This window comes from Hordeum vulgare, chromosome 3H (genome assembly GCF_904849725.1).
Source record: "Hordeum vulgare subsp. vulgare chromosome 3H, MorexV3_pseudomolecules_assembly, whole genome shotgun sequence".
Taxonomy (NCBI): Eukaryota; Viridiplantae; Streptophyta; class Magnoliopsida; order Poales; family Poaceae; genus Hordeum; species Hordeum vulgare.
In genome coordinates, this window is record NC_058520.1 from 384,399,044 (window position 1) to 384,471,132 (window position 72,089).

The window sequence follows — 72,089 nt, forward strand, 5'->3', positions numbered from 1 at the left end:
GCGCGGCCTGGTGTCTATTGGGACCCCACGAAGCTTCTCCATCGCCTCTGATCTCTATAAATACCCCAATATTCAGAAAACCCTAGAGGAGTCGACGAAAATCCGTTACAGTCGCCGCAAGTTCTAGAGCCACAAACACTAATCTAGAGCTTGTTCCGGAGAGGAACACGATCACGAAGGGGTTCACCATCCTCCTTGGTGCTCCTCCGATGATGTGTGAGTAGTTCATATTAGACCTACGGGTCCGTAGGCAGTAGCTAGATGGCTTTCTCTCTCGTTTTGTTTCTCAATACAATGGTCTCTTGGAGATCCATATGATGTAACTCTTTCTTTTGCGGTGTGTTTGTTGGGATCCGATGAATTGCGAGTTTATGATCGGATCTCTGAAAACATATTCATGCTTGATTATTATAGCCTCATATTTATTCTCTAATATTTGGTTTTCCTTTGGCCAACTTGATCTTTTATCCTCATATTTATTCTCTGAAAACATATTCATGCTTGCGAGTTTATGATCGGTGCTTTGTGATCTTGCGGTGCTCAATCTGAGTGACACAGAGAGACATGACACACATGTATCGTTGCTATCAAGGATAAAACGATGGGGTCTATTCCTACATGAATAGATATTGTCTACATCATGTCATAGTTCTAAAGGCATTACTCCGTTTCTCCATGAACTCAATACACTAGATGCATGTTGGATAGCGGTCGATGTGTGGAGTAATAGAAGTAGATGCATGCAGAAGTCGGTCTACTTATCTTGGACGTGATGCCTATATACATGATCATTGTCTTGAATATCATCGTAATTTTTTTGCTTTTCTATCAATTGCCCAATAGTAATTTGTCTACCCACCGCTTGCTGTTTTCTTGAGAGAAGCCACTAGTGAAACCTACGACCCCTGAGTCTACTTCACATCATCTATTTGCAATCTCTACTTTGTTATTTGAGTTTTTACTTTATTTGCTCTTTTGTTTTCAGATCTATATTATAAAAAACCAAAAATACCTTGTTGCGTTCTATTTGCTATCACTCTTTTTTGCATCTATCATTCTATCCTTACTTTACCCATGAGGTATTGACAACCACTCTACGTGTTGGGTTGCGAGGATTTCCTATTTGTGTGCAGGTGCTCCTTACATAGTCTTGTGGATCTTCTTAGTGGATTGATACCTTGGTTTCTTAACTGAGGGAAATACTTGTCGTCGTTGTGCTACATCACCCTTTAAGCTTGGAGGGAGACCAACGCACTTGCGAGGACCGTCAACTACCTATACATGGATTCTAGGCACATGGACATACTTATCAATAAGATCACTCGGTATTTCATATGCAAGCATGTGAATAGATGCACTTCATTTCTGATAAGAGGAGAAGCCAAACTTTTTGAGGGTATCCTCCTCGCATTTGAAATATTTATCATACGCCACCCCCACCCGAACATGATTGAACACATGTCTAGCAATTCGTAAGTGGCACCAGAATAGGTTGTGTTTGAAGAGTGAGTTAGCAGACTTCAAGTAGTCCACCTAGGGTAGGCAATGGCCGCTCTCTCTGTTATGATTCAATATCGAAACATGCCCCGGGATCGAGCCCCTAAACATCGGACGTTGCATACTAATGTGGTCATGTATACCAAAGTAGCAACCGCAATATCCTCATCGTGGCATCATTCGAATCACAAATGAAGTCGTTGAAAAAGTATTCATCGCCACTATCCATTTGTACCTTGCGGGCGAAATATCGAACACCTCGTTGGCATGGTGGAAGAAGACGACCAGTGTAGGGCCTCGCTCTCCTAGACCAGGCAGGAAGCCTTCGGCATGGAGGTGACTGTGGCGGAGGCCGGCTAGCAAGGTAGAATATCTTGGAGCATTGAGGGCGGCGCCAAAGGCAAGAGGGGTGGCGTGGATGTGAGGGTGCTACGATTGCGGTGAAAATAGTCCACCAACAACAACAAGAATGACCGTCGAGTGCGGCATGTTCTTGGAGAAGGTATGTGGGTATGGATGGAGGCCTGGGCAGCGTACAACCAGAATTGGGGCAGCGACGACAGTCTAGTGTGCGATCGCAGGCTGGTTTAGGCACTACACCATTTATTAAAATGACATTTATTTTTCGCACCTACGGGTAGTGGGTTCCATGAGCCATTACAGGGAGAAAATATATGTAACCCTTGACAAAAGTCTAGCTAGCACAAAAGCCAGGGTACCCACTCTATCCTTCAATTATACGTGTCTACATGAATATAAGTCACGACTAAAACTTATACACAAGTGACTATTCAAAAATACTAGTAGAGTGCCCGTGCATTGCCATGGGCCTTAAATTTTTTAGAAAATTTCTTTGTGTTGATAGTGTTACCAATATTAAGTATTGGGTTATTTATACCTTCTTATTCATTGCAGGTTGGTTGTTACTGATGATTAAAAGTAATACATTTTAGCTCAATGTGGATCTAAATTTGGCCATGTACAGAAAGCCCAAATCGAATCCTGATACGTCTCCAACATATCTACAACTTTTGATTGTTCCATGCTGATATATTATCTTTTGGGGTATTTATTTACCTTTTTATATTATTTTTGAGAACTAACCTATTGACCTAGTGCCCACTGCCAGTTGCTATTTTCTGAGTGTCTTTCACTTTTCAAGTTTTCAATACCAAAAGAAATGCACTTGCCGTGAATGTTTTTGGTGATTCTTTCTGGACCAAAAGAAGACCAGCGAGCATCGAAAGAAGGCTGGAGGACTCATGAGGGGCCCACAAGCCCACGGGGCGTGGCCGGGGGAGGGGGGCTGATAGCTTGTGCCTCCCTTGGGGCCCTCCCGACTCTGTTCTTTGGCTTATAAATTCTCATCTACCCTTAAAACACTAGAGGGAGTCCTGGAATAATTTTTACGCTGCCGCAAGTCTATGTTCCGACCGGAGGCCATCTGGAGCTCCGTTCCGGCACCCCGCCGGAGGGTGAATCAATCACGGAGGGCATCTTCATCAACCTTGCTGCCCTCACAATGATGTGTGGGTAGTTCAGCACAGACCTACGGGTCCATAGTCAGTACCTATATGGCAACCTCTCTCTTTGATCTTCAATAAAATAATCATCACATCTTTGCTTTGATCCATATGATGTGATTCCTTTTGTGCGGTGCATTTGTTGGGATCTGATGAATTGTTGGTTTATTTTAGATTATTCATGATAAATATTCGATTATCTTGTGAATACTCATATGATTCTTATATGCATGATTATGATAGCTTCGTAATTCTCTCCAATCTATTGAAATAGTTTGGCCAACTAGCTTGGTATTTCTTCCATGAGAGAGGACTGTTGTGGTAGGTTCAACCTGGCGAATCTCTATATCCCACTGACAGAACGGGACAAGATGCGTCTTTGTGTTTCTCCTAGTAAGGATAAAACGATGGGGTTTATTCATATTTCTTGAGTTTACTTTGTCTACATCATATCATCGTTCTCCATGCATTACTCTGTTTTACTTAATACTCTAGATGCATGTTGGTTAATGATCGATGAGTGGAGTTATAGTAATAAGTGCACGCAGGAGTCGGCGGATTTGTTTATGGAAGTGCTGCATATATACACATGATCATTGTTGTGAATATCGCATAACTATTCGCTTTTCTGTCAATTGCCCAATAGTAATTTGTTTACCCACTGTATGCTATTTTTCATGAGAGATGCCGTTAGGAAAAACTATGCCCACGGGCCTATTCAGAACATATTGATAAAACCTTCAATTACTTGCTTCCATTTACTTGTTTTTATTTTATCTTGCTATCTACACACCTCACTTGCTTGCAAATAACAAGACAAGAGGATTGACAACCCTCTTACCCGCGTTGGGTGCAAGTTGTTTGTTCTTTTGTGTGAAACCGTTGAAGACGGTTGTGGTTGTTATTCCTATAGGTTTGATAAACCTTGGTTTCATAACCGAGGGATATACTTACCCACATTGTGTTGCGATAACCCGTTCCTCTTCACGAAAAATCCAACGCAGATCACAAGTATGAGGAAGGATTTCTGGCGCCGTTACCGGGGAATATCATCACCAACTACCAAGTAACTCAACACAAAATTTCATTCAATTGTTCTTATTTTATTTTCTGGTATCTTGAGTTTGTCTCTTAAAAAACTAAAAATACAAAAAAAATATATTTATCTTTGCTTGCTTAGCTTGTCACCAGATTGCATCTTCGCTCTCTAGTTTGCTTGTCTTGCTTGTTACTTTGCTTGCTCGATCACCGTGTCTCAATATACTACTAAGTTGTTTGACTTCTCAAATATTAATAACAATGATTTAATTAGTACTCCTATACCACCCGCCACTAGTGCGGATGCGTTGCTTATTAATGCTGCATTGCTGAATCTTGTCGTGAAAGAGCAATTTTCGGGAAGTCCTAATGAGGATCCCGCTTCACATCTCAATTCCTTTGTTGAACCTTGTGATATGCAAAAGAAAAAGGACATTGTCGTGGGTATAAGTCTGACAGTAGATGTGTAGGGTGCGAAAGGATGGGCAGAGCCTTAGCTACGGCGAGGTTGTATGAGTTCAGGCCCCTCTACGATGGAGGTAAAAGCCCTACGTATCAGTGCTCTTGGGAGCTTGATGTCGAGTGGAATATGGATTACAGTGAAATGCTAACCCATGCACCAGTGGGGAAGGGCGGCTTATATAGAGTGCGCTGCCCTTCACAACGGTTCGGTGCACAGGGGTGGTGTAGTGGCGAATAAATGCCTACGTTACAGGTAACGTATGCCTTAAATGCTAATAATGGTACATGAAAACGTATGACCGTTGCCCTCCAGGGGGGTTATGATGTACAGAGTGGAATCCAGTCGGAACGTTTGATACGTTCCGAATGCTCATCTCCGACTGGATGATGGAGGAATCGTCACCGACTGGATGATGGGAAGTCCTTAATTCAGTCGGAACTGACTAAGGGCCTTGTCCCTTATGAAGGGTAGTCCTTGGGTAGGACCTATAGGGCAGGCCTATGACCCTACCCTGGGACTATAACCCCATCATTAGTCCCCGAATGGATCGGGGTTGGAACGACGAGGCGATGCTTGGGGTACCGATCCGACTGGTATGGATGCGACTTTGGCGTTGTTTGCCTCGATCCATTTTATCCTCTTGACCAGTGATCCGAGTGGATTTGTCTGTGAAATGAACCGTCAGAGACCGAGTGCTTCCGCGGAATCTTCGGACGTGACCGGTCAATTGACAGCGGCGGATTTTCTGGGATCCTCAAATTTCGGTTGCCGCGCGCTCAGCGGGGATGACGACATCGTCATCGAGTAGTTTCTGCCGCCTCGATTACCGCGCCTTTATCTCCTCCACTAATATCGCAGCAACCGGTCGGGGGATAAGATTTTGGGGCCACCTGCTAGTGACCCAGTCGGAACCTTATTTAAACCTTCCCAGTGAGGGTTTCTCGTTGCGCTCGCCTGATAAGTCGCACTCGCCCCGCTTCTTCTCCTCCTCCGCGGATCTGCAGCCTCCACCATGACGAAGGGGCAGACGAGCAAGCTCAAGGTGCAGAAGAAGAAGAAGACGACGGCTCCTGCTCAGCGGCGACAGCGAGCACTGCCGGCGGGTTGGATCCAGGGGGATTTCCTCCCCTCCACGGTGACGAAGAACGACATGCTGGAGCTGGTGGAGCAAGGTATGATCGAGAACAAGTCGTGGAGGCTGCCGACGGAGGGCGAGACGGAGACGGCGCCCAAGGAGGGGGAGCGCGTCTTGCTGCTCAGTCACGTGTACCGAGGCTTCTCTATGCCTCCTCATCCCTTCTTCAGAGGTATCATGAACCACTTCGGGGCGCAGCTCCACCATTTTCCTCCCAACGCAATAGCTCATCTTTCTACCTTCGTCGTGCTTTGTGAGTGTTTTATCGGTTGTCCTCCCCATTGGGGGCTCTTCAAGTACATCTTCTCCGCTAGATCCCAAACCGTCAAAAGACTTAGTCATTCGGATGACAAAACTCATATCCTCCAGCTCTGCGGAGGCTTAGGCTTCCAGAAGAAAACCAAAAGTAGCTATCCCGCTGTCCAGTTGTCCGAGTCCGTTAGGAACTGGCAGTCGACTTGGTTCTATTGCCAGGACGTTGCCTGCCCGAATGCCGCGACTGGACTGCCACCTTTTAGCCTAGACTGACCGGCTCCGCCCAGGCAGCTCGCGCTCATGAAGATGGAGAAGATCCAGATTCAGCCTCTGGTCGAAGCGCTGATAGATGTCGTCCGCAAGGGAGTCACTGGCACAGATCTACTGGAGATTTTTCTGGGTCGGCGCATCCAGCCTTTGCAAGCTCGACACCATGCCATGTGGCACTACACGGGGCCTGCGGACTCCACTCGGACTCACCCCGAGTGCGTGACCGGGGAGGTGGTGACGGCGTGGGTCCGCAGCATCACAGGCGCCTGTGATAACCCTAGAGGAGCCCGGCGAGTGAAGCCCTTCCGCGCTGACAACCCTCCTCCGAATGAGGTGTGTATATCTTGTCGAGTGCTTACAATTCTCTTAGATTTATTGCTTTTTCTTGCATCACTATCTGACGTCTGATGTTGTTGACTGTATCTCGTGCAGGCATGGACTAACTGGTTTTCTCCCATCTCAAACGGGAATCCGGCTGAGGAAGAGGAAGGTAGCCAGGAGGGCAGCGTGGAGAGCACCGAGTACATCTCCGACAGTGGGGAGACGGAGGAGGAGTCCGAAGAGGAGGAGGGGGAAGATGAGGAGCAGAGCTCGCCACCCCCACCACCAGAGCCTCAAACTAAGCGCCGTCACGAACCCGTGACTCCTTCGGCTCCTCCAGCGGCCCCGAATGCCCCGCCAGCTCCTCCCGTGGTTCCGAGTGCCTTGCCAGCTACTCCCGTGGCTCCGAGTGCTCGGAGCACAAAGAGGACCAGGGACGCTGCTGCTGAGCCCGCGGGCCAACCTCCCAAGGTGGCTAAACCGAGTGGATCCAAACCTCGGAAGGCTTTGCCTCGGATGAGGATCGCCGTTCCCGTTGCCTCAGCGTAAGTGTCTTGCTCTCCTATCTTCTTTCAGTATTTGATTGGACTCATGCTTATTGGTCGAGTGGATTTTACTCGACAGAGCTGCTACCTCCGCCACTTCTCCGCCACGCCAGGAAGACGATCCCATGGATATGGACAAGGTTGCCACCTCCCAGCAAGGTACGTCGTGAAGACTCCGAGAGCTTACATCATTGTTTCGCGAATTCTGTCTTTGATCTTGCCCTTTTTTTTCTGTGGTCTCACGTCGTTCAGTCGAGCTTCCTTCAGAGGTGATTCATCTGGAGGAGGACGACCAGAAGAGGTCTGGGAAAGCTTCGGTGCCTGTCCTTGAGGTCGTTCCATCTGCTACCGCTCCCGCCATGGACGCGCCGCCAACCGAGACGATGCCGTCGACTGAAATGGTGCTCGTCGCGGCTAAACCGACTGGAGCAGGACTTGGGATGCCCAAGGAGTCTCCCGTGGTACTGGGCCCGTCGACTATCCAGTACGACGCCCGACACCTCCCGGAAGATCAAGTGGGAGCCGCCAAGGAGGCTATGGTGCAGGTGGAGTTGATGGCGGGTGATGCGACGGGGGCGTACGACTCCATCGCATCTTTGTACAAGAGGAGCTTGGAGCTCTGGGACGATATCCGAGTAAGTGCGCTAGTAAGTACTTGCTTTTCTCTTGTAACCCACTTGGGGTTTAAGCGACACACTCGGATGCAGTAGGATTATTTTGCAGTGGGTTCACTCTGAGTGAACCCAGTGGGTGTAGTCCCCGAGACTTCTGTCGAGTGCTTGCACCGGCAGTTGTCTTTATATACATTGTCTTTGACTTGATCTGGTGAAAACTTATCTGTCCGAATGGTGCCAGTGGGGGCACTCCGAGTGTGCCTACTGGAGGTAGTCTCCGAGAGTAATTTTACTCAGGTCGGGTAGTAGCGGCCTCATAGGCTTGTTTTTTGTTATGTAGCTCAATAGAGCGGACCTGTTTGAGCTTCATGCCAGTGGGGTCACTCTTATTGAACCCACTGGGTGTAGTCCCCGAGACCGCCGTCGACTGCTTGCGTCGGCGGTGGTCTGAAGAACTTTGAGGCTTTATTGTTTTCCTTGTTGAATTTGTCTGATCCTTTCTTCGCGCTGATTTGCAGAAGACTTGCGAGATGGGATCAGCGTACAACGCTTTGAAGGTTGAAAAGATTCAGCTTGCTGCGGAACTAGAGGCAGCTGTTCATGACTTAGCTGGCGTGAAGGGTGCTCTTGCTGAACGAGAGAAGTCCTTGGAGGAGTCCCGTGAGGCAAACAAGGCATTGATGGCCGAAATTGAAAAAATGGGCAAACAAAGAACTGAGATGATGGGGCAGATGAAGGTGATGAACAGTCACTGCATATCATAGGAGAAGTACGTCAGTGACTGGGCAAGGAAGATGATTGCGCTTCTTGGTGGTAAGTTTTTTCCGAGTGCTTGTTGAATGTGTATTCCATTCTGCGCTTACTTTCTGCTCATCTTGTCTTTGCAGATTTTTGTATGGACGCTGAGGCTGAAGCAGCTGATGTTGAGCGGTCGGTTATTCCGAATGTTCGACTCGGCGACGACGCCAACCGAGACATGCTCCAAGCACACATTCGCCTTGGCAAAGTGGGACCTTTCATCGGTCGCCTGAGAGAGGTCGTCGGTCGAATCGACAAGGAGCTGTGGCCCGAAGACGAGTCCCGGCGGGAGATAGAAGGGTTGATGACTCGGCTGGAGGACGTCCCGAACTGAATGCAGGCGTGGAAGAAGTCTGCTGCTCGCTGTGGTGCAGGCGTGGCGCTGTCGCTGGTCCGAGTGCACTGCAAGGAAGCTCGCGAAGAGAAGCTGAAGGCGTTGCAGGTCGCCAACACCAAGAAGCTTCGATTCGAAGATTTCATGGAGACCTTCCTTGAGAGCGCCACTCGCATCGCAGACGGGATCGACCTCGACACTTTCGTGGAGCCTGCCAGTCCCAGTGCCAGTCCTGACGACGCTTGATAAACTTAACCTCGGTATGCCGAGTGGTATTTGTATCAAACTTTGGCCACTGCTGTTGGCTGTCACATTCGTGGTTCGGTGTGGATAAACTTGATCTACACCGAACCGACTATCGTTGAACCAACATTGAATTCGAATCGAATATTTTGCTGTTCTTTCGCCAAGTTTATTCTTGACATGATTTGAGCCAGTGGTTTTTGTTTGGAGTTTTCTGACACCAAGAAGCTTTTTACTTAGGCGATTCTGGATCGCAGCTAAGTCCCCGAGTGCGGCATGTCGTGCACACTCGGAGCGAGTTGATACTCATGTAGTTGTGAGTTGTCTTGACATCCACATGAGTCTCAATGAGGGTCTGCTAAGCCTCCGAGTGGATCTGGAGGATACACTCGAAGGTAGCTTTTTACTTAGGCGATTCTGGATCGCAGCTAAGTCCCCGAGGGCGGCATCTCGTGCGCACTCGGAGCGAGTTGATACTCATGTAGTTGTCAGTTGTCTTGACATCCACATGAGTCTCAATGAGGGTCTGCTAAGCCTCCGAGTGGATCTCGAGGATACACTCGATGGAAGCTTTTTTACTTAGGCGATTCTGGATCGCAGCTAAGTCCCCGAGTGCGGCATCTCGTGCGCACTCGGAGCGAGTTGATACTCATGTAGTTGTCAGTTGTCTTGACATCCACATGAGTCTCAATGAGGGTCTGCTAAGCCTCCGAGTGGATCTCAAGGATACACTCGAAGGAAGCTTTTTACTTAGGCGATTAGTTGATACTCATGTAGTTGTCAGTTGTCTTGACATCCACATGAGCCTCGATGAGGGTCTGCTAAGCCTCCGAGTGGATCTCGAGGATACACTCGAAGGAAGCTTTTTTACTTAGGCGATTCTGGATCGCAGCTAAGTCCCCGAGTGCGACATGTCGTGCGCACTCGGAGCGAGTTGATACTCATATAGTTGTCAGTTGTCTTGACATCCACATGAGCCTCGATGAGGGTCTGCTAAGCCTCCGAGTGGATCTCGAGGATACACTCAAAGGAAGCTTTTTACTTAGGCGATTCTGGATCGCAGCTAAGTCCCCGAGTGCGACGTTTAGTGTACACTCGGAGGAAGTTTGTACTTAGGCGATTCTGGATCACAGCTAAGTCCCCGAGTGCGACGTTTAGTGCACACTTGGAGGAAGTTTGTACTTAGGCAATTCTGGATCGCAGCTAAGTTCCCGAGTGCGACGTTTAGTGCACACTCGGAGGAAGTTTGTAGTTAGGCGATTCTAGATCGCAGCTAAGTCCTCGAGTGTGACGTTTAGTGCACACTCGGAGGAAGTTTGTACTTAGGCTATTCTGGATCGCAGCTAACTCCCCGAGTGCGACGTTTAGTGCACACTCGGAGAAAGTTTGCACTTAGGTGATTCTGGATCGCAGCTAAGTCCCCAAGTGCGACGTTTAGTGCACACTCGGAGGAAGTTTGTACTTAGGCAATTCTGGATCGCAGCTAAGTCCCTGAGTGCGACGTTCAGTGCACACTCGGAGGAAGTTTGTACTTAGGCGATTCTGGATTGCAGCTAAGTCCCCGAGTGCGATGTTTAGTGAACACTCGGAGGAAGTTTGTACTTAGGCGATTCTGGATCACAGCTAAGTCCCCGAGTGCGACGTTTAGTGCACACTCGGAGAAAGTATGCACTTAGGCGATTCTGGATCGTAGCTAAGTCCCCGAGTGCGACGTTTAGTGCACACTCGGAGAAAGTTTGTACTTTGGCGATTCTGGATCGCAGCTAAGTCCCCGAGTGCGACGTTTAGTGCACACTCGAAGAAAGTTTGTACTTAGGCGATTCTGGATCGCAGCTAAGTTCCCGAGTGCGACGTTTAGTGCACACTCGAAGTATTTTTTTTGTTGAGACCGGAGTCTGCCAACGCGGAAGAATTTTGAATCTGCAAAAACTCAATCTGCTTTGTATTACTTCAACGATACTTGTTCTTTACATTGCTTCAGTCGACGGTCATGTGTAGAAGCGCTTCAGGAGATCTCTGTTCCATGCTCGTGGCTCGTCCGTTTCCCTGTCGAGGTTGTAGAGTCGATATGCACCATTGTTCAGCACCTTGGAGATGATGAAGGGTCCTTCCCAGGCGGGAGCCAACTTGTGAGGTCTCTGCTGATCCACTCGGAGCACCAGGTCGCCTGCTTGGAATGTACGACTCCTGACGTGCCGCGCGTGAAAACGCCGCAGATCTTGTTGATAAATGGTTGAGCGAGTCAGTGCCATCTCGCGCTCTTCTTCTAGAAGATCCACTCCGTCTTGCCTGTCTTGCTCTGCTTCGGCTTCGGAGAAGAGTTCGACTCGTGGAGCGTTGTGAAGCAAGTCACTCGGAAGGACTGCCTCTGCTCTGTAAACGAGGAAGAACGATGATCACCCTGTAGATCTATTTGGGGTTATGCGGAGACCCCACAGCACCGAAGGCAGCATGTCCCACTTCTCGCAGGAGTCGAGGCTTCAACCCTTGAAGAATAAGTCCATTCGCCTGCTCTGCTTGCCCGTTTGTTTGAGGATGCGCCACAGATGTAAAATCCACTCGGATACCTTGGCCTGCACAAAAACCTTTGAATCTGTCCGAGTCAAAGTTTGTGCCATTGTCAGTGACTATGCTGTGCGGTACTCCGATTCTGGAGATGATGTCCCTGACAAATTTGATGGCCGTAAGGGCGTCGAGCTTCTTGATGGGTTTGGCTTCAATCCACTTTGTGAACTTGTCGACTGCCACCAACAGATGTGTGAATCCCCCTTGGCCTGTCTTGAATGGACCGACTGTATCCAATCCCCATACTGCAAACGGCCAGACAAGAGGGATTGTCTTCAGCGCGGATGTTGGTTTGTGAGACTTGTTCGAGTAGAATTGATAGCCTTCGCATCGGTCGACCATTTCCTTCGCCATTTCATTCGCCTGCAACCAGAAGAAACCAGCTCTGAATGCTTTGGCGACGATTGCTCTTGAGGAGGCATGATGGCCACAGGTTCCCGAGTGAATTTCTTCCAGGATTAACTGTCCCTCCTCAGGGGAGATGCATCGTTGCAGGACGCCTGAAACACTTTCTTTGTACAACTGGCCATCAATGACGGTGAACGACTTCGACCTGCGGACGATCTGTCTGGCTTGGACCTCATCTTCTGGTAATTCTCGCCTTAGGATGTACGCAATGAACGACACAGTCCAATCGGGGATGATAGCAAGAATCTCCATGATCAGATCAACCACTGCAGGGACCTCGACTTCAGTCGATCTGTCGAGCTCTTTGGTTGTACTGGTTCCTCTGTGAAGGGATCTTCTTTAACTGAGGGAAGGTGAAGGTGCTCGAGGAAGACATCACTCGGTACTGGTCTCCGAGTGGATCCAAGTTTCGCCAATTCATCAGTTGCTTGGTTTTTCAGTCGCGGAACATGGTGGAGTTCCAGACCTTCAAACTTTTTCTCGAGCTTCCTCACCGCGTTGCAGTATGTAGTCATGGTGGGGTTCCTTACATCCCACTCCTTCATCACTTGATTAACCACCAAATTTGAATCGTCATAGACCATTAGGCGACGGACGCCGAGTGCGATGGCCATGCACAATCCATAAAGGAGAGCTTCATACTCTGCCTTGTTGTTGGAGGAATCGAAATGTATTTGCAGCACATACTTGAATTTGTCACCCTTTGGCGATATGATCACAACGCCAGCGCCGGAGCCATTCAACATCTTTGACCCATCGAAGAACATTGTCCAATGAGCCGAGTAGATGTGAGTCGGTTGCTGTTGTTCTACCCATTCTGCTATGAAGTCAGACAGAGCTTGAGACTTTATAGCTTTCTTGGCCTCGAACTTGATGTCGCAGTATAACATCTCCATTTCCCACTTCGCCACTCGGCCTGATGCGTCCCGATTGTGGAGGATTTCCGACAACGGAGCATCAGAAACGACAGACACCGAGTGGTCATGGAAATAATGAGCCACCTTCTTCGCAGTCATGTAAATCCCGTAAATAAGTTTTTGATAGTGGGGATACCTCTGCTTGGAAGGAGTCAGGACTTCGGAGACATAATACACTGGCCACTGAACCTTGTATGCTTTGCCTTCTTCTTCGCGTTCGACTGTGAGCAGTGCTGACGACTTGATTTGTAGCCGCGATGTACAGAAGAAGGGGTTCATTACTGAGCGGAGCAGTAAGAACCGGCTGGGTGGAAAGTAGGACTTTGAGGTCGTCGAATGCGATTTGGGCTTCGTCTATCCACTCGAAAGTATCTGATTTCTTCATGAGTCGGTACAGAGGTAGTGCCTTCTCGCCGAGTCGACTGATAAACCTGCTCAAATCCGCTAGGCAACCTGTGAGCCTTTGAACATCATGTATTCTGACCGGCCGCTCCATTCGGACGATGGTCCCGATCTTTTCGGGGTTGACATCGATCCCTCGTTCGGAAACGAAGAAACCGAGTAACTTTCCGCTGGGAACACCGAATGAACACTTGGCTGGGTTGAGCTTGATATCGTACCTTCGAAGGTTGGCGAATGTTTCTGCCAAGTCAGTCAGCAGGTCGGAACCTTTGCGTGACTTGACTACGATATCATCCATATACGCCTCCACATTTCGACCGATCTGGTCAAGGAAGCATTTTTGGATCATGCGCATAAAAGTTGCTCCTGCATTCTTCAAACCAAAAGGCATAGTGATGTAGTAGAAGCACCCGAATGGGGTGATGAAGGCTGTTTTTAATTCATCGGGGCCATACAGACGGATCTGATGATAGCCCGAGTAGGCATCAAGGAACGACAAACGTTCGCAACCCGCAGTCGAATCGACAATTTGATCAATGCGGGGGAGCGGGAAATGGTCTTTCGGGCAGACCTTATTGAGATGCTTGAAGTCGATGCACATTCGGAGAGACTTGTCCTTCTTGGGCACCATAACAACATTGGCGAGCCACTTGGAGTGGTGTACCTCGCGAATGAAGTTGGCTGCCAAAAGTTTAGCCACCTCCTCTCCGATTGCCTTCCTCTTGTGCGCAGCGGACCGACGCAGGCGTTCTCGGACAGGCCGAGTAGCAGGATCCACATGCAGTCGATGCTCAGCCAACTCCCTCGGTACACCTGGCATGTCAGTGGGCTTCCATGCGAAAATGTCCCAGTTCTCACGGAGGAATTGGATGAGCTCGGCTTCCTATTTTGGATCGAGGGTGCTGGAGATGTTCGTCGGGGCAGCGGTATCGTCCGTCTGATGGATGCTGACCTTCTTCATTTCTCCCGCCGACTGGAATGCGGACTCCGAAGCTGGCTTCTTCGCATGCATCAAGTCAGCGGGGTCGGCTGTCTTCTTGTACTCGTCGAGCTCGAGGACAGCCATTTGCTGATCGACGATCCTCGACCCCTCTGTAGACACTGCTCGGCCCGCTGCCGATTGCCGGTGATAGTGATCACACCTTTGGGACCTGGCATCTTCAGCTTCAGGTACACGTAACATGGACGGGCCATGAAACGCGCATACGCCGGACGGCCCAGAATCGCGTGGTATGCACTCTGGAAGTCCACCACCTCGAACGTCAGCTTTTCCTTGCGGAAGTTCTTGTCGGAGCCGAAGACGACGTCCAACGCGATTTGGCCGAGTGACTTGGCCTTTCGTCCAGGGACGACTCCGTGGAACTGCATGCTGCTCTCGCTAAGTTTGGACATCAGAATGCCCATCCCCTTGAGAGTGTCGGCATACATGATGTTCAAGCCGCTGCCGCCGTCCATGAGGACTTTGCGCAGTCGGAATCCTTCCACCACCGGGTCGACGACCAGAGTGTGCCTCCCTGGGGTGGGCACGTGTGCTGGATGATCCGACTGGTCAAAGGTGATCGCAGTCTGAGACCATTTGAGGAACGTGGGGTTCGTTGGGGTGGCCATGTTCACCTCCCTGTTCACCAGCTTCAGTCGACTCTTGCTTTCCACGTCAGCAAAAATCATCAGTGTTGCATGGACTTGGGGAAACGGATCCTCCTTGTCCTCCTCATCCTGTTCATTGTCCTTTTCACTCGGCTGCCCTTCGCCGAACCCTTGGATCAGGAGGTGACATTGCTGAGTGGTATGCTTCAGAAATATGGCGTTGCCTTCTTCATCCATCTTCGTGTGGATCGGACATGGCTGATCCAGGATGTGGTTTCCGAACTGCTTCTTCTTGAGGGTGAACTGAGCCTTCCCCTTGCCCTTGAACTTGGCTTCCGAGTGCTGTTCCCATCTCCATCGGCGACTGCTTTATGCTTGCCGCTACGAATGCGGTCCTATTCTTCGCCATTTGCATAGCGTGCCGCTATCTCCATCATCTTGCTCATGGAGATGTCGCCTGTCCGACCGAACTTCAGGTACAGATTTGTGTACCGCACGCCTGCCTTGAAGGCGCAGACTGCTTGGTGCTTATTGACATTCTCCACTGTGTGGTAGAGGGTTGTCCAACGCTGGATGAAATCGCGCAGGGGTTCATTCTGCTTATGGACACAGTGCTGGAGCTCCACGAGACCAGCAGGGCGTTTGCACGTCACTTCGAAGGTGCTGATGAAGACTCGGACCAGATCTGCCCAGCTGTAGATGCTTGAAGGGGCAAGCTGGTTCAGCCACGCCCGTGCCGAGCCGTTGAGCATCAGGGGGAGATGTTTCATGGAAACCTGGTCATCTCCGCCACCGATCTGGACTGCCACTCGGTAGTCGTCCAGCCACGTTTCTGGCTTGGATTCTCGTGTAAACTTGCTGATCCCCGTCGCCAATCGGAAGTTGGGAGGGATGTAAGCCGAACGGATGGCCTGACTGAAACACTCGGGACCAGAGACGATGGTCCTGCTTCCACTCGGACGGTCTCTATCGTGACCATCACGGTGGACGCGGCTCCTGTCGACCTTCCTCTGGGCGGTGTATCCTCTTGCGTCGGGCCTTGGATCGTAAGTGTCACCGACCGAACGTCGATCATCATGATGTCGGGGCCCGTAGGGCCCACCCCGTGGAGGGGTGCAAGAACGGCGACGATCTTCGGGATTCATGGAACGGCTGCCTCCTCTGTGTCGCTGATGAGAATCGGGGCTGAAAACTGACCGATGCGTGTTCGCGTGAACAGAACCGTTGTGGATCCTGTTGTGCGACTGGGAGACCGTCTAATTTTGCTGTTGCACCGTGTGCAACGAAGCACGGATCTGCTCGATCCCTCTGCCAGCCTCTGAATCAGTCGGCTGGAGGGAATCGGCTATCTTGGCGGCGACAGCCAAGTTGAGGACGGGTGTGCGGAACACCTCCACGTTGCTCTGACGAGTGCGTCGACTGGTAGAACGGCGGGGCTAACGGCGAGCACCGGATGTCTCGCCGACCTCGTGCTCGTTCCGACCAGTTTGGCGGGGACTTTCATGGGAATTGGCCATGTACACTTCGGCTACAGGCCTGCGACCCACGTACTCGGAAGGCAACTCAGTCGGAACTGAATCCGAATGCTGGGACGGCGGCGCAACCACAACCGACTCGAGGACCGCCACTTGAGAGGACGCGTTCTGGCGCACCTGGGCCTGTCGCACCCAACGCTGGAGCTGCGGACGGCGAGACCGCTTGTTGCGGCGCGTGACGGGGGTGAAGATCGACACCGGAGCTGACTACTAGAGAAGAAGGATGCCGCGAGCGCCTCCACGTCGAGAGGCGCATCCCGAAGCCATGCCGAATCATCGACGATGAAGGAGAGTGCGCCAAAGAGGATCTCACGACCCATGCACAAATCTCCACCGGACGACATGACGAAAGGATGTAGTCGCAAACTCGCCGGAAGTCGCTTAGACGCCTGCCCCACGGTGGGCGCCAACTGTCGTGGGTATAAGTCTGACAATAGATGTGTAGGGTACGAAAGGATGGGCAGAGCCTTAGTTACGGCGAGGTTGTATGAGTTCAGGCCCCTCTACGGTGGAGGTAAAAGCCCTACGTCTTAGTGCTCTTGGGAGCTTGATGACGAGTGGAATATGGATTACAGTGAAATGCTAACCCATGCACCAGTGGCGAAGGGCGGCTTATATAGAGTGTGCTGCCCTTCACAACGGTTCGGTGCACAGGGGTGGTGTAGTGGCGAATAAATGCCTACGTTACAGGTCACGTATGCCTTAAGTGCTAATAATGGTACATGAAAACGCATGACCGTTGCCCTCCAGGGGGGTTACGATGTACAGAGTGGAATCCAGTCGGTACGTTTGATACGTTCCGAATGCTCATCTCCGACTGGATGATGGAGGAATCGTCACCGATTGGATGATGGGAAGTCCTTAATTCAGTCGGAACTGACTAAGGGCCTTGTCCCTTATGAAGGGTAGTCCTTGGGTAGGACCTATAGGGCAGGCCTATGACCCTACCCTGGGACTATAACCCCATCAGACATGGATAATGATATTGTGAAATTAAAATTGTTTCCTTTTTCACTAAGAGAGAAAGCTAAATGTTTGTTATCATCTTTACCACGTAATAGTATTGGAACATGGGATAAGTGTAAAGATGTTGTTGTAGCCAAGTATTTTCCTCCCGCTAAGATCATCTCCGTTAGAAATAAAATAATTCATTTTAAACAGAAAAATCATGAACATGTTGCACAAGCTTGTGAGAGGATTAAATTGATGATAAGAAATTTTCCAACGCATGGCTTAAACATGTGGATGATTATCCAAAATTTCTATGTTGGACTAAACTTTGTGTCTAGAAATCTTCTAGATTCTGCCGCACGTGGTACCTTTATCGAGGTGACCTTAGGAGAGGCCACAAAACTTCTGGACAACATCATGGCCAACTATTCTCAAGGGCATACCGAAAGAGCTCCAACCGCTAAGAAGGTAAATTCTGTTGAGGAAATTGCTACTTTGAGTAAAGAAGTGGATGCTCTTATGAATTTGGTTTCTAAAAAATACTCATGTTGATCCTAATGATATGCCCTTTTCTACCTCGATTGAACAAAATAATGATGCTATTGATGTGAACTTTGTTTCGCGAAATAATTTCAACAACAATGCTTATAGGGGTAATTTTAATGATAGGCCGTATCCCGGTAATAATCCTAATAGTTATGGAAATTCTTATGGTGATTCTTATGGAAATTCCTCTACAAATTCTCATAGAATACCCTATGATCTTGAGAACAATATAAAGGAATTTGTTAATTCTCAAAAAGTTTTGAATACTATGGTAGAAGAAAAATTGCATGTTGTCAATACTTTGGCTAAAATCATGGATAGGATTGCTCTTGATGTAGAAGCTCTTAAAAAAGCTTTGCCTCCTAAGCATGATTTTAATGATACTATTAAATCTATCCAATTTTCTATTAATGAAAGTAAGGAGAGGACCGCTAAGTTGAAAGCAAAGCGGGAATTCTTAGAAAAAGCTCTTCCACGTGGTTTTTACCGAAATCACAATGAAGATCTTAAAATGATTGGTACTTCTCCTATTGAATCTTTGTTTACTTATATGAATGTTAATGATAAAGGGACATGATATGAGTCAACTCTAGTGAAGGAGCGTCCTATTTGCTTGGACGGTGATGATTTTAATGCTAAAATTGAAAAGGTGGGTTTTGAGAAGTCAAAACTTTAACTAGTGATGTGCCCACTATTTTTGATTACAAGGACTTTAATTATGATAATTGCTCTTCAGTATAATGTATTTCCTTGCTGCAATCCATTATTAGCGCACCCAGTGCTTATGAACAAAACAAAGCTTTTACTGAACATATAGTGGAAGCTATGGTGAAAGCTTATGATGAGAAACTTGAGCTTGAAGTTTATATTCCTAGAAAGTTGCATGATTAGTGGGAATCTAATATCAAAATTAAGATAAATAAGTATGAATGCAATGATTTGTGTGACCTTGGTGCTAGTGTTTCAACTATACCTAAAACTTTATGTGATGTGCTTGGTCTCACTAATATTGAAGAATGTTCCCTAAACATGCATATTGCAGATTATACTATCAAGGAACCCTTGGGTACAATAAATGATGTCCTGATAATTGCAAATAAAATTATGTGCCTGTAGATTTCATTGTGCTTGAAATTGATTGCAACCCTACTTGTCTAATTAGACTTGGAAGACCCTTCCTACAAACTATAGGTGCAATCGTTGACATGAAATAGGGAAATATAATATTACAATTTATATTAAAGAAAGGAATGTAACACTCTCCTAGAAATACAATCAGGACGCCATATGAATCAATTATGAGAGCCACTTATGGGTTGAGTATCAAAGATGACAACACTTGAAACTATGCAATATGCCTAGCTCGGGGCGTAAAACAATAGCGTTGGTTGGAGGCAACCCAATAGTTATCTTATTTTTTGCTTTTTATTTTATGTTAGTGTGTGATAACATGATTATTGCATCTGTAATGATTGTGTTTTTATGTTTTAATTAGTGTTAGTGCCAAGTAAAGCCTTCATGATGATTTGCAAGATGAGTAGAATTGATAGGGTGCAAAAACAGAAACTTTGACGTTGAAAGGACGTGGATGTCGCCTAGGGGGGGTGAATAGGCGCTTTAAAATAATTACGCTTTAAGATTGAACAAATGCGAAATAAAAATAACGTTTAATTTGTCATGCATAAAACCTAAAACAATTATGCTCACCTATGTGCACCAACAACTTATGCTAAGCAAGATAAACAACTAAGTGATAACAAGATATATGACAAGCAACAATAAGGCTATCACAAAGTAAAGTGCGTAAGTAAAGGGTTCAGGTAAGAGATAACCGAGGCACGCGGAGACGACGATGTATCCTGAAGTTCACACCCTTGCGGATGCTAATCTCCATTTGGAGCGGTGTGGAGGCACAATGCTCCCCAAGATGCCACTAAGGCCACCGTAATCTCCTCACGCCCTCGCACAATGCAAGATGCCGTGATTCCACTAAGGAACCCTTGAGGGCGGTCACCAAAACCGTACAAACAAGGTTGGGACAATCTCCACAACTTAATTGGAGTCTCCCAACAACACCACGAAGATTCACCACAATGGTGTATGACTTCGAGGTGACCACAAATGCTCGGGGAAATCTCCACAACTTAATTGGAGACCCCCATGCTTGCCCCGAGCTTTACACCACAATAATTGAGCTCCGAGGCACCACCAAGCTTCTAGGATGCCAAAGCATCCACGAAGAACAATCTCTAGGGGTACCAAGTACCCAAGGGTAATAAGCTTCTCAACTTCTCACTTCCACGTATCACCATGGAGAACTCAAACCGATGCAACTATTGCAATGGCAAGAACACACAAAGTGGTCAAGTCCCTCACACTCAAATCTCTCCACAACAACAAAAGCTATGGAGAAATATGAGAGGAAGAACAAGGAGCTCACAAATAACTCCAAGATAAAGATCCAAGAGGTTCCCCTCATACAGAGGAGAAAGTGATTGGTGGAGATGTGGATCTAGATTGTCGAGACCTCGATCCTAAGTCATGAGAACCCAACATGTAACACATCACATAACTTTGCGGCCTCACGCACGATAAACTCCACGGCTGCCACCTTACCTTGGCCGGGACCGTTTGCGTCTTTTGGCTCATGCATATGAATACGTCGCTAGCATTCGAACGACAAAGAACTCGGGTCAACATGACTAGTTATAAACCCAAGTGGTACATCCATACGGGGACATGCATACATAACGCAGCAAAGCAGGTGTCGGTAAATAGCGTGTGTAGACGAGTCGTAGCAAGCAACAACGACTCCATTCCACCGCATGACATTACCCCAAGGGGACAGACACAGCAGCAAAGAAGGATACATGTCGATCAATCAATGTGTCCGGAGCAGTAGCAAGCTACCAAGGCTCGGTGGAAGCACAAAGAGGCATTTCCCTGTAAAGAGTACTAATAAAGGCACACAACTAGGTGTCGAATCCCACACATACCAATGCATTTCAAACATACACACAATATGCACGATACGTGTAGATACAACATGCATGGCATCACAACGTATCTCTACAACTCAAGCATTTATTAAAGACTCATAAGATTCAACATAGTATGATATTACAAATAGGGGTCACATGACCCAACACTCAAGTCATACAAGCATCAAGTGGAAGCATAACATGTCTGGGTACACACATCTACTAAAAGCGGCTCGAAGAGCCTGAAAAGCTACAACGACCCTACCAAAGGAGCCACAACTTTGTCTGGGATTCCCAAGCTATTACGGTCAACGTCAAACACATCGCGTAGAAACCTTTAATGAGACTAATGTCTCCTCTGAAAAACATAATTAAGCAACCGTGAGTACAAAAGTACTCAGCAAGACTTACATCAGAACTATATACATATGCATCATTGTCAACAAAGGGGGTTCTGGACTTTATTTGTAGCAAGCTAACTTTGACTCTTGGCTAACCTGTACTACGATCACGAACACTTTCTTTGAGGTGGGGTAGCGCACACGAGTCCACATATTCACCAAATCAATACAACACTATGGATCCACTCCCATCTCCCCACGAGAAGGCCACCCATAGCACTCACACTTATCTTGCATGTTTTAGAGTATCCATTTCAAGTTGTCTATGTACCACATAATGTTTCCAAATAGTCCATATCCGAGGATGCGGCTATTCGAACGGATTAATTCACCCTGGAGGGGTATACTTCTTCACACACGCTCTCACCACTTATCACCATGTGCACGTCATGCATCTCGGCAACCATCAAGCGGAAGCACTGGCGTGGGTGGCGGCCATGACCATTAACCACACAAGACCCTAGTCTAGGTTTATCGCCTATTTGAGACTGAACCCACAAGGAAGTCCGATCGAAGTTTTCTCAACGGCCTCAAACGATGTGCGCAGGGTTCCGCAAGCCCACCATCCGGGTGCCACTGTGTATCTACCGCACTGAAGCCTACCACGTCGGACAGAGCTAAACACGGCCGCCAACACTTTTCTTACAAACACTACAAACTAGTTGCAATTCCTGGATAGAGATCTAGGTGATTAATAAGCCAAGAAGGGTCATATTTGAGGGGCCAATGCATGGTAGTATCTTGTCTTGGATAACATACACAGAACTCGGTTCTTAAGGACGGTCCCAATGAGACAACCCACCATGTAGTCCTACATGGCCTCTCATCGCTAACTTTACCAAATCGGATTCACACACTTTACTCTCACACAGTAGGACATGAACACAACCATTCCGATTCATCGTCCAGATGGATCAGATCCGACACAACTCTAAGCATAGCAAGCATAGTAAGTAAGCATGGATAAGTAAGCACAACAAGGCTCAAGTAGTTATTACTCATACTAAGTGGTTTCAACTATTTATTGTGTCAAAAACAGGTCATGTAGAGGAATGGTTTCAACTACCAAAACATGTAGAAATTGAATTGTTGTTGTCCTAATGCAGTAAAAGAGAGCAGGAGTGAGAGAGTGGGTTTATATCAGTATGCTCAGGGGGGGGGGGGTTGCTTGCCTGACAGTTCTGAAGATAGTACTTCTCTTCATTAATGCCAACGGTCACAACGTCGGAACTATTGTCTACCAAGGGGGAAATAGCACCGGCAAATAGAAAGGAACAACATTTACTTCACAGAAATACATCATTAAGATGCATGATCATGACATGGCAATATGTTGTTGATTTATCTAATGCAACAATCAACAACATTAAAAGAAGTTGGTTTGAACCAAGGTTCAAATTCAAACTTCATATGTGGTTATTTATATAGCATTTAATTTAATTGTCCAAAACATCGGACATAAGTTGTTCTAACATGCATGAAAACGCCATAAACAGATTCCTTGCATTTTTCTGATAATTTTTCATATATAAAATATTTTCAACCGAGCTATAGTTTATTTTCTATGATTTTTGGAAGTTTTAAGTATTTTCTGGAATTAAATAAATCCAGAGATCAAATATTGCGTTAGCTCTACGTGAGAGTGACATCATCAGGTCAACTGACCCGATCCTGGTCAAAAATGGCACTCGGACCCGCACGTTAGTGACATTGTGGCTAAAAGGCATTAACGAATACCTAACTAAACAATATTAATGGCCCGGACCCACTGGCAGTTACACATGGATTAGATTAGGGGGTGATTAGTTCTTAACCTAATCTATGACCAATCGGGCCCACATAACAGTGGCTCAGGAGAGCGAGGTCGACGCCAACGACAAACATGGCGACGGAGGCTCGCTGGAATCACGGCTCCGGTGTCCATTCGACGTGCGGACGGGCGGAATGGGTTCGGGCGGCTGCAGTGCTTCTGTTGGCGGCAGCTGGGTGGCCGGAGGTGCACCGGAAGTGCGTTGGCGACGAGCCTATGCAGTGGTGGAAATCGGCCGCTGGCGGTGCAGGAGCTACACGGCATGGGAAGAGAAGGGGAGCGAGGTAAAACAATAGGGGCTCACAAGGGTTCTAGCAACGGCAATGGCGAGCTCAGGGAAGGCCTGGCTTGGGCGAATCGACAGCGGCGGCCCTCGGTGGCTGGCGGAGGAAACGACGACGGTGGTGGAGCTCTGAGGCTTCCGGTCTTGATTCCAATGGCGAGGAGGACATGGCACCGAGGCGGTTCCTCTGGGCTTATCAGGGAGGCGAGGGGAGGCCGGAGGCTGCGATGGCGATGGACGGCCGCGACGGCTCTCTCTGGTCTAAGCGAAAGAAGAAGCAGGGCGAGGAGAAGAGGAGCAGAGGGAAAGAATGTGGGGGTGAGCACGGGGTCTCAGGGCATCTGCAGGCAAGGGGATAGGCTAGGGGTGGCGAGCAGCTCCGTGGGAAGCAGGAGCTCGGCGCGGACGCGCATGCGGGTGACACGCCCTCGTGTCTACTAGCACGAGGTTGAAGACAACGACTGGTGGGCTGGGTTGGCTACAAGTAAGTCAGGTTTGTTCTTTCTTATTTTTTTCTCTTTTCTATTTTCTGTAGTTTGTTTTGATTTGGTTAAAATACCAAATCTCTTCATAATATTCCGATAACTTATATGTGGCATGTTATAATATATCGAAGGCCACTCACAGGTTTTAAGAATTATTGGAGCTAGTAATTACTTATAGTATTTTGATAACTCCAATCCAAATAATATTTGGGTTAACTCAAATGCCCAAGATAATATTTCTGTGACTCCAAAATATTGGTTTTAATTTAGACCCTTGCCAATATTTTCAGAGAGTATAAGGAACATTTTCTTGGGGTTATTTGAGGAAATTTTAATATGGCTTATTGAACAACAATTCTTTGTGAGTCTTGATCATTCCTCAATTCAAATAAAAATAAAAATAAAAATGCATGCATGAAATGCAATGACAAACAAATCTAAATCTAGGGCTGTGACATAGATCTCCCCTCTCTTTTCCCTCAAGAACTAGCAAGAATCATTGGAGGGATTGAGAGTTAGCAAGCTCTAAGAAGGTCAACAATGGGAGAAGAACACGATCTCAATGGATAGATTGGATCCAATGGGGAAGAAGACCCCCTTTATATAGTAGGGGAAAGAATCCAACCGTTTCCCCCACTCACAGCCCGAGCGGAGCGGTACTACCGCTGCCACGAGTGGTACTGTCGCTGCGAGGAGCGGTACTACCGCATGGTAGGCTCACCAACCACGGTAGTAAAAAATTACTACCGTGACTACCACCGCTGAGGCTGTAGATGCGAAGAAACTCTGAGGGAGCGGTAGTAAAAAGTTAGTACCGCCAGAGAGCGGTAATAAAAAACTACTACCGCTCCAGGAGTGGTACTACCGCTGTGCTAGTGGCACTACCGTAGGACAGTGAAACTGCCATAACTTCCGCATACGAGCTCGGAATCGAGCAAACTCAAGCTTGTTGAATTCAGGACGTCAAGAGCTATAAAAACATGCAGTTGTGAAAATGCCAATGATATAGAGATGTGAGACCTCTATGAATGAAGAAATGTCAAAAACTTCCAACATCGAAAACATCATAGAAGATGTATATGGACTCCGTTTTCGATAAACTTGAGCTTGTCATGTGTGACATCCTCAGCTGTTGCTACAGTAAACCTATGCTAATGGTGCCACATCACCATGATTATTATTGTTAGACTCGCATTGGTTCAAACCCCGTTCGAATTCAAATTTAAAATTTAAGTCAAGATTCAACTTTCTCAAACATGTAAACAAAAATATCCAGAGTATGGCAAATATTCTCTCGATATTTGTCATGTTGAAACCACATTTGCATTAAGTGGTTAAAACCCCTAAAATGAATAAAACAGGAACTAAAAAAATTAACCAAATGCTTTTAATTAACAAAACAAACACAAACTAATTTATTGTTGTGCCAAACTTTCCGGGGGAGTGGCATAATTAATAGAACTAAATTAGGAGCTAGTAATATATTTTATAAAACAAAAATAAAAAAAATATTAAAAAAAATTAAATAAATAAATAAAGGTAAAAAATAAAAAGAAAGGAAAAGGGTCCCCCAGCCCAACCGACCCAGCCTCGCCTCCCCCACAGGCCGGCCCACCTCGGGGCCTATTGCCCCTCCCCAGAAACCCTAAAACTGCCCCACTCTCTCCCCACTCCCACCTACCGCCGGCACTTCCTCCCCTCCCGTCGCACCCCTCCCAGATCCAACGAGGGGATCAGCCAACCCCTATCGCGCCTCGTCTCCCCCACCTACCCCCGTCGTGCCTCTCTCCTTCCCCTGGAGTCGCCTCGCCCGACCCCATCCGTCTGTCGCTCCTCTTCCCCGCGTCTCCCGTTTCTCGTCGCCTTGCCTCCAGTTCCCCCAGAGCCTCCCGCTCACCTCGCCCTTCACCCTCACCCACCGACCGTCGCCACCGGGGCCCCTCCCCGCCTCCTCCTCGGGCCGCCACCACCAGCGCCTCGCCTGCGCCAGGCCCCTGCCTCCCAGATCCCCCCAAACAGGCCGACCCCTCCTGCTCTCTCCTCGCCGTCGTTGGGGGCGCCCCCACCAGATCCGTCGCCGTGAGGAATCTCCCCCACCGTCCGCGATTCAGCCACACATCACTGACCCACCGACACCCTGTGGCCATCCCCATTGGTCACCTATGAGCCCGCTCGCGCCCCCGCCGGACCACCGCGCGCCTCGGTGCCACCTCGCCCCGCCCCGGGCTTCTCCGTGCTGGAACCGCACCTCCGTGCCCCGAGATGCCCCGTGCCGGGGCTGCACCGGATCCACCCTCACTGGACCTTCCTCTACGCCGAGCCTCTGCTTCCCCGTCAACGGTGGTGAGGCACTGCGGCTGCGGCCACCCTCTCCTTCCATTCCCCGCCCCGGTTCCGTTCCGGAAATTAGTTTCTCGTTCCGGCGCCGATGGTTTCCTGTAGGTGTAGTTGGAGTTGCCTCCTCCCTCTCTCTGTTGACAGAGATGTCTCTGTTGAGACACAGAGGTTGGAGATGATATGTTCGAAAAGAAAAATAATAATGTATTAAAAGCGTGTATGTATTATGTATGAAATACGTATGTATGTATTAATGTATGTATGTACATATGTATTTTGTAGGTGTTCTGTATGTATTGCGTATATATGCATGTATGAAAGAAAAGAAAATACGTTATGTTATGTATGGATGAAATTATGTGTGTGTGTAAATTGTGGTGTGGCCCAGCCACTTACCGGTGGGGCCAAACCTCCAGACCCACTTATAGGTAGGCCCCACACGCTATTCAGAAAAATGAAAATAAAAATATGTTTTTTATAAAATAAATAAATGAATAGATATATTAGTTAATTAATTAATTAGGTAACTAGAATAATTAGAGTATGACACGTGGGTCCCCCACAAAATTAATGTGATTAATTAATATTTAACCTTAATTAAAAACCGAGTCTATGACGCATGGGACCCACTAGTCAGTTGACCAGTCAACTGCTGATGTCAGCATGACATCATGCCGATATCATAATAGCATTTAATTAAATTAATTAAATCTGTTTTTAGTTCCTAAATAATTAATAAAACTTTAAAAATTAATATTAATTAAACCGTAAGTCACATCAAAATATTTTCAACATGAAAGTTGATCAGCACAACGAGACGAACCCGTATACACGGTCCATTCGTCTCTCACGCGTCCCTAGCATAGCAAACGTGGAACTTTTCCATCGTTTTCCCGTCCGACCGGTAGTAGCCAAAGACCCGGAAAATATCGTCAGATATTCTTCTAACCCATCTATGGCGGATGTTGTTGCGTTAGCTGATGCCTAGTCTGCATATTGCCACGTCATGCTTAGTGTTGCACCTATTGCTGTTATTTATTGTTTCTCCCCGCTCTTCTTACCGGTAGACCCCGAGACCGATGCTGCTGCCGGGTATATCTACGACCGTGCCGACCAGCCCTTTGCCGCAGAGCAACAAGGCAAGCAAACCCCCTTGATCATTCCTATATCGCCTATTATTTCTCCCTCATGCTTGCATTAGTATTTTGCTACTGTTGTAGTTAGCTCCTATATCTGATGCATAGCATATTATTGATGAACTGCTACTTTGAGCACTGTACTTTAGATCTACTTAGTATAGGTGGAGCTGTCATCCCTTCTGACCCGTAGTCCAGTTGCCCCGCCTTGCTTTCAAATCTCGATCCCTGATCGACGAGCCAGACCTGACACAACACATACACCCCCCTTAGTTGTACGACGCTACATGGATACTATCGGGTACCGAGGGTGACACCTCGCTAAGTACTCCTGATGATATCTCTGTAGTACAGCTAGTCGGTCATGGTTATCGAGGGTGATTCGTCCTTCACCATTCCCGATGATGCCTTTGTCATGCAACCCCTCAAGTGTGGGACCCCCAAGGGTGATTCCTCTAAGCCCACCTTGACGGATACATCGTTCTGAATCCAACAAGGGTGATACCTCGGATTCCCCTCGATGTTACAACCACACAGTTACTCGACCATGTTACTGAGATCATTGGTGATTAGTTGTTAAGAAGGGTCGATTCCCGCGAGATTGTGTCGATGGCCTAATTAAAATGATAACGGATCTGGTTATTTGATCTGGGTTAGTCGGAAGGACTTATTACGCACTAACCGTCCGCGTGGGAAGAATTATCGGTACTCGACGTCGCGGTATCAGCCGAAGCTCTTCAGACGTCAGTGATGTAGCGGCGTGCGATCGAGTGGTCCCGAGATGCATCGCTCTTGTATTAAGAGGTGCTAGGACTAACGTCGGCCGCCCTCGCATCGTGAAGGAGCGTGGAGGGGAAGTGGGCCCATGAACCCTCTATGCTTAGGAGTTAGACCAGCGGGTTGGCCTCTCTGCTGAGCTTAGGTGGGGCTGCGACGTGTCGATATTCTGAGGCCGGGCATGACCTAGAAAATTGTGTCCGGCCAGAATGTTATCGAGCGCGTCGGGGAATATGTTGTGCACTCCTGCACAAAAGAACTTATCTATTCGGATAGCCGTGTCCACGGTTACAGGACGACTTGGAGTTGTGTCCTGATCTTATACAACTACAATTGTTACTTAACTGGTTTTAGTTGCCCCGGGCTTCCTCGCAGGGAGTCGAGGGAGGATCTCTGGGCGTGACCTCATATTAATATTGCTGCAACAATATGACTATTAATTGTGTTACCTTGTTCTATTCTCTTCTATTGCTGCAAGACCCTAAAGATGCTAGTCTTCGATAGGACTAGGCCTTCTCTCTATTCTCGCATTGCTGCAGTCAGTCCACATATAAACACCCCCTCCTTTCATACTGTTGCATACTTAGCATAGTTCTGATGTAAGTCTTGCGAGTACTTTTGATGAGTACTCACCGTTGCTTTGCTCGCCCTTTTGTCCCCTTGATCTGTTGCTGCGACAAGATGATGGAGCCCAGGAGATGGAGATTCCTGCCGACGTCTGCCCCCCCGATGGTGTTCTCTTCGTGGAGGCCGCTGAAGACCAGGAGTAGTTTAGGAGGTTCCCAGGCATGAGGCCTCGCCTTGTTCGATCGTGTTTCTTTTGTGCTAGCCTTCTCTAAGGCACCCCATGTGTATGTCTGTACTCAGATATTGTTGCTTCCGCTGACTCATGTGTTTATCGAGCTTCTGTATTTTAGCCCTCGAGGCCCCTGGCTTGTATTATTTTATTTGTGTCTAGAGTTGTGTTGTGATATCTTTCCGTTAGTCCTTGGGTTTGATCATATGCATTTGCGTGTATGATTAGCGTACGATTAAACCGAGGGCGTCACAAGTTGGTATTAGAGCCGACTGCCTATAGGTAGCCCCCTTTCCAACTCCTTGGCCGAAGTTGAGTCTAGTGTTTGAAAAACATTACTAACACTGATATTGTGGCTTACGGGCCCACATCTCAATTGGGTGGTATTATTATCTTTTACTCCTTTTCTATACTCTGGGTTGTACTCTCTCTTCTCTTTGGGATAAAGATTTTGCTAACTCTAACTCTAGGTTATCGTAACTAAATCCTCCCGGAGAGCCCCTCATTCCAGATGGTGGCTTGATTCATCAGAAGACCCCGATGATACTCTCCGATGTTCTCTCGAGATCTGGTACTCATCGCTTCTGCGATTTCCCTTCCTCCGTCAACCCCTATGGACGATTTAATATAAATGTCATCCATACTTTCTTTTCCAATTGCTATTGTTTTATGAGATGCAACGAATTATCTTATTGGGAATTCGTCCGTCATCAGTTGTCATGTGTTTCGAAAGTTCTTTGAATTACTATTCGATCTTTCGGAAACCCGAGTAGCCTATTGGTTTTGACCTTTCTCACCTGCTTGTGTTATGGTTAAATCCATATGTCTAGCCGCATTCATTAAAATCCTTTGTGATTTTCCTGTGATCTTATTGATTCTACCTTGGTGTGAATTCACACAATCATCTGTTGTGACTCATAAATTATCTTCCGGCTCATATGTCCTTCTAGACAGAGCTGGTTCTCGACAAATCAACCTTGGTTGATTGTCCTTTTAAGTCCATTTATCTTACATGTATTTAACTCGAACACCTGTTTGTGATACACCAATCTGGAAATCTTAATTCCTTTGGTAATTAAGTATCTATATTTTTCAGATGTTCTATAATCCGATGCCTTGTGTTTTACCCCCCTTTGATGTGAGTACCGATACTCACATCAGGTCTTTTATGGACTTCCAGACTCATTCTGGGTTATTATCCAACGACATCCTTTGCTTTCGAAAATTCTTGTGATTGCTTTCCCTGACCCATGATGTCATTGATAAATTGTGTCTTCTCCATCTGATAAATTGCATCCTATGCCCTTGTCAACCATGCCTTTCAAGCATGTGTTAATTACTCTTGGAGTGTATGGTATATGTTCCTAAGATGCCCCGATGGGTTGAACCTATGCCTTCCTACATCAATATGACCCGAAGAGTGTTTCACGAGTCTTACTTTTCTGGTGTTTTGTCGAGTGTTCTTTCAAAGCTACAACTTGATCAAGGGCGAGGAGTAAATGGCAGGTGATGCATTGATGGAGTGGGAGTCGACCTTGAGCATTGTGTTCATGCCCATGGAAACGACGTTGATCCTACCATAGAAACTTCTCGTATCAATGAACATTCATTTTGTGAATTAGTCTGGTATCTGTGATCTTGTAACTTGAAACCGTGGTCCCGACCATCATTGTTCTCCTTTGATCTCATATGTAGACGAGCGAAAGTACTTGTCTTCTTCAGATCAATACATCGGTCCAAGCCTTAATGTTGATCTACCTCCGAGTATTATTCCTTGTAGCTCGGGGATATCACGGAGCTTTGTAACTTCTTGTGAGCTCTTCATCAACTATGACGTTTTCATTGATTCCAGTTTCCTCGTGTTGTGGGTCGTTGGACATGCTAGTACACCGATAACTGAATCAAGTACGCATGGTGATCCAACAACTCTTAGTAATCTTCCTTGTTTATGAGTCTGTACTCGATCATGTCGTTCCAAGCTGTTAAGCTACATCATCATCTTCATGTTGGAGCTCGACCATGCTATCTGTACCCTTCATCCCTGAAACACAATTCCAACTGTGCGTTAAGCTTGCATCGAGTTTTCCACATCATGTTGGTTGTCCTGGAAGGAAATCTCAATTCTAAGCTAGCAGTATTATCTGTGATTCCGACAACCTCTTGTTCCTAATTCCCTTGCTTGATGTCGTCGCTGAACGATTACATCTTCGTGAAGCTTCTTGACAAATGTGTCATGATCATCATCAGCATCCTGAGCTCTTGTAGTGTATCAATTGAATGCATGATGAGAAATGCCATCCTTGCCCCTCGATGATTTGTGTTTTCATCAACAACCTTTTTGCCTTCCCTCCAACACAAACATGTTCGTGTGTTGTGTTGTCCTTTGAGTTCCTTGCTAATTCAGCTTATGTGATGTGCTACCTTGTAGCATTACTGTCTTTTATGTCAAGAATGTCGTGAAAGTTGCACACGTCTTAAGAATTCTTGATATAGCAATACTTCTCGCCATCACCATTCATTTCTTGGTTCCGTGTTCTTGCAAACTGGAATACCAACAAGTGAACTCTGATGTGTGATTCCAATACTTCTGGCAACCCTATTGCCTTGAGGTTAACAACTGATTGTTTCATTCTTAGTGTGTTGGGTGTTGACTCATCATTTTTGATATTGGTTGTGCTACTCCGTCCGTATTTCTGAGTGCACCCTTCGACCAATGTTTAATTGTTGTTGTTCCCTCGAGCATACGACATTATACCATTTTACTTGACAAATGTTATCTCCTTCATATTATAAATTTTGGAAATTCATCCCTGTCAAAATCTTGAGGGATTGTTGTTGAGTCCATCAGATACACCCTCAACATCTCCATGTCCCACGATGAAGCTCTTGCAAGCTTTGTCTTTCTGCCTAGCTCATGAAGATTAAAGTTGATAAGAAGTGTTTTCTCTAAGTTCACGTGCACTCTTTCCGCCGTGAATATGTGAAAGTTTTATTTTGCTTCCTCCAGGATCATACCAAATTATTCACGCATGCGCGAAGTGTTATATGTTTTGAAGATTTGTTATCTTCACTTCATATAACTTATCTTAGCACGCCAAGCCATTGACTGATTTGATCAAGGAAATTAAGTTCCGTCATAAGAGCTAATGGGGACTTACACATGGTACCTTGTTATCCTCGACGATGGTTCCCAAGTGAGAACACATTTGCATTTTGACGTAAGAATTCCACGTGGGCACGAAAGTCTTGACATTGTGTTCATGTGTCTTACAATCCAACTCATGATCCAAGGATTGCTGGTGTAGTTCATATCGTGAGAATCCTGCATCATCATCTTTTCTTCTCAGGCATCTTGAGTCTGAGGTATTCCGACACCAATCAGATCTGATTCTCGGGCAGATATGATGGTTGGAAAATTTTCCCAATAATTATAACTTTGGTCTTTATGTAACCTGGTACGGTGGTGTCTTGTCTGGCACACCGGGCCGAAGGACCTATTGTTGTAAATTCTCCCATATGTAGGATTCACCATATTCCATGCGGAAACTATATGTCTTAGTTTTATAAGTTGTTCCTCATGAATCCTCTTTGTATACCCATAAGTCCAACCTTACCTGATGACCATGTCGATGCTACCCCGAAGCATGGGTGTGGTACTTCAAATTTCAATAGGAACATTGGAAGCGCAATGTTAAATTGTTCCTGATCAATTATCCAAACCGTGTGGTATGGGTTAACATCATGGTTCCTCTTGCCTCTTTATCCATATGGATAGGAACTTAATGAAGTATCATGTATGCCATACTGTATGTTTTCCTCGGGAATGGTATACTTTAAATTCTTTGTGTGTGCGAACACATTTTCCTTCCTATTGGTCTGTTTGACCTTTCCATAACTTATCTAAGCAGTGTTAATTCCCTGCTTAGGTAAAATTCTCGATATACGACTCTATCAGTAAGACCCTGTTACTATTGTGGATAACATTCCGGTAGCCTCCGGTGGACGAGGACCTTGCCTATTGGTCCGCCTCGTTTAAACGAACAGGAAAAATGGTTCTATTCGTCCCCTGCCCTTGGTACTGACATTGTTGCCAACATAACTGACATGCTATCCTCTGACATGTCTTACTACCAAGACCGTATAATATGTCACCCCTCTACCTACTCCCGGCCCACATGGTGGACCCATAACCCAAAGTTCCACATGATTGAAACCTGACTCTCCTATACATCTTTGACTCCAAAGTATCCTTTGCACTTGGCTTCGTATGGAATTCCAGAGCCACCGTTCAATGGACCAATCACTCTTCGGTCTGGATATTATCCAACATACCGAAGATCAAGTCTGCATTATTCATGAGAATCTGAAGGCTACTCAGTCTCGTTAGAAGAATCAGTATGACCATCATCATCAAGATATGGTCTATCAACCTGGCAAAAAGGCATATCTTCGTGTCACACCAATGAGAGGTGCACACCGTTTTGGGAACAAGGGCAAGTTTAGCTCCTCGCTATATTGGTCCTTTCACTGTTCTCGAAAGGCGTGGAAGAGTGGCTTATCAATTGGAACTGTCGGCGAACCTTTCTTAGGTTCACGATGTCTTCCATGTTCCTCAGCTCCACCGCTGCTTCAAGGATCCTATTCGAGCAGTGGATCATGATATGCTTGAGCTGCAACAAGACCTCTCTTATAAAGAGCATTCGGTCCGCATTCTCGACCAGGCTGAACGTAAGACTCGTCGCAAAGTCACCAAGCTCCTTAAAGTGCAGTGGTCAAATCATTCTGAAGATGAAGCCACTTGGGAACGTGAGGATCATCTTCGTGATGAATACCTCGAGCTCTTTCCTTCTACCTCTAAATTCTCGGGACGAGAATTCTTGTTAGTAGGGGAGAGTTGTGACATCCTCAGCTGTTGCAACAGTAAACCTATGCTAATGGTGCCACGTCACCGTGATTATTATTGTTAGACTCGCATTGGTTCAAACCCCGTTCGAATTCAAATTTAAAATTTAAGTCAAGATTCAACTTTCTCAAACATGTAAACAAAAATATCGAGAGTAGGGCAAATATTCTCTCGATATTTGTCATGTCGAAACCACATTTGCATTAAGTGGTGAAAAACCCTAAAATGAATAAAATAGGAACTAAAATAATTAACCAAATGCTTTTAATTAACAAAACAAACACAAACTAATTTATTGTTGTGCCAAACTTTCCGGGGCAGTGGCATAAGTAATAGAACTGAATTAGGAGCTAGTAATATATTTTATAAAACAAAAATAAAACTATTTTTTTAAAAGAAAATGAAATAAATAAATAAAGGAAAAAAACAAAAAAAGGAAAAAGGGTCCCCCAGCCCAACCGACCCAGCCTCGCCTCCCCTACAGGCCGGCCCACCTCGGGGCCTGTTGCCCCTCCCCACAAACCCTAAAACTGCCCCACTCTGTCCCCGCTCCCACCTACCACCGCCACTTCCTCCCCTTCCGTCGCACCCCTCCGAGATCCAATGAGGGGATCAACCAACCCCCGTCGTGCCTCGTCTCCCCCACCTACCACTGTCGCGCCTCTCTCCTTCCCCTGGAGTCGCCTCGCCCAACCCCATCCGTCCATCGCTCCTCTTCCCCGCGCCTCCCGTTTCCCGTCGCCCGTGCCTCTAGTTCCCCCAGAGGCTCCCGCGGGCCTCGCCCGTCACCCTCAACCACCGACCGCCACCGCTGGGGCCCCTCCCCGCCTCCTCCTTGGGCCGCCACCACCAGTGCCTCCCCTGCGCCAGGCCCCTGCCTCCCAGATCCCCCCAGACCGGCCGACCCCTCCTGCTCTCTCCTCGCCGTCATTGGGGGCCGCCCCCCACCGGATCTGTCGCCGTGAGGAGCCTCCCCCACCGTCCGCAGTTCAGCTGCGCATCACCGACCCACCGGCACCCCGTGGCCGTCCCCACCGGCCACCTACGAGCCGGCTCGCGCCCCCGCCGGACCACCGCGCGCCTCGGTGCCACCTCGCCCTGCCCCGGGCTTCTCCGTGCTTGAACCGCACCTCTGTGCCCTAGGATGCCCCGCACCGGGGCCGCACCGGATCAACCCTCACTGGAGCTTCCTCTATGCCAAGCCTCTGCTTCCCCGTCAACGATGGTGAGGTACCGCGGCTCCGGCCACCCTCTCCTTCCGTTCCCCGTCCCGGTTCCGTTCTGGAAATTAGTTTCGCGTTCCGGCGCCGATGGTTTCGTGTAGGTGTAGTTGGAGTTGCCTCCTCCCTCTCTCTGTTGAGACAGAGAGGTTGGAGATGAGATGTTAGAAAAGAAAATTAAGAATGTATTAAAAGCGTGTATGTATTATGTATGAAATATGTATGTATGTACTAATGTATGTATGTACGTATGTATTTTCTAGGTATTTTGTATGTACATCGTATATATGCATGTATGAAAGAAAATAAAATACGTTATGTTATGTATGGATGAAATTATGCGTGTGTGTAAATTGTGGTGTGGCCCAGCCACTTACCGGTGGGGCCAAACCTCGACACCCACTTACAGGGAGGCCCCACACGCTATTCAGAAAAATGGAAATAAAAATATAAAAATAAAAATATGTTTTTATAAAAGAAATAAATAAATAGATATATTAGTCAAATAATTAGTTAATTAATTAATTAGGTAATTTGAATAATTAGAGTATGACACGTGGGTCCCCCACAAAATTAATCTAATTAATTAATATTTAACCTTAATTAAAAACCGAGTCTATGACGCATGGGACCCATTGGTTAGTTGACCAGTCAACTGCTGATGTCAGCATGACATCATGATGATGTCATAATAGCATTTAATTAAATTAAGTAAATTTGTTTTTAGTTCCTAAATAATTAATAAGACTTTAAAAATTAATATTAATTAAACCCTAATTAAGATCAAAATATTTTCAACATGAAAGTTGATCAGCAGAATGAGGCGAACCCATATACACGGTCCATTCGTTTGTCACGTGTCCCTAGCATAGCAAATATGGAACTTTTCCATCGTTTTCCCGTTCGACCGGTAGTAGATAGAGACCCGGAAAATATCGTCACATATTCTTCTAACACGTCTATGACGGATGTTGCTGCGTTAGCTCATGCCTAGTCTGCATATTGCCATGTCATGCTTAGTGTTGCACCTGTTGCTGTTATTTATTGTTTCTCCCCCTCTTCTTACCGGTAGGCCCCGAGACTGTCGCTGCTGCCGTGTACATCTACGGCCGTGTTGACCAGCCCTTTGCCGCAGAGCAAGAAGGCAAGCAAACCCCCTTGATCATTCCTATATCGCCTATTATTTCTCCCTCATGCTTGCATTAGTATTTTGCTACTGTTGTAGTTAGCTCCTATATCTCATGCATAGCCTATTATTGATGAACTGCTACTTTCAGGACTGTACTTTAAATCTGCTTAGTATAGGTGGAGCTGTCATCCCTTCTGACCCCGTAGTCCAGTTGCCCCGCCTTGCTTTCAAATCTCGATCCCTGATCGACGAGCCAGACCCGACACAACACATACACCCCCTGATGTCCCACAAGCGTATGGGATCGCAGCAGTTTTCGAGGATAGAGTATTCAACCCAAATTTGTTGGTTCGCACGATGGGAAGCGAAAGAATATTCTCAAGTATTAGCAGCTGAATGTGTCAGATTCAACCACACCTGAAAGATGAGTGTCTGCAAGCAAAGTATCAGTAGCAAAGTAGTATGATAGCAACGGTGCCAGAAACGATCTGTTGACGGCAGACTATTCCTAACTGTTGTATCAATGGCGCTAGTAAAAAGCCTTGTTGACGGGATGTCGGTGCCAACAAAGTCTTGCAACAAGTAACAACGGAGTAGCAAGGAACAGTAATAGCAGCAGCAGCAAAGTAACAAGTAACAGCAGTAGTGACAGCAGCAGCAAAGTGCTCCAATCCCTTTGGTGGCAAGGAACAAGCCTAGACAAAGTAACGTAGCGAGAACTAGTAGTAAAAGACTCGTAGGCAGTGGATCGGTGATGGATGACTATGACGGATAAGATTCATCATGTAACAGCTATAACACGGAGAGATATGTAACTAGCTCCCGTTCGTCAATTTAATGTAGGCATGTATTCCGTATGTAGTCATACGTGCTTAGGGAAAAGAACTTGCATGACATGTATTGTCCATCCCTCCCGTGGCAGCGGGGTCCTAATGGAAACTACGGGATATTAAGGTTCTCCTTTTAATAAAGAACCGGACCAACGCATTAACATGCGGTGAATACACGAACTCCTGGCACATCTCCGGGAGTGGTTCCGGCTATTGTCACTCCAGGGTTGCCGGGTCATAACACATAGTAGGTGACTACAACTTGCAAGATAAGATCTAAAACACACATATATTGGCGACAATATAATAGGTTCAGATCTGAAATCATGGCACTCGAGCCCTAGTGACAAGCATTAAGCATAGCCAAGTAGTAGCAACATCAATCTAGAACACAGTGGATACTAGGCATCAATCCCCGTCAAAAACTAACTCGATTACATGATAGATCTCATCCAACTCATCACCGTACATCAAGCCTACAATGAGATTACTCAGGAACAATGAAGAGCATCACGGAATTGTCGATGGAGAAAGGTTGATGATGACGATGGCGACGATTTCCCCTCTCCGGAGCCCGAAACAGACTCCAGATCTGCCCTCCAGATGAAGAACAGGATGTGGTGGCGCCTCCGTATCGCAAAATGCGATGAAACCTTCTCTCTCATTTTTTTCCAGGCGAAAACGGAAGATATAGAGCTGAGATTGGGGGCGGTGGTGCCACGTGGGCCCCACAAGCCAGCATGGTGCGGCCATAGGGGGTGGCCGTGGCCTGTGGGCTTGTGGCCCACTGGCATGCCCCCTCCGGTGGATATTTGCGCAGGTATTTTTCTTTTATTCTAGAAAAAATCTCGGTAAATTTTCAGGACGTTCCGAGAACTTTTATTTCTGCACCAAAAACAACACCATGGCAATTCTGCTGAAAACAGCGTCAGTCCGGGTTAGTTCCAGTCAAATCATGCAAATTAGAGTCCAAAACAAGGGCAAAAGAGTTCGGAAAATTAGATACGACGGAGACGTATCACCCCTTAGTTGTACGACGCTACAGGGATACTATCGGGTACCGAGGGTGACACCTCGTTAAGTACTCCTGATGATATCTCTGTAGTACAGTGATGACCCACAAGTATAGGGGATCAATCGTAGTCCTTTCGATAAGTAAGTGTGTCGAACCCAGCGAGGAGCAGAAGGCTCTGATAAACGGTTTTCAGCAAGGTAATAACTGCAAGCACTGAAAGTAGCGGTAACAAGTGATGGTGTAGTGAGGTGAAACGTCGCAGGTGAAAATTAACAAGTAACAAGTAACAAGTAATAGCAACGGTGCTGCAAAGTGGCCCAATCGCTTTTGTAGCAAGGGACAAGCCTGAAAAAAGTCTTATAGGAAGTAAAGCGCTCCCGAGGACACATGGGAAATCTGTCAAGCTAATTGTCATCATGTTCACATGGTTCGCGTTCGTTACTTTGATAGTTTGATATGTGGGTGGACCGGCGTTTGGGTACTGCCCTTACTTGGAAAAGCATCCCATTTATGATTAACCCCTCTCGCAAGCATCCGCAACTACAAAAGAGGAATTAAGACAACGTCTAACCATAGCATTAAACTAGTGGATCCAAATCAGCCCCTTACGAAGCAACGCATAGACTGGGGTTTAAGCTTCTGTCACTCTAGCAACCCATCATCTACTTACTACTCCCCAATGCCTTCCACTAGGCCCAAATATAGTGAAGTGTTATGTAGTCGACGTTCACATAACACCACTAGAGGAAAATACAACATACATCATATCAAAATATCGAACGAATACCAAATTCACATGACTATTAATAGCAAGACTTATCCCATGTCCTCAGGAACAAAAGTAACTACTCACAAAGCATAGGTATATTCATGACCAGAGAAGTAATGAATATCAAAATGGATCTGAACATATAATCTTCCACCAAGTAAACCAACTAGCATCAACTACAAAGAGTAATCAACACTACTAGCAACCTTACGGGTACCAATCGGTGTCGCGAGACGGCGATTGGTTACAAGAGATAGTCTAGGGTTTGGATACAAGATGGTGCTGATGAAGATGTTGATGGAGATGACTCTCCTCCGACGAGAGGAGTGTTGGTGATGACGATGGCGATGATTTCCCCCTCTGGGAGGGAAGTTTCCCAAGCAGGATCGTCCTGCCAGAGCTCTAAATTTGTTCTGCTCAAGTTCCGCCTCGTGGCGGCGGCCCCCTCTCGAAAAAGCTCCGCCCTGAATTTTTTCTGGACGAAACCCTTCATATTGCAGAAGAGGGGGGCCAGTGGGCCACCAGGGTGCCCACAAGCCCTGTAGCCCCAGCCAGGGGGGCAGGCCGCGGCTACCAGGCTTGTGGGCCCCTGGAAGCTCTCCTCTCGCACTTCTTTCTCCCAGTATTTTTTATATATTCCCAAAAAATTCCACGTTGATTTTCAGGGCATTTGGAGTTGCGCAGAATAGAGGACTCAGACTTGCTCCTTTTCCAGTCTAGAATTCCAGCTGCCGGTATTCGCCCTCTTCAAATAAACCTTGCAAAATAAGAGAGAAAAGGCATAAGTATGGTACCACAAAGTATAATAACAGTCCATAAAGTAATAAATATCAACATGAAAGCATGATGCAAAATGGACGTATCAACCCCTCCAAGCTTAGACCTCGCTTGTCCTCAAGCGAAAACCAAGATCCATAAACATGTCCACATGTTTAGGGATGAAGGTGTCGATAAAACATAATGCGGACATGAGGGCATCATGATCACACATAGAACAACAATACATCATAAAGATTCTTATGGGAAATTAAAAATTCCTTCACAAAGCAAAGTATGAATCAAAAACCTTACCGAGAGGTAGCCAACAACAGTCCATAGTCATTGAAGCAATTGCAATTTATCATATCATCAGAAAGAGTCAAATAAGAGCTTGTAAACCAAATCCACATACTCAATCATCTCTTTTGTTTTCCACAATTGTTACAACTCACGTGGTACTCATGGTAACAAAGCTTCAGTTGGACACAGAGAAAGATAGGGGCTTATAATTTGCCTCCCAACCATTTACCTCAAGGGTAAAGTCAACAATAATAAAGCATAAGTACTCATCTCCAAGTTAATATATGAATATAGATCTTTCCCTAGCATATGACATTCACCAAGATGAAGACGGAATAGGGAATTGGTGTTGATCACCATGACTTTCACAAGGACAAAAGTAAAGGTACAAGATAGGCCCTTCGCAGAGGGAAGCAGAGGTTGTCATGCGCTTTTAAGGTTTGGATATACGACCTCTTAGTATAAAGGAACGTCACTTTATATTGCCCCCTGTGATAAAGAACTTTATTATGCAGTCTGTTGCTTTTATGTCTTCCTCATCACAGGTTCGTACAAAGCTTATTTTCCACACAACTAATAAATCATACATACTTTAGGTAGCAACTTTTTATTGATTGCACCGATGACAACTTACTTGAAGGATCTTACGCAATCCATAGGTAGGTATGGTGGACTCTCATGACAAAACTGGGTTGAAGGTTTATGGATGCACAAGTAGTATTTCTACTTAGAACGGAAGTTTTGGCTAATATTGTGACATCCCCGGATTAGGCTACAGTAATCTCGGTAATTGAACTACAGTAAACCTATGCAAAGGATGCCACGTCATCGTGATTCTATTGTTGATATCGTGTTAGCCGAAAACCAAGTCGAGTTTGAAGTTTAAAAAAATAAAGTAAGACGAGAAACGTTTTGTGATGTGAAGAAAAAATGTCGAGAGAGTTATTGAAATTCCCTAATAGGTTATGAAAATGAATCGGACCTATATAGTTAGAACAGAAAGATATATGTAAAAATAATATTAATAATAGAATGTCAGAAAGTAAAAGAAAGAAAAACAAATGATAATGAAAAAAAAGGAAAAGAACCCCCACCCCCTGGCCCAACTAGGCCTAGAGGCCCAGCCGGCCAGGCCACAACCCCCCCCCCCCCCCGCGCGCAGGGAAACCCTAACACTCCCTGTGTTTTCCCCTCGTTGCCCCCTTGTCGCCGCCGCCAGGGCGCACGTCGGTCGCCACCCCCCCCCCCTCGTGGGGGCCCCCACCCCCACAGACACCTCTCTCGATACACACCCCCCCACCGACAGAAGCCCCCCACCTCTCGTTCCCTCCCCAGATCGGCTCCTCTCGGTCTCCCTTCTCCCCCTCGAGGCCACCTAACCCCCCTCCCGATCCCTTCTCCCCCATGAGGCCGAGGCCTCTCCTCTCGGTCCTCCCACCCCCCACTGAGAGCTCCCATCTCGTCGGCCCCTCTCTCCACTCAACCGCATCGGCCGCCGCCCGGGGGGTCCAGTCACCCTCCACCTCGCCTCCCGCATCCATCCTTGGGCCGATCCCCTGCATCCCCCGGCCGACCACCACGGGACGAACCCAACCTCCCCTCGGCTCCTCCTCCCTCACCCGCAACCGCCAGATCCTACCCCGAGCTCTTCCTCATTCCCCGGCCGACCTGCACCAGGAACCCGCCGGTTCCCTTCTTCCCCACCGGCCGGAGCTCACCTCCCCTCCGGATCCGGCGGCCGAGGCCCTCCCCATCTCGTCGGCCGGCCCCTTCCGGGAGGCTTCTCCGGCGACCCACCTCGCCGGATCCGTCATCACCGCCTCCGGGAACGCCTCCACACCGTCTCCTCCGCCCCTTCCCGAGAACTCTGGCTTCACCGGGCCGTCTCATCAACGTCGATGAGCCCCTCCTCGGGCTCCTCCCACCATGTTGTTCTCCTCGCCGCCCCGGTTCCGTTCTGGCAAACGGGGCTTCGATCCGTCGACGGTAGAGACCGGTAGGGAGGATTGAAGATTTTGTTCTTCTATGTTGAGTTAGCAGAGAGAACTCTCTGTTGTCTCTTGTGTTAACACAGAATTATGAGAGAGATGAGAGTTAGAAAGAAATAAAAACAAGTGATGTATTCCGTATGTATGTATGTATGTATTTGATGCCCGTATTTATGTATGTATTTGCGTATATAGGTATGTGGAGGAATAAGATATTTGTATGGTTATGTATCTGTGAATAGAAATATGTTTTTGGCCTAAAGCCACTTACCCGTGGGGCCAACGCACCCCGCTGTCTATGACACGGAGGCCCCACACCCTTTTAAAGAAAAGTAAAAATAAAAATAATGTTAATGTTTTTATTAAATAAATAAATAGATATATTAGTTAAATTAATTAATTGGATAATTAGAATAATTAGAGTATGACACGTGGGTCCCCCACTAAATTAATCTGATTAATTAATATTTAATCTTAATTAAAACTTGTGCCTATGACGTTCGGGACTCGCTCTGTAGTTGACCAGTCAACTGTTGATGTCAGCATGACATCATGCTGATGTCATAATAGCTTTTTACTAAATTATTTAAATCTATTTTTAATTCCTAATTATTGAATAAAACTTTAAAAATTAATATTAGATAATCCGTAAATCAGATTTAAATATTTTCAACATGAAAGTTGATCAGCAGAACGAGACGAACCCGGATGCATGGTCCATTCGTGTGTCACGCGTCCCTAGCATAGCAAACATGGAACATTTCCATCGTTTCTAGTATGACCGGTAGTAGCCCGAGACCCGGAAAATATCGTCAGATATTCTTCCGACCCGTCTATGACGGATGTTGCTGTGTTAGCTCATGTCTAGCCTGCATCTTTCCATGTCATGCTTTGTGTTGCACCGTTGCTATTATTTATTGTCTCTTCCCCCTCTTCTTACCGGTAGACCCCGAGACTGACGATGCTGCCGGGTACATCTACGACCCTGCCGATCAGTCCTTTGCTGCAGAGTAGCAAGGCAAGCAAACCCCCTTGATCATTCCTATATCGCCTATGTCTTTCTTCCTACTGCTTGCATTAGTATTTTGCTATTGTTGTAGTTAGCTCCTATATCTGATGCATAGCCTGTTTTTTATGAACTGCTACTTTCAGTCATGTACCTTTAATCTGCTTAGTATAGGTGGAGCAGTCATCCCCTCTGACCCCGTAGTTCAGTTGCCCCGCTTGTTTTCAAATCTCAATCCCTGATCGACGAGCCAAACCTGACACAGCACATACACCCCCCTTAGTTGTACGATGCTACAGAGATACTATCGGGTACCGAGGGTGACACCTCGCTAAGTACTCGTGATGATATCTCTGTAGTATAGCTAGTCAGTCGTGGTTATCGAGGGTGATTCCTCTTTCACCATTCCCAACGATGCCCCTGTCGTGCAACCCCTCAAGTGTGGGACCCCCGAGGGTGATTCCTCTAAGCCCACCTTGACAGGTACATCGTTCGGAATCCAACGAGGGTGATACCTCGGATTCCCCCCGATGTTACAACCACACAGTTACTCGACCATGTTACTGGGATCTTTGGCGATTAGTTGTAAGACGGGTCGATTCCCGTGAGACTGTGTTGTTGGACTAATTAAAATGTTAATGGATTTGGGTATTTGATCTGGGTTGGTCGGAGACCTTTTCGCACTAACCGGCTACGCGGGAAGAATTATGGATACTCGGCGTCGCGGTATCAGCCGAAGCTTTTTAGATGTCAGCAATCGTAGTGGCGCGCGCCCGAGTGGTCCCGAGATGCATTGCGCTTGTGATTAAGGGATGCTGGGACTAACGTCGGCCGCCCTCGCATCGTGCCGGAGTGCGGAGGGGAACTGGGCCCATGAACCCTTTGCGCTTAGGATTTAGACCGGCGGGCTGACCTCTCTGATTAGTCTTAGGTGGGGCTGCGATGTGTCGATACTCCGAGGCCAGCCAGGACCCAGAAAAGTTTGTCCGACCAGAGTGTTATCGAGCGTGACGGGACACGTGGTGCACCCCTGCAGGGATGGAAATTAACTATTCGGATAGCCGTGTCCACGGTTACAGGACGACTTGGAATTGTGCCTCGATCTTATACAACTACAATTGTTACTTAACTAGAATTAGTTTGCCTCGGGATTGCTTCCTCACAGGGAGTCGAGGGAGGATCTTTAGGCGTGACCTCACTTTAATATTGCTGCAACAATATGACTATTAATGTTTTACCCCCTGTTCTACACTCGTCTATTGCTGCAAGACCCTGAAGATGCTAGTCTCCGATAGGACTAGGCCTTCTCTCTTTATTCTCGCATTGCTGCAGTGAGTCCACATATAACCCCCCCTTCTTTGATACTGATGGATACTTAGAATAGATCTGATGTAAGACTTGCGAGTACTTTGGATGAGTACTCACCGCTGCTTTGCTCCCCCCTTGTCCCCTTGATCCGTTGTTGCGACCAGATGATGGAGCCCAGGAGATGGAGTTTTCCTGTCGACGCCTGCCATCCCGATGGTGTCTTCTTTGTGGAGGTCGCTGATGATCAGGAGTAGTTAGGAGGTTCCCAGGCAGGAGGCCTCGCCTCGTTCGATCGTGTTCCTTTTGTGCTAGCCTTCTCTAAGGTACCCCATGTGTATGTCTGTACTCAGATATTTGTTGCTTCCGCTGACTCGTGTGCTTATCGAGCTTCTATATTCCAGCCCTCGAGGCCCCTGGCTTGTAATATGAAGCTTGTATTATTTTATTTGTGTCTAGAGTTGTGTTGTGATATCTTCCCGTGAGTCCTTGGGTTTGATCGTACGAATTTGCGTGTATGATTAGCGTACGATTAAACCGAGGGCGTCACAAGTTGGTATCAGAGCCGACTGCCTGTAGGTAGCCCCCTTTCCAACTCCTTGGCCGAAATTGAGTCTAGTGTTTGAAAAAACTTTACTAACATTGATGTTGTGGCTTACGGGTCCACATCTCAATTGGGTGGTATTAGCATCTTTTACTCCTTTCCTATTCTCTGGGTTCTACTCTCTCTTCTCTTTCGGGATAAAGATTTTGCTAACTCTAACATTAGGTTCTCGTAAATATTTCCTCCCGGAGAGCCCCGTATTCCAGACGATGGCTTTATCCCTCAGAAGAACTGCAGTTACTCTTCGATGTTCTCTTGAGCTGTTGTGCTCATTGCTTCTGCAATTTTCCCTTCCTTCGTCAACCAATACGGATGACTACATACAAATGTCGTTCATACTTTCTTCTCCAATTGCTCTTGTTTTACGAGATGCAACGAATTATCTTACCGGGGATTCGTCCATCATCAGTTTTCATGGGTTTCGAAAGTTCTTCGACTTACTATTCGGTCTTCCGAAATCCTCCGTAGCCTAATGTTCATGACCTTTCTCACGTGCTTGCATTATGTTTAAATCCATATGACTAGCCGCATTCATTAAAATTCCTTTGTGAATTTTTCTGTGATCTTATTGATTCTACCTTTGCGTGAATGCACACAATCATCTGTTGATACTCAGGAATTATCTTCCGGCTCAGACATCCTTCCAAACGGAGCGGGTTCTCGACAAATCAACTTTGGTTGGCTGTCCATCTAAGTCCACTCAACTTACTAGTATTTGACCAGAGCATCTGATTATGATACGCCAACCTGGAAATCATAATTCCTTTGGTGATTAAGTATCGATATTTTTCAGATGTTCTATCACCCGATGCATTGCGTCCTATCTCCCTCTGATTGAGTATCGATACTCACATCAGATATTTTGTGTACTGCCAGACTCATTCTGTGCTATTATCCGACGTCATCCTTTGCTTTCGAAAATTCTTGTGATTGCTTCCCCTGACACATGATGCCATTGGTAAATTGTGTCTTCTCCCTCTGATAGAATTGTATCTATGCTTTGACAGCCATGCTCCTATAGCATGTGTTAATTACTCTTGGAGTTTATGGTATATGTTCCTAAGATGCCTCGACGGGTTGAACCTATGCCTTCCTAAAACGATATGACTCAAAGAGTTTTCACGAGTCTTGCTCTTCTGGTGTTTTGCCGGATATTCTTTCAAAATTACAACCTGATCAGAGGCGAGGAGTAAATGGCAGGTGATGCATTGATGAAGTGGGAGTCGACCTTGAACTTTGTGTTCATGCCCATGGAAACGACGTTGATCTTACCATAGGAGCTTCTCGTATTAATAATCATTCTTTCTGTGGTTAAATTTGGTATCTATGATCTTATCCTTTGCAATCGTGGTTCCGACCATGGTATCCTACCTTGATTTCATTCTCGGACGAGTTAAAGTACTTGTCTTCTTCAGATCAATACGCTGGTCCAAACCTTAAAGTTGACCTACCTCCGAGTATTATTCCTTGTAGCTCGAGGATATCGCGGAGCCATGGAACTTCTTGTGAGATCCTCATCAACTATGATATTTTCCTTAATTCGAGTTGCCTCGTGTTTGAGTTTTGGACACGCGAGTACTTCGATAACTGAATCGAGTACGCATTGCGATTCAACAATTTTTAGTAATCTTCCTTGTTTACGAATTTGTACTCGATCCTGTCATTCCAAGCTGTTAAGCTAGATCATCATCATCATGTTGTAGCTCGACCATGCTATCTATACCCTTCATCCCTGGAACACAATTCCAACTGTGCGTTAAGCTTACAGCGAGCCTTCCACATCATGTTGGTTGTCTTGAAAGGCAACGTCAATTCTAAGCTAGCAGTCTTATCTGTGTTTCCGACCACCTCTTGCTTCATCATTCCCTTGCTTGATGTCGTCGCTAAACGATTACATCTTCATGAAAATTCTCGACAAATGTGTCGTGATCATCATCAGCATTCTGAGCTCTTGTAAGGTATCAATCGAATGCATGTTGACAACTACCATCCTTTCCCCTCGATGATTGTATTATCATCGGCGTCATTGTTTACCTTCCCTCCAACACAAACGTGTTCATGTTTTGTGTTGTCCCTTAAGTCCCTTGCTATTCAGCTTACATTATCTTCTACCTTGGCGTATTACTATCTTTTCTGTCAAGAATGTGGTGAGCATCATTGCACCTCTTAAGAATTCTTGATATAGTGATACTTCTCGACATCACCATTCATTTCTTGGTCCCGTGTTGTTTCAAACCGGAATACCAACAAGTGAACTCTGATGTGTGATTCCAATACTTCTGGCAACCCTGTTGCCTTGAGGTTAACAACTGATTGTTTCATTCTTAGTGTGTTGGGTGTTGACTCATCATTTTAGCATTTGTCGTGCTACTCACTCAGTAATTCCGAGTGCACCCTTTTACCAATGTTTAATTGTTGTTGTTCCCTCGAGCATACGACATTATACCATTTGATTTGACAAATGCTATCACTTTGATATTAGAATTTTGGCTGTCAAAATTTTGAGGGATTGTTGTTGAGCCCATCGGCCACACCCTCAACTTCTCTATGTTCCATGATGAAGCTCTTGAAATCATTATCCTTGTGCCTAGCTCATGAAGAATATGTGGATAGTATAAGTGCATTTCCCAAAGTTCACATGCACTCTTTCCGCCGTGAATATGTGAAAGTTTTGTTTCGCTTCCTCTCGTGAAATACCAAATCATTCACGCATGTGCGAAGTGTTATATGTTTTGAAGATTTGTTATCTGCACTTCATATAATTTCTCCTAGCACGTGAAGCCACTAACTGAGTTGGTCAAGGAAAAGAAGTTCCTTCATAAGAGCTAATCCAGACTTACACATGGAACCTTGTTATCCTCGATGATGGTTCCCAAATGAGAACTCAGTCGCATGTTGACATAAGAATTCCACGTGGGCACGAATGTCTTGACATGTTGTTCATGTGTCTTACATTCCTACTCGTGGTCCAAGGATTGCTTGCGTAGTTCGTGTGCTGAGAATCCCACATCATCATCTTCTCTTCTCAGGCATCTTCAGTCTGAGGTACCTAACACCAACCAGATCGGAATCTCGGGCAGATATGATGGTTGGAACATCTTCCCAATGATTATAACTTTGGTCTTTATGTAACCGGTACGGTGCTGTCTTTCCAACGCATCGGGCCGAAGGACCTATTGTTATAATTTCTTCCATGTGTAAGGGTGGCCATTCTACCATGCGAAAACTATATGACTTATTTCATAAGTTGTTCCTCATGAATCCTCTTTGTATAACCATGAGTCCAACCCTTACCTGATGGCCATGTCGATGCTACCCCGAAGCACGGATGAGGTACTTCAAATTTCAACAGGAACATTGGAAGCGCAATGCTAAATCATTCCTGATCAATTAGCCAGACCGCGTGGTACGGGTAAACATCTTGATTCTTCTTGCCTCTTTATCAAGATGGTTATGTACTTGATGACCAATCATGTATACCATACTCTATGTTTTCCTCGGGAATGGTATACTTTAAATTCTTGTGTGTATACACACATTCTCATTCTCATTGGTCTGTTAGACCTTTCTTGTGGACTTGTGACGCCCTCGGTTTAATCGTACGCTAATCATACACGTAAATGCGTATGATCAAAGCCAAGGACTCACGGGAAGATATCACAACACAACTCTAGACACAAATAAAATAATACAAGCTTCATATTACAAGCCAGGGGCCTCGAGGGCTAGAATACAGAAGCTCGATAAGCACACGAGTCAGCGGAAGCAACAAATATCTGAGTACAGACATACACATGGGGTGCCTTAGAGAAGGCTAGCACAAAAGGAACACGATCGAACGAGGCGAGGCCTCCTGCCTGGGAACCTCCTAACTACTCCTGATCATCAGCGGCCTCCACGAAGAAGACACCATCGGGACGGCAGGAAAACTCCATCTCCTGGGCTCCATCATCTGGTCGCAGCAATGGATCAAGGGGACAAGGGGGGAGCAAAGCAGCGGTGAGTACTCATACAAAGTACTCGCAAGTCTTACATCAGATCTATTCTAAGTATGCATCAGTATCAAAGAAGGGGGGGGGGGTTATATGTGGACTAACTGCAGCAATGCGAGAATAAAGAGAGAAGGCCTAGTCCTATCGGAGACTAGTATCTTCAGGGTCTTGCAGCAATAGACGAGAGTAGAATAGGGGGTAAAACATTAATAGTCATATTGTTGCAGCAATATTAAAGTGAGGTCACGCCTAAAGATCCTCCCTCGACTCCCTGCGAGGAAGCAATCCCGAGTCAAACTAATTCCAGTTAAGTAACAATTGTAGTTGTATAAGACCGGGGCACAACTCCAAGTCGTCCTGTAACCGTGGACACGGCTATTCGAATAGTTAATTTTCATCCTTGCAAGGGTGCACCACATGTCCCGTCACGCTCGATAACACTCTGGCTGGACAAACTTTTCTGGGTCCTGGCTGGCCTCGGAGTATCGACACGTCGCAGCCCCACCTAAGACTAATCAGAGAGGTCAGCCCGCCGGTCTAAATCCTAAGCGCAAAGGGTTCATGGGCCCAGTTCCCCTCCGCGCTCCTGAACGATGCGAGGGCGGCCGACGTTAGTCCCAGCATCCCTTAATCACAAGCGCAATGCATCTCGGGACCACTCGGGCGCCCGCCACTACGATTGCTGACATCTAAAAAGCTTCGGCTGATACCGCGACGCCGAGTATCCATAATTCTTCCCGCGTAGCCGGTTAGTGCGAAAAGGTCTCCGACCAACCCAGATCAAATACCCAAATCCATTAACATTTTAATTAGTCCAACAACACAGTCTCACGGGAATCGACCCGTCTTACAACTAATCGCCAAAGATCCCAGTAACATGGTCGAGTAACTGTGTGGTTGTAACATCGGGGGGAATCCGAGGTATCACCCTCGTTGGATTCCGAACGATGTACCTGTCAAGGTGGGCTTAGAGGAATCACCCTCGGGGGTCCCACACTTGAGGGGTTGCACGACAGGGGCATCGTTGGGAATGGTGAAAGAGGAATCACCCTCGATAACCACGGCTGACTAGCTATACTACAGAGATATCATCACGAGTACTTAGCGAGGTGTCACCCTCGGTACCCGATAGTATCTTTGTAGCATCGTACAACTAAGGGGGGTGTATGTGTTGTGTCAGGTTTGGCTCGTCGATCAGGGATTCAGATTTGAAAACAAGCGGGGCAACTGAACTACGGGGTCAGAGGGGATGACTGCTCCACCTATACTAAGCAGATTAAAGGTACAGGACTAAAAGTAGCAGTTCATAAAAAATAGGCTATGCATCAGATATAGGAGCTAACTACAACAGTAGCAAAATACTAATGCAAGCAGTAGGAAGAAAGACATAGGCGATATAGGAATGATCAAGGGGGTTTGCATGCCTTCCTGCTCTGTGGCAAAGGACTGATCGGCAGGGTCGTAGATGTACCTGGCAGCAGCATCAGTCTCGGGGTCTACCGGTAAGAAGAGGGGGAAGAAACAATAAATAATAGCAACGGTGCAACACAAAGCATGACATGGCAAGATGCAGGCTAGACATGAGCTAACGAGTAACATCCGTCATAGACGGGTCGGAAGAATATCTGACGATATTTTCCGGGTCTCGGGCTACTACCGGTCATACAAGAAACGATGGAAATGTTCCATGTTTGCTATGCCACGGACGCGTGACAGACGAATGGACCGTGCATCCGGGTTCGTCTCGTTCTGCTGATCAACTTTCATGTTGAAAATATTTTTATCTGACTTACAGATTATTTAATATTAATTTTTAAAGTTTTATTCAATAATTAGGAATTAAAAACAGATTTAAATAATTTAGTAAAAAGCTATTATGACATTAGCATGATGTCATGCTGACATCAACAGTTGACTGGTCAACTGACGAGTGGGTCCCGAACGTCAGAGGCACAAGTTTTAATTAAGATTAAATATTAATTAATCAGATTAATTTACTGGGGGACCCACGTGTCATACTCTAATTATTCTAATTATCCAATTAATTAATTTAACTAATATATCTATTTATTTATTTAATAAAAACATTAACATTATTTTTATTTTTACTTTTCCTTAAAAGGGGTGTAGGGCCTCCCTGTCATAGACAGCGGGGTGCGTTGGCCCCACCGGTAAGTGGCTTTAGGCCAAAAACATATTTTTATTCACAGATACATAAGCATACAAATATCGTATTCCTCCACATACCTATATACGCAAATACATACATAAATACGGGCATCAAATACATAGATACATACATACGGAATACATCACTTGTTTTTATTTCTTTCTAACTCTCTCGCTCACAACTCTTTGTTAACAGAAGAGACAACAAAGAGTTCTCTGTGCTAACTCAACATAGAAGAACAAAATCTTCTATCCTTCCTACCGGTCTCTACCATCGACGGATCGAAGCCACGTTTGCCGGAACGGAACCGGGACGGCGAGGAGAACAAGATGGTGGGAGGAGCCCGAGGAGGGGCTCACCGACATTGATGAGACGTCCCGGTGAAGCCGGAGTTCTCGGGAAGGGGCAGAGGAGACGGCGTGGAGGCGTTCCCGGAGGCGGTGATGACAGATCCGGCGAGGTGGGTTGCCGGAGAAGCCTCCCGGAAGGGGCTGGCCGACGAGATGGTGAGGGCCTCAGCCGCCGGATCCGGAGGGGCGGTGAGCTCCAACCGGTGGGGAAGCAGGGAACCGGCGGGTTCCTGGTGCAGGTCGGCCGGGGAATGGGGAAGAGCTCGGGGTGGGATCTGGCGGTTGCGGGTGAGGGAGGAGGAGCCGAGGGGAGGTTGGGTTCCTCCCGTGGTGGTCGGCCGGGGGATGCAGGGGATCGGGCCAGGGATGGATGCGGGAGGCGAGGTGGAGGGTGACGGGACCCCCGGGGCAGCGGCCGATGCGGTTGAGTGGAGAGAGGGGCCGACGAGATGGGAGCTCTCGGTGGGGTGTGGGAGGACCGAGAGGAGAGGCCTCGGCCTCGTGGGGGAGAAGGGATCGGGAGGGGGTTAGGTGGGCTCGAGGGGGAGAAGGGAGACCGAGAGGAGTCGATCTGGGGAGGGAACGAGAGGTGGGGGGGGCTTCTGTCGGTGGGGGTGTGTGTACCGAGAGGGTGTCGGTGGGGTGGGGCCCCCACGAGGGGGGGTGGTGGCGACTCACGTGCGCCCTGGCGGCAGCGGCCACGGGGCAACGAGGGGAAAACGCAGGGAGTGCTAGGGTTTCCCTCCGGGGGGGGGGGGTTGTGGCTTGGCCGGCTCGGCCTCTAGGCCTAGTTGGGCTAGGGGGTGGGGGTTCTTTTCCTTTTTTTTCATTATCATTTGTTTTTCTTTCTTTTAATTTCTGACATTCTATTATTATTGTTATTATTATTACATATATCTTTATGTTCTAACTATATAGGTCCGATTCATTTTTATAACCTATTAGGGAATTTCAATAACTCTCCCGACATTTTTACTTAACATCACAAAACGTTTCTCGTCTGACTTTATTTATTTTTTTAAACTTCGAACTCGACTTGGTTTTCGACTAACACGATATCAACAATAGAATCACGATCATGTGGCATCCTTTGCATAGGTTTACTGTAGTTCAATTACCGAGATTACTGTAGCCTAATCCGGGTATGTCACAAATATGAGGTGGAAGCAATCGTCACATGCTAAGGGATCTCTAGACATATAACATTGTTTGGAACCAAGCAAACACAATTCATTATGTTGTCTTCCTTGTCCAACATCTACTTCTAAGCATGTAATAGTTTGGTGAGTGCTCACAATTATAGAAAGTGTCTAAGATGATAGATTTATATGTGAACCACTCTTTCCTTATTACTTCTTATTAATTGCAACAATGACTAGGGTCTATGTTGGTCTATTCCCAACAAGTTTCAATCATCATACTTGTTATATGTGAAGCTATCACTTTCCATAAGATCATCTCATGATCTTTCATGCTATCGTTCTTTTCATACTTTTGATCACGGCACAAAACAAAGCCCTTGACTAAGATACTCTTTATTATATAGCTCGCAAGCTCGAATATATTGGGGGAGACACAGGGCAAAAGACTCAAACTAAACACTAAAGACTTATCCCACTAAGAGAAGAAATAAAAACTAAAAAGAAAGAACTAAAACAAAGGTAAAAGCAAAAGATATAAAGGTGGGCAACTCCCCCAAGCTTGGCAAAAGCCAAGGGGATTGCCCATACCAATGCTCAGTTGTCTTCCTTTGGTGGTGATGGTGGTGGAGTCTTTGCATAGGTCTTGAGCTTGTTTAATTTCCAATGGAGCATGAAATTCTGCTCCCTCAGATCGTCGTTTTCTTCTTCAAGCTTCAACACCCTTTGGCATAATTCCTGCTTCCTCTCCTGCAGGAAATGAGAAGGGATAAACAAAATCTTATGCTTCTTCCTGGAGTTGGGGAGGCTTGACTTCTTGAACTCCACATGGGTGTTTGCAGGTTGAGGTAGAGGAGCCTCCTCCTCGTCAGAGCTTGTTTGCTCCTTCCCCTTTGGTTCATGATCCTCTTACTCATCTGTGGTCCAACCATAAGGCTCTAAGTCCCCATTAATCCTGGAGTTAGCACGGTCATCGGCCACATAGATCTCTTCTTCTGAATCTTGAGAAGACATCTTGACCTAAATCTGCGGCAGACAATAGGCTCGAAACGAAAATAGACGAAAACTACGCGATACGGAGATCAAAACCCTCGGGCGTAAATATAATGATTTTTTCTGGACCACAAGGAGTGCTCCGCAAGAAAAGGAGTCCGGGAGGCACACGAGGTGCCCACAAGCCCTGTAACCGCTGCCAGGGGGGAGGCACGACCACCAAGCTTGTGGCCGCCTCGTGCGCTCTCCGGACTGCTTTTTTTTTTCTATTTTTCCATAAATTCCAAAACGGAGAAAATTTCCTACTGGAATAGTTTTCGAGTCCAGTTACTTACCGAAACACATACCTCTTAGTCTGAAACAGGCTGATAAACATCTCTTATGTACTCCTCTGGAGTTATGATATTGATGATATTGCTCTCAACATTTATGGGAGTACCACAGATATAATGCTTGATTCTTTGCCCATTTACCACTCTAGGAAAATTAGAGAGAAGCTTGCCTGCGAAGAATCTTAAGCGAGAATTGTATAGCAGGACATAATCACCTACATTGAACTCACGTTTTTGTATTCTTTTATCGTGCCATCTCTTAACCTTTTCCTTGAACAACTTGGCATTCTCATATGCCTGGGCCCTCCATTCATCTAATGAGCTGATATCAAACAACCGCTTCTCACCGGCAAGTTTGAAATTGAAGTTGAGCTCTTTGATTGCCCAATAAGCTTTGTTTTCTAGCTCAAGAGGTAAATGACAGGCCTTACCGTAAACGATTTTATACGGTGACATGCCCATGTGATTCTTATAAGCAGTCCTATAAGCCCATAGTGCATCGTCAAGTTTGCTAGACCAATTCTTTCGAGATCTATTGACAGTCTTTTGTAAGATCAATTTGATCTCCCTATTACTCAACTCCACTTGACCACTAGACTGAGGATGATAAGGAGATGAAACTCTATGGTTGACATCATACTTAGCGAGCATCTTGCGGAAAACACCATGAATGAAGTGTGAACCGCCATCAGTTATCAGATATCTAGGGACTCCAAATCTTGGGAAAATGACTTCTTTAAGCATCTTAATAGAGGTGTGGTGATCAGCATTTCTAGTGGGGATAGCTTCTACCCACTTAGTGACGTAATCAACAGCAAATAAGATGTGAGTATACCCATTGGAACTCAGGAAGGGTCCCATAAAATCAAAGCCCCAGACATCAAATGGTCCAATGACAAGTGAATAGTTCATAGGCATTTCCTGACGTTTACTGATGTTCCCTATTCTTTGGCATTCGTCACAAGACAAGACAAACTTACGGCATCCTTGAAGAGAGTGGGCCAATAGAAACCTGATTGCAATACCTTATGAGCAGTTCTATCTCGAGCATGGTGTCCTCTGTAGGCTTCGAAATGAGACTTCTGCAGGATCTGTCCCTATTCATGTTCAGGAACACAACGTCTAATAACACCATCTACTCCTTCCTTATAAAGGTGAGGATCATCCCAAAAGTAGTGTCTCAAATCAAATAAGAATTTCTTCTTTCGCTGGTAGGTGAAACTGGGTGGTATGTATTTGGCTACGATATAGTTTGCGTAATCAGCATACCACGATGCACTATGTGAAGTGCGGATGACATTGAATTGCTCATCGGGAAAGCTGTCATCAATAGGTCATGGGTCATCAAGGACATTCTCTAACCTGGACAAGTTATCTGCTACAGGGTTATCAGCACCCTTTCGTTCAACAACGTGCAAATCAAATTCCTGTAGCAGGAGAACCCATCTGATTAGCCTAGGCTTAGCGTCCTTCTTCTCCATAAGGTACTTAATAGCAACATGATAAGAGTGAATAATGACTTTGGAGTCAACTATATAAGATCTTAACTTTTCACATGCAAACACGACTACTAAAAATTCCTTCTCCGTAGTGGCATAGTTTCTTTGGGCACTGTCTAGAGTTTTACTAGCGTAGTGAATAACTTTCAACTTCTTGTCAACTCTTTGTCCTAGAACAACACCAACAACATAATCACTAGCGTCGCACATGATTTCAAAGGGCAAGTTCCAATCAGGTGGTTGAACAATAGGTGCGGTTATCAAGGCCTTCTTAAGTATTTCGAAAGCTTCCTCACTATCCTCATCAAAAACAAAAGGAACATCCTTCTGCAAGAGGTTGGCAAGAGGCCTAGAAATCTTAGAGAAGTCTTTAATGAACCTTCTATAGAAACCAGCATGACCTAGGAAATTTCGTATACCTCTGATATCTATGGGGCAAGGCATTTTATCAATTGCATCAACCTTAGCCTTATCAACTTCAATGCCTTTCTCAGAGATTTTGTGTCCTAAGACGATGCCTTCATTAACCATGAAGTGGCACTTCTCCCAGTTCAAGACGAGGTTGGTATCTTTACATCTCTGTAAGACTCGATCAAGGTTGCTGAGGCAATCGTCAAAGGAAGAACCGTAAACGGAGAAATCATCCATGAAAACATAAACAATCTTTTCATAAAAGTCAAAGAATATTGCCATCATACATATTTGAAAGGTGGTAAGTGCATTGCATAAGCCAAAAGGCATACGTCTATAAGCAAAGGTACTGAGGGGGCAGGTGAAAGTGGTTTTCTCCTGATCAGATTGTGCAACAGGTATTTGCGAGAAACCTGAATAACCGTCTAGAAAGTAGAAGTGTGTGTGTTTAGATATCCTTTCTAGCATTTGGTCGATAAACGACAAAGGATAATGGTCTTTCCTGGTTGCCTTGTTCAGTTTCCGGAAGTCTATCACCATCCTATAGCCAGTAATAATCCTTTGTGGGATTAGTTCATTCTTATCATTAGGAATGACGGTGATACCTCCCTTCTTAGGTACGCAATGTATCGACTTATCCAATCACTATGAGCAACTGAATAATTGATTCCTGCTTCCAGAAGCTTTCATATTTCTTTTCACACGACCTCTTTCATCCTAGGATTTAATCTCCGTTGATTCAGCAACTGGCTTAGAATCAGGATCGATTTTAATCTTGTGCTGACATAGAGTTGGACTAATACCTTTAAGATCATCAAGAGTATATCCAATAGCAGCACGGTGCTTCCTCAAAGTTTTTAATAACATCTTCTCTTCGTGATTCAAGAGGTGAGCACTAATAATAACAGGATATATCTCCTTCTCATCAAGATAGGCATACTTAAGTGTATCTGGTAACTGTTTTAGCTCGAACACAGGATCACCCTTTGGTGGGGGAGGATCTCCAAGCAGTTCAACAGGCAGATTATTCTCAAGGATAGGATATTGTTCTAAAACAATTTTATCTATCTCATCTCTTTCATCCATATGCATATCATTTTCATGCTCAAGCATATATTGCTCTAAAGGATCCATAGGAGGCACAGCAATAGAGGCAAGAGCAATGATTTCATCCCTACCACACGACTCTTTTTCATGGGGTTGTCTTCCAAACTTGGAGAAGTTAAATTTCTGAGACACACCCTCGAAACTAACAGTGACAGTCTATTTAATGCAATCAATATGAGCATTGACAGTGTTGAGAAAGGGTCTACCAAATATGATGGGACAAAAGCTATCTTGTGCAGTAGCAAGGACGAGGAAATCAGTAGGATACTTCGTCTTACCACACAGGACTTCTACGTCTCTCACAATTCCCACAGGGCAGATAGTGTCTCTATTAGCTAGCGTAATAGTGACATCAATGGGTTCTAACTCAGCAGGTGCAATCTCATCTTTGATTTCATCATATAGGTACCGGGGTATTGCACTAACACTAGCACCCATATCACATAAACCATTATAACAGTGATCTCCTATCTTGACAGAAACAACGGGTAGGCCAACTACAGGTCCGTATTTGTCTTTCGCATGAGGTTTAGCAATTCTAGCGAAGTCCTCACAGAATTTGATAACATGCCCGTCTATGTCTTCGGCTAAGAGATCTTTGATAATAGCAACACTAGGTTCAACTCTAATTTCCTCAGGGGGTGCAAGTGGTCTAATCTAACCCCTACGTATCACAGTTTGAGCTTTAGAACAATCCTTTTTCCTAGCAGGGTAAGGTGGTTTCTCAGTGTAGGCACAATGAACAATAGGATTATTATAAGCAATGACTTTCTCTTCAACTATATTGGGTTTAACTATGTTGACTTCTACACGAGGATGCTACTTAAACCACTTCTCTTTGGGAAGATCAATATGAGAAGCAAAAGATTCACATAGAGAAGCTACTATCTCAGAGTCAAGTCCATACTTAGCGCTAAAATCTCTAGAAGTGCTTGTTTCAACAAAAGATTTAACACAATCAAACTGGAAATTCATACCTGACTCCTTACCTTCTTCAAGCTCGCAATCTTCAGAGTTACGTTTGATTCTTTCCAATAAATTCCACTTGTGGTCAATATCCTTCTTCATAAAAGAACCGGTACAAGAAGTGTCAAGCATGGTACGATCTTCATGAGAAAGCCGAGCATAAAAGTTTTGAGTGATAATTTCTCTCGAGAGCTCATGATTGGGGCATGAATATAGCATTGATTTAAGCCTCCCCCAATCTTGAGCTATGCTTTACCTGTCACGAGGCCAAAAGTTATAAATATAATTCCGATCACGATGTACTAAATGCATAGGATAAAACTTTTGATGAAATTCCAATTTCAACCGATTATAGTCCCATAATCCAGTATCATCACATAGCCTATACCATGTCAACGCCTTATCCTTCAAAGATAAAGGAAAGAATTTCTTCTTTACCTCATCCTCGGGCAAACCTGCAAGCTTAAATAAACCACAAACTTCATCTACATAGATTAGATGCAAGTCTGAATGTGATGATCCATCTCCTGTAAAAGGATTAGGCAGCAGTTTCTCAAGCATACCCGACGGAATTTCATAAAAGATATTTTCACTAGGTACCTTAGGTTGAGGAGCAACTCCTCGTGCCTCTGTTCGTGGCGAAGATACCCCGAACAAATTCCTCAAAGGAACAGTTTCCATAGTGACAAGTGACAATAAGTTACAGCACAGTATATAAATGTTTCCTTACCAAATTCCACTTACCAAAGGTGCTTCACTCCCCGGCAACGGGCCATAAAAGAGTCTTGATGACCCACAAGTATAGGGGATCAATCGTAGTCCTTTCGATAAGTAAGGTGTCGAACCCAACGAGGAGCAGAAGGCTCTCATAAACGGTTTTCAGCAAGGTAATAACTACAAGCACTGAAAGTAGCGGTAACAAGTGATGGTGTAGTGAGGTGAAACATAGCAGGTGAAAAGTAACAAGTAACAAGTAACAAGTAATAGCAACGGTGCAGCAAAGTGGCCCAATCCCTTTTGTAGCAAGGGACAAGCTTGAACAAAGTCTTATAGGAAGTAAAGCGCTCCCAAGGACACATGGGAAATGTGTCAAGCTAATTGTCAGCATGTTCACATGGTTCGCGTTCGTTACTTTGATAGTTTGATATGTGGGTGGACCGGCGCTTGGGTACTGCCCTTACTTGGACAAGCATCCCACTTATGATTAACCCCTCTCGCAAGCATCCGGAACTACAAAAGAAGAATTAAGACAACGTCTAACCATAGCATTAAACTAGTGGATCCAAATCAGCCCCTTACGAAGCAACACATAGACTGGGGTTTAAGCTTCTGTCACTCTAGCAACCCATCATCTACTTACTACTCCCCAATGCCTTCCTCTAGGCCCAAATATGGTGAAGTGTTATGTAGTCGATGTTCACATAACACCACTAGAGGAAAAGACAACATACAACATATCAAAATACCGAACGAATACCAAATTCACATGACTATTAATAGCAAGACTTATCCCATGTCCACAAGAACAAAAGTAACTACTGACAAAGCATGGATATATTCATGACCAGAGAAGTAATGAATATCATAATGGATCTGAACATATAATCTTCCACCAAGTAAACCAACTAGCATCAACTACAAAGAGTAATCAACACTACTAGCAACCTTACGGGTACCAATCGGCGTCGCGAGACGGCGATTGGTTACAAGAGATAGACTAGGATTTGGATAGGAGATGGTGCTGATGAAGATGTTGATGGAGATGACTCCCCTCCAACGAGAGGAGTGTTGGTGATGACGATGGCGATGATTTCCCCCTCCGGGAGGGAAGTTTCCCAGCAGGATCGTCCTGCCAAAGCTCTAGATTGGTTCTGCTCAAGTTCCGCCTCGTGGCGGCGGCGCCTCCTCGAAAAAGCTCTGTCCTGATTTTTTTCCGGACGAAACCCTTCATATAGCAGAAGAGGGGGGGCAGTGGGCCACCAGGGTGCCCACAAACCCTGTAGCCGCGGCCAGGGGGGCAGGCCGCGGCTACCAGGCTTGTGGGCCCCTGGCAGCTCCCCTGTGGCACTTCTTTCGCCCAATATTTTTTATATATTCCCAAAAAATTCCACGTTTATTTTCAGGGCATTTGGAGTTGCGCAGAATAGAGGACTCAGACTTGCTCCTTTTCCAGTCCAGAATTCCAGCAGCCGGTATTCTCCCTCTTAAAATAAACCTTGCAAAATAAGAGAGAAAGGCATAAATATGGTACCACAAAGTATAATAGCGGTCCATAAAGCGATAAATATCAACATGAAAGCATGATGCAAAATGGACGTATCATACAGCTAGTCGGCCGTGGTTATCGAGGGTGATTCCTCCTTCACCATTCCTGACGATGCCTTTGTCGTGCGACCCCTCAAGTGTGGGACCTGTGAGGGTGATTCCTATAAGCCCACCTTGACGGATACATCGTTCGGAATCCAACAAGGGTGATACCTCGGATTCCCCTCAATGTTACAACCACACAGTTAATCGACCATGTTAATCGGAACATTGGTCATTAGTTGTTAAGATAGGTGGATTCCTGCGAGATTGTGTCGATGGCTGATGTTTGCTGTGTACCCCTGGCAATTGTGCCAGAAAGACTCCTACTACGACACGTTGGTATTCCCTCGAAGCGGAAAGGGTGATGTAGCATAGCGACGTTAAGTATTTCCCTCAGTTTGAGAACCAGGGTATCAATCCAGCGGAAGAGTATCTCACCAACCTGCACAAACACAAAAGCTTGCACCCAACGCTATGAAGGGGTTGTCAATCCCTTATAGATTGTTTGCCAAGTGAGAACTGAAAGTAACAAAGTAACAAAGCAAAGTAAAAGCGGAGTTGTAAACGATGGATGTGAATAGACCCGGGGGCCATAGTGTTTACTAGTGGCTTCTCTCATGAAAGAAAGTAGACGGTGGGTGAACAAATTACTGCCGAGCAATTGATAGAACTGTGCAAAGTAGTGACGATATCTATGCAATGATTATTTCTATAAGCATCACGTCCGAAACAAGTAGACCGATACTTTCTGCATCTACTACTATTACTCCACACATCGACCGCTATCCAACATGCATCTAGTGTATTAAGTCCATAAGAACAGAGTAACGCCTTAAGCAAGATGACATGATGTAGAGGGATAATATCAAACCAATGATAAAAACCCCATCTTTTTACCCTTGATGGCAACTGTTTGATGTGTGCCTTGCTGCCCCTACTGTCACTGGGAAAGGTCACCACATGGAAGACCCAAAACCAAGCACTTCTCCCATTGCAAGAATCATAGATCTAGTTGGCCAAACAAAACCCAACACTCGGAAAGACTTACAAGGATATCAAATCATGCATATAAGAAATCAGCAAAGACTCAAATATATATCATAGATAATCTGATCACAAGTCCACAATTCATCGGATCTCGACAAACACACCGCCAAAGAAGATTACATCGGATAGATCTCCATGAAGATCATGGAGAACTTTGTATTGAAGATCCAAGAGAGAGAAGAAGCCATCTAGCTACTAACTACGGACCCGTAGGTCTGAAGTGAACTACTCACGAGTCATTGGAGGGGCGATGATGATGATAAAGAAGCCCTCCACCTCCAAAGTCCCCTCCGACAGGGCGCCGGGAAGGGTCTCCAAATGAGATCTCGTGGAAACGGAAGCTTGCAGTGGCGGAAAAGTATTTTCGAGGCTCCCCTGATTTTTTGCGGAATATTTGGGAATATATAGGCGCAAAACCTAGGTCAGGAGGCGGCCAGGGAAGCCACAAGCTTGCGCACTGCCGCCTCCCCCCTGGTGGCGGAGTGGGCCCTTGTGGGCTCCCTGGGGCCCACCTGGCCTGGCCCAAAGTCTCCCTGGACTTCTTCTGTTCGGGAAAAAATCATTTCGGGGTTTTTCTTCCGTTTGGACTCCGTTCCAAAATCAGATCTGAAAAGAGTCAAAAACACGGAAAAACAGGAACTGGCACTTGGCACTGAATCAATAAGTTAGTCCCCAAAAAGATATAAAAAGGTACATAAAACATACAAGGAAGACAAGATAACAGCGCGAAACCATAAAAAATTATAGATACATTTGAGACGTATCAAGCATCCCCAAGCTTAACTCCTGCTCGTCCTCGAGCAGGGAAGTGATAAGAATGAATTTTTGATGCTTTCATGCTACCTAGCATAGGTGTCCTTTGTAATTCCTCTTATGTGACGTGAATGTTTAGATCCATTAGATTCAAAACAATAGTTTGCTATTGACGTGGAAACAATAATAATTCAAGCAAACTAGCAAAGTAATCATGAACTTTCAAAATAGCAAGGCCAAAAGAAAGTTATCCCTACAAAAGCATATAGTCTGGCTATGCTCTATCATCATTGCACAACGAATTTAAATCATGCACAACCCCGGTATTGGCCAAGTAATAGTTTCACACCTTTACTTTCTCAAACATTTTCAACTCTCACGCAATACATGAGCGTGAGCCATGGTTATAGCACTATATATGGTGTGGAGTATGGTGGAGGTTGCAAGACAAAAAGGAGAAGATAGTCACATTAACTAGGCATATCAATGAGTTGTGGAGATGCTCATCAATAGTACAAATGTGAATGACTAGGGATTGCCATACAAATGATGCACTAGAGCTACAAGTATGTGAAAGCTCTTAAAGAGAACTAGTGGGTGTGCATCCAACTGGCTTGCTCACGAAGACCTAAGGCAATTTTGAGGAAGCCTATCATTGGAATATACAAGCCAAGTTATATAATGAGAATTTCCCACTAGCTATATGGTGGTGACAAAATGAGAGACTCTCAATCATGAAGATCATGGTGCTCAAAATGCACAAGTGTGGAAAAAGTGGTAGCATTGTCCCTTCTCTCTTTTTCTCTCATTTTCATTTTTATTTTTATTTTGGTGGGCTCTTTGGCCTCTTTTTTATGGGCTTCTTTGGCCCCTTTTATTTCCTCACATGGGACAATGTTCCAATAATGATGATCATCACACTTTCAACTCAAAACTTAGAGGAACTATGACTCTATATGGAATGCCTTCCGTAGTGTATCGTGGCAAAGATCTAGCATGGCATAGACATCAATGGAAACATCATGCTAGCTATCTTACGATCATGCAAAGGCAATGTAGACGTGGTGGCACATATCATGGTGGTAGTTGCATGGCAATATATCTCGGAATGACTTCGAAAAAGCCATAGTAGGTAGGTATGGTGGCTGTTTTGAGGAAGGCTAATGGTGGGTTTCGTGCACCGGCGAAAGTCGCACGACACTAAGAAGATAGTGATGGTGGAAGGTGAAAGTGCATCTAAACCATGGACTCAAAATTAGTCATGAAGAACTCATATACTTGTTGCAAAAGTTTTATTAGTAATCGAAACAAAGCATTCAACGCATACTCCTAGGGGAACGGTTGGTAGGTATAAACCATCGCGCGATCCCGACTGCCACGCAAAGAATGACAATCAATAGACTAATCATGCTCAGATTTCATCACATAGCGGTTCACCATACGTGCATGCTACGGGAATCACTAACTTCAACACAAGTATTTCTAGATCCACAACACCTTACTAGCATGATTTCAATATTATCATAACCACAACTAAAAACTAACTGAGATGAATCAAACTTCTCTAACTATTCAATGCACATGAAGGAGGAAGTTTTCATATCCATTTGGATAACTACCCCTTTTGAGACTACTTTCAAAGCATAGATCAACTACCAAGCCACGCACCGCTGCGCTCTAAAAGATATAAGTGAAGCACATAGAGCAAAAGTATCTAGCTCAAAAGATATAAGTGAAGCACATGTGAGCTGAATTGTCTACCAAAAGATATAAGTGAAGCTCGACAAAATCACAGTGTGTGCATGTCTCTCTCTCTAGGTGTGCAGCAAGGATGATTGTGACACAAAAAAATAAAATACTCCTACGATACAATACGCTCCAAGCAAAAACACATAAGATGTGGTGAATAAAAATATAGCCCCAAGTAACTTTACCGATGAATTGAAGACGAGAGAGGGGATGCCTTCCCAGGGCATACCCAAGCTTAGGCTTTTACGACATCCTTGAATCTCTTGGGGTGCCTTGGGAATCCCAAGCTTGAGCTCTTGCTGCTCTTTATCTTTTCGTCCATAAGAACTTCACCTAAAACTTGAAAACTTGACAACACGAAACTTAAACAGAAACTCATGATAACATTAGTATGAGAAAGCAAACCACCATTTCCTTAGGTACTGTAGCAACCTTAAATTCTACTTCTGCTGATGTTGGGTGACTGTATTTTCAATCTTCCATGGCTAATACCCCCCGATACTATCCATAGTTTCATCAAAATAAGCAACCAACACAACAAAAACAGAATCTGTTAACAGCACACCAGTCTGTAGCAATCTGTATGTTTCGTATACCTCTGGTACTTCTAACATCTGAAAAATTACGACAGTCTGAAGCATTTGCGTAGAAATCAGCAGAAAAAAGAATCAACTCAAAAGCTCTTACAGAAAAAAAATGAAAATTATTTCCGTGAGCAGAAAGTTTTTGTCTTTCCCAGCAAGACCAAACGATCATCCTCAAGACTAATCATAACGGTTTTGCTTGGCACAAACGCAAAAGGAAACACAAAAAACACAATCATAACAGAATTATGAAAGTGTGGAAAACATAGAACGGAAAGAAAAATGATAGATTCGTTGGGTTGCCTCCCAACAAGCGCTTTTGTTAAACGCCCTAAGCTAGGCATTCAATGATGCTCTCACAAAAGAAAAGAATTGAAGCACAACGAGAGCATCATAAAGCATGTGAAAATCACATCTAAGTCTAACATACTTCCTACGCATAGGCATTTTATAGGAAAACAGATTGTCAAGACAACCAATAGTTGCCATATTCAAGGAAGAAGAAAGAGACAATAGCAATCTCCACATAACGAGAGGTAATTTGGTAACATGAAAGTTTCTACCAAAATATTTTCCTCTCTCATAGTAATTACATCTGGGATCATATTCGAATTCAACAACGTAACTATCACAAAGTATATTCTTTTCATGATCCACATGGATGCAAAGTTGACGCTCTTCAAAAATAGTGGGATTACCATCAAATAAAGTCATGACTTCTCCAATGCCACTTTCAGTATTGTTGCAAATATCATATTCATCACGAGGTTTGAACAAATTTTCAAGATCATAAGAAAGATCATCACCCCAATCATGACTATTGCAATAAGTAGTGGTCATAGCAAAACTAGCATCCCCAAGCGTAGGGTTTTGCATATTTTTAGCATGATTGTCACTACTAGGATTTATAGTGAAATCATTGCAATCATGCTTTTCATCCAAGGAGCCCTCGTGAATCACTTCATGAATTTCTTCCTCACAATTTACAAATTCACGCATCTTACGCAAAACTCCAAAGGAATAGGCAATTTCCCTCAACTCAATAGCAATTTGTTCCACACGAGTGGGTCTCTTAAAGAGACTAGCAAGTGGATGGGGATCCATATCACTAGATTTTCAGCAAGCGAAGATGCAAGCATATTGAGGGCACATGGCACACAAGCAAGCAAGAAACCGGCAAAGGAAAACGGCAAGGGCAAGAGAAAACGGCGAAGGAGAAAGGCGAATGGAAACGGCAAATTTGAAGTGGGGGAGAGGAAAATGAGAGGCAACTGGCAACAAAAGTAAATGAAAGATAAGAGTCTGTGAGACCTACTTGGATAGATCTTGATTTCTCCTCCCCGGCAACGGCGCCAGAAATAGGCATGTTGTCGGGAGAATATTCTTCATGATCCTCCTCGGCAAGCGATCCTCTTCCCCGGCAACGGCGCCAGAAATACTTCTGGTGTTTGCTGTGTACCTATCGGGACCCGGATCCTAAGCCATACAACTCCAGCATGTACACATCATATCACTTTGTGGCCTCACGCACGGTAATCACCCCGGTTGCCACCTTACCTTGGCCTGGACCGTTTGCGTCTTTTGGCTCACGTATATGACTATGTTGCCAGCAATCATATGTCAAAGAACCTGGGTCGACATGGCTAGTTATGAACCCAAGTGGCACATCTGTACAGGGACACGCATACATAACCCAGCAAGGTAGGTGTTAGGTATCAGCGAGTGTAGACGAGTCGTAGCAAGCTACAGGGACTCCATTACACTGCGTGACATTTCCCCGAGGGGACAGACACAGCAGCCAAGAAGGATACATGCCGGTCAATCAATGTGTCCGGAGCAGTAGCAAGCTACCAAGGCTCGGTGGAAGCACAAAGAGGCATTTCCCGGTATGGAGTACTACTCAAGGCACACAACTAGGTGTCGAATCCCACACATATCAATGCATTGCAAGCATACACACAATATGCACGATATGTGTAGATACAACATGGCATCACAACATAACTCTACAACACATCATTTATTTAATAGACTCCGAAGAGCCAACATAGTTTAATGTTACAAACAGAAGGGGTCACATGACCCAACATTCAGAGCATACAAGCATCAAGCGGAAGTTACATGTCTGGGTACAGACATCTACTAAAAGCGGCTAGAAGAGCCTAAAAGCTACAACGACCCTACCATAGGAGCCAGATCACTGTCTGGGTTCCCAAGCTAATCCATCGATGTTAACGTCAAGAGATAACGTAGAGAGAGCGGCGTATATTCTGTAAAAATGTAAATAAGCAACAGTGAGTACGAAGGTACTCAGAATGTCTTACATCAGTGCTAACTACATATGCATAAAGTAGCAATGAACGGAATTGTGGGGTTTATTGGAGAGAAGCCAGCTTTGACCTTTGGCTAACCTATTCTACAACAAAGTTTTAATATTTCCCTCGTCTCCTTACGAGAAAGCGCACATGAGTCCACATAACAATCACATCAATACACCACCATGGATCTTCTCTCTTCATCCTGCGAGAAGGCCATCCATAGCACTCACACTTATCTGGACCATTTTAGAGTAACATTAAAGTTATCTATGAACCATGTAAGTATCCAAGCAGTCCATATTCGAGGACGCGGCTATTCGAATAGATAGTTACCCTGCTGGGGTGTACTTCGTCACACATGCTTCCGCCACTTATTGCCAAGTGCACATAAAACCAGCACCTCGGCAACCTTCAAGCGGAAGCCCAGCGAGGGAGTTGGCCACGGACGTTAACCTACTAAGACTCATGCCCAAGACAGTCGCCTATCTGAGTTGGAACCCATAATGGAAGTCCGGCCGAGGGTTCCAACATGGCCTCAAACGATGTGAGCAGGGCCCCAAGCCGGTCCCGACTAGGCCGTTCATCCACTTAGCAGGCCGTGCCACAACCTATGAACGTTTCGAACTACTGCGACTTCTGGACTGAGAACAAAGTAGTTAATAGGCCGAGATGGGTCGAGTTACCGGAACCCAATGTGCGCTAGTAGCTAGTCTTGGAACACCAACACAAGATCTCAGGTCCTAAATGCGGCGACAATGAGACAACCCACCATGTACTCCTACATGGCCTCTCATTGCTACCTTTACCAAAACAGTTTCACATCTTTAACTCTCATCAATAGGACATGATTATTCCAATACATCATTCCGATGCTCGAGCCAAACTCAACCTAAGCATAGCAAGCATAACAGGGTAAAGCAGATATGACTCAAGCATCTACCAGGTATGCTAGGTTGCATTGGTTTAGCTATTTACTGTGATCAAAATCAGGTCATGCAAAGGAATAGGTGTAGCTATCGTAATACAACTATCAATTGAATCATTTTGTCCTAATGCATAAAAATGAGAGCAGGAGCGAGAGAATAGGATTTTGTCGGAATGTTCAAAGGGGTTTTGCTTACCTGTTGATCGGAAGAACTCAGCTATTCTTCGATGCCGGTGATAACTACGTCTCGCAAGGTCTATTGACCGATCAAACAAAAGAAATTAATCACGGCAAATGTTTCACAATAATGCATGAGCATGGCAAGTTATCATGATGCTGATTTCATCTAATGCAAGTGATCACAGGTTGAAAGAAGTTTATTTGATCTATATAAATCATTTTCAAAATCCAATTATATCCTTTATAAGCCTATTGTGAATTTGCATATTCAGCAAGGTTAAAATGTCCAAACATGTGTATAAATGCCACCAATGGATTCCTTGCATTTTTTGATAATTTTTCATATATAAATTATTTTCATCAGAGTTATATTTAAATTTCTATGATTTTTACAAGTTTTAGCAATTTTCTAGAATTAAATTAAATCAGAAAAACTATTACCGCGTCAGGCTGATGTCATCCCTGCGTCAGCAGGTCAACCAGCCGGGTCCAGGTCAACCTGACCAGTGGGGTCCACTGGTTAGTGACCCATAGACTAAACCCGCGCTGACCCGCAATAAGTGAGGTTTGACTCACTAGTGGGGCCCTCTGTCAGCGTCTGTGGGGGGTTAATTAGCGTGTTAATGGCCGGCCACGTCGACGCCCACCGGAGGGTGGTCGCCAGCGACCAGACCCACGGCGGAGGCTCGCCGGAGATGGCCTAACCGAGGCTACAGGGCCCTATTTGGCATGCGGATTGCGGCTACAGGACACTGGTGAAACGGCCGATCGAGCAGGGGTAGCAGGAGGGGCTGGAATCGAAGGAAAAAGTGACGGTGACGAGCTCTAGCGGCGGCCGAAAGTGGAGCTCGACGGGGAGGTAGCTCTGGAGTTTCATTCGCGCGTGAGAAAGAGGCGAAAGACTCGAGGGCTCACGGTGATTCCGTTTCTGGCATCGGCGGCGAAGAAGGGGCGACGGTCCGACCGAATCGACGGCGGCGGCTTCCGGTTGCCGGAGGAGGAGGAAGACGTTGATGCGAGGCTGTAGGGGCTCTGGTGCTCGGGCTTGTTGACAGTGAGGAGCTTCTTGTCGAGGCAGAGCTAACGAGATAGTCGGGGAGGCGAGAGGTGGCCGGAGACGAGCTTGAGCAGGTCGACAATGGCGGCACGAGAGAGAGACAGAGAGCGAGAGGAAAGTAGAGAGTAGGGGGAGGAGAAGATAAAGGAGAGACGGCCTCGTGCTGGCGCGGTGGAGGCAGGAGGGGGCTCCACGCGAGCAGGAGGTGGCGAGGTGAGCTATCGTGCTCACCTTCTCCCCTGCCTTCTGGCAGGAGGAGGAAGACGACAGGGAGAGGCCCTCCTGGTGGGCTGGGCCAGGAGGCGGCGACACGTAAGCTTCTCTCTGTTTTTTTTTCATTTCTCTTTTATTTCTTTCTGGTATTTACTTTTAGGATTTAAAATAAACTGTTTGACCAAATATAAAACCCAAAGATGTTATTATGTGACAGAGATAATAATATCCAATGCCACATAAAAGTTTCAACATTTTTGAAACTTAAAAAAAAGAATCAAAATAATTCCATTCCTAATAGCTATTTAGTCAACTCAACAATCCTTTTCAAAAAGTTCCTGTGACCTAGAATTTTGGTTTGAAAAATTTACTTTATGTCACTATTTGCCAAGTATTTGGAACATTTTCCTGGTTCCTTTTAAGTTATTAATTTTTATTGCCTTCTTGACAATTTTTCAAAACATTGGGGTTTTGATCACTTCCTATTTAAACATCAAAGTTTTTATAATGCATGCATGAATGCTTGGCAAACAAAAGAAAGCTAGGGTTGTGACAACTCACCCCCACTAAACAAGAATCTCGTCCCGAGATTTAGGCGTAGTCGGGAAGAGTTCGGGGTATTCAAGACGAAGGCGATCTTCGCGCTCCCATGTTGCTTCATTCTTGGAATGATGAGACCACTGAACCTTGAGAAACTTGATGTTGCGATGTTGGGTTCTACGCTCGGTTTCGTCAAGAATACGAACATGATATTCTCGATATGAAAGATCATCTTGGAGATCAAGCGTTTCGTGGTCTACTTCGCGGACAGGGTCCTTGAAGCAACGCCTGAGTTGAGAAACGTGGAACACATCATGAACTTTGGAAAGCTGAGGAGGCAGCTCTAACTGGTAGGCAACCTCTCCTCGTTTAGCAAGAATACGGAAAGGACCAATGTAACGAGGAGCCAATTTGCCTTTTATACCGAAACGATGGGTACCTTTGAGAGGTGAAACCCGAAGGTAAGCCTTCTCATCAACTTCATAACTTACTTCCTTATGACGGCGGTCATATTGACTCTTTTGACGAGATTGGGCAGTTTTTAAATTATCACGAATAATGCGAACTTGATCTTCTGCATCCTGGATCATATATGGTCCAAAGAATTGTCTTTCACCAGTTTCTGACCAGTTTAATGGTGTTCGGCATCTTCGTCCATACAGAACTTTGAAAGGAGCTTTGCCCAGACTAGACTGGAAACTGTTGTTATAAGAAAATTCGGCGAATGGAAGACACTTCTCCTAATTCATTCCGAATGAGATAACACAGGCTCCAAGCATATCTTCAAGAATTTGGTTGACTCTTTCTACTTGACCACTTGACTGAGGGTGATAAGCAGTGCTAAACGAAAGATGAGTTCCCATAGCTTTTTGGAAACTTTCCCAAAATCAAGAAGTGAAAAGACTTCCACGATCTGAATTGATTTCTAGAGGAACACCATGAACAGAAACTATTCGAGAAATATATAGGTCTGCTAGCTGACTAGCAGTTATACTTTCTCGGACTGGAAGAAAGTGAGCAACTTTCGGAAGGCGATCAATGATGACAAAGATGGCATCATTCCCTTTATTGGTCTTTGGAAAACCAGTGATAAAATCCATACTAACCTTGTCCCACTTCCACTCGAGAATAGCCAGGGGTTGAAGGGTGCCAGCAGGCCTTTGATGCTCTGCCTTAATGCGACGACAAACGTCAAAGTTAGCAATGAATTGAGCGATTTCTCTCTTCATCCGAGTCCACCAGAACCTCTGGCGTAGGTCCTGATACATTTTAGTGCTTCCGGGATGAATCATGAGAGGCGATTCATGAGTTTCCTTAAGAATCTGTAGCGACCCGACTCAAAACGGGTCAAGCCTCTATGTATCTGTGCCATCCCTGGATCAGTATGCTGGCACACACAGTACATCAATGTATATATCAAAGTGTAATCACATGTAAATAGCGTAAAACTGATATATACCTTAATTATTTCAGCGGAAGCGGTCAAGGGAGTGGAGTCCCAATAAACACCAACGGCAAGTTGAGTGTAGACCGTAACCCTGAATCGTACTCTTACTCGTCGAAGAAAAATATCTGCAACATAAGACGTTGCAGCCGTGTAGGTCAGCATATTGAATATGCCGGCAAGTCACATAAGAGAGGGGTGAAAAGTAATCATCTATACTATATGCATATATGGCAGGTGGGGCTATAAGTTTTTTTAGCGAAAAGCAAGTTTTCTCCTACATCAAGAGGGGGCTAAAAGCAAAATGTTACTACATTGTTGGTTGTTAACGAGATGGTTCCGCCAACCAGTTCTCGTACTAGAGTTGTCAATAATTACCCTCATCAAATATATTTAATGGTGTTGAGAAATCCAGATAACTTCAGTTCCTTTGGCTCAAGTTGTCCATGACCGTGGACACGGCTAATCGGTTAGGTTCGAGTACTCTGCAGAGTTTTGCACACGTTCCCCACAAGATTTGATCGCCGCCGAGTATGTCCTCGCACTTCATGGTGTTTGAAGACCGGATGATCAAAACATGGTCTTTCAACGGGTCCCTCTAAATCCCTGTCGGTGCCCATCCATTCCTACCGTTCTTCTACATCTGCTAGCACCGCCTGTCCAGAGTCGCCGCGTTGTCCAACCAAGCCAGAGCCCATAATGACTTGTGGCTGTGCAGGTAAGCCTTGGGTCTTGAAAATATCCGTCCGTCTCTTTGAGCCTGGGTGAAGCTTTCCGCAGGATGTCATGGCCTCTCCAGCATCCCGGGTCATCCACTGGGTTCTCCAGGGAGCCGATCAACCGTCCTTCTCCCAGAGTTGCATTGCGTCCGAGGTCTTGATAATCTTGTCTTAACCGGTCTTGATTATTTAATCAACCTCGCATCACTCGTGTTATGCACTCAACCGAAATCCCGTCTACTCAAGCATAGCAATATGAAATTCGTCGTCTCGGGGCCAAGTATCGGGGTTGTTGTGTGCCTACCACATGATACTACAATCTATAGTAAAATTTCCAAGTACCTAAGCAGCATGCAATTGGGCATAGGATGGTAGAACTATGATGCATAAAACATAGGTGATAGTATGATCAAAGTGACTTGCCTGTGATGTTGACGAACAAGAATTCCTCGAGAAAATAACTTGATAGACTACTCGTCACTCTCCGATGAAATCTATATAGCAAACATATCA